This window comes from Podarcis vaucheri, assembly GCF_965113315.1.
Source record: "Podarcis vaucheri genome assembly, chromosome: 9".
Classification (NCBI taxonomy): domain Eukaryota; kingdom Metazoa; phylum Chordata; class Lepidosauria; order Squamata; family Lacertidae; genus Podarcis; species Podarcis vaucheri.
Window position 1 is genome coordinate 20,731,399 of NC_138767.1, and position 72,089 is coordinate 20,803,487.

Consider the following 72,089-nt stretch of genomic DNA (forward strand, 5'->3'; position numbering starts at 1 on the left):
CTTTTTGCATCCAAAACAAACTTGTGGCAATATTTCCTAGGCTTGCATGGGTCAGTTTACACATATGAGTACCACACACAACGATATGGGCAGAAATTTTAATGTGCACTTGGATCAGGGGGAATTGTATATGAAGACTATAGAAAAAGGGGACGCGGGTGGCGCTGTGATCTAAACCACCAAGCCTCTTGGGCTTGCCAATCATAAGGTTGGCAGTTCGAATCCATGCAACGGGGTGAACTCCTGTTGCTTTGTCCCAGCTCCTGCCAACCTAGCAGTTCAAAGGCAGTGTGTTTACTGCAATGTGTTATATGTAGGGCTGCCTCTGAAGACAGTTTGGAAACTTCAGCTGGTGCAGAATTCAGTGGCCAGATTGCTCACTGAAGCAAGATGATTTGAGCATATTGCATCAATCCTGGTCTAACTGCACTGGCTACCAATTAGCTTCCAGGCCCAATTCAAAGTGCGGGTTTTGATCTATAAAACCTTAAACGCCTCAGGACTGCAATACCTCAAGGACCACCTCTTTCCATTTGAACCTACCCAGACCCTGAGGTCATCTTCTTTGGCCCTTCTTTGTGTGCCTCCTCCTCAAGAGGTCCGGAGAGTGGCAACATGTGAACGGGTCTTCTCTGCAATGGCTCCCCATCTGTGAAATACTGTCTGCAGGAATACACCTGTGGAATACACCTGGCACCTTCATTATACACCTTTAGGCGCCAGGAAAAAATGCTCCTTTTTAACCAGGACTTTGGTTGATTTGATTTACATCCTATGCCCTTTTAAAATGTGTGTGTGTGTGTGTGTGTGTGTGTGTTTTGGGGTGGGTATTGGGTTGTCTAGCAGTGGCCAGAGGATTGGAGAAGATCAGTCTACATCCCAATCCCAAAGAAGGGAAATGCCAAAGAATGTCCCAACTACCGCACAATTGTACTCATTTCACACGCTAGCAAGGTTATGCTTAAAATTCTGCAAGGCAGGCTTAAGCAGTATGTGGACCGAGAACTCCCAGAAGTGCAAGGTGGACTTAGAAGAGCCAGAGGAACCAGAGACCAAATTGCAAACATGCGCTGGATTATGGAGAAAGCTAGAGAGTTCCAGAAAGACATCTACTTCTGCTTCATTGACTATGCAAAAGCCTTTGACTGTGTCGACCACAGCAAACTATGGCAAGCTCTTAAAGAAATGGGAGTGCCTGATCACCTCATCTGTCTCCTGAGAAATCTGTATGTGGGACAAGAAGCTACAGTTAGAACTGGATGTGGAATAACTGATTGGTTCAAAATTGGGAAAGGAGTACGGCAAGGCTGTATATTGTCTCCCTGCTTATTTAACTTATATGCAGAATTCATCATGGGAAAGGCTGGGCTGGATGAATCCCAAGCCAGAATTAAGATCGCCGGAAGAAATATCAACAACCTCAGATATGCAGATGACACAACCTTGATGGCAGAAAGTGAGGAGGAATTAAAGAACCTTTTAATGAGGGTGAAAGAGGAGAGCGCAAAATATGGTCTGAAGCTCAACATCATAAAAACAAAAATCATGGCCACTAGTCCCATCACCTCCTGGCAAATAGAAGGGGAAGAAATGGAGGCAGTGAGAGATTTTACTTTCTTGGGCTCCATGATCACTGCAGATGGTGACAGCAGTCACGAAATTAAAAGACATCTGCTCCTTGGGAGAAAGGCGATGGCAAACCTAGACAGCATCACCTTACCAACAAAGGTCTGTATAGTTAAAGCCATGGTTTTCCCAGTAGTGATGTATGGAAATGAAAGCTGGACCATAAAGAAGGCTGATCGCCGAAGAATTGATGCTTCTGGAGGAGACTCTTGAGAGTCCCATGGACTGCAAGAAGATCAAACTTATCCATTCTTAAAGAAATCAGCCCTGAGTGCTCACTGGAAGGACAGATCGTGAAGCTGAGGCTCCAATACTTTGGCCACCTCATGAGAAGAGAAGACTCCCTGGAAAAGACCCTGATGCTGGGAAAGATGGAGGGCACAAGGAGAAGGGGACGACAGAGGACGAGATGGTTGGACAGTGTTCTCGAAGCTACAAACATGAGTTTGACCAAACTGCGGGAGGCAGTGGAAGACAGGAGTGCCTGGCGTGCTCTGGTCCATGGGGTCACGAAGAGTCAGACACGACTAAACAACAACAAATTGGGTTGTCATTTTTATTATGTATTTTGTGGTTTTATACCTTGATTTTATTCTGTGAACCATCCTGAGACCCCTGAGTATAGGGAGGTATATAAATTCATTAAATAATAAAATAATAATAATATCAATGTGAGTAGATAAATAGGTACTGCTGCAGCAAAGAAGGTAAGCTGCATTTTTGTGCGCTTTGGCTTCCATCACAGTGTCCTGTCACACCAAAAGTGGTTTAGTCACGCTGGCCAAGTGACCCGGAAAGCTGCCTGTGGACAAACGCCAGCTCCCTCAGCCTGAAAGTGAAGATGAGCATCACACCCCATAGTCAAATTCAACTGGTCTTAACTGTCCAAGGGTCCTTTACCTTTTACCTTACTGTAGAAAAGGAAAAGTGTGGTCCCAGTTTCAGAAATAAAGCATTGCATGTGTCTCTGCTAAATCATGTGCTTCTTCATGTTTCTCCTCTGCATCATATACATAAACCTATGTGGGTTGGGAGGAGGCTTCTCACATGTGTGAACGAGTCCAAGCACACTTCACATGTTATGTCCAAGAAGGATTCGATACAGTGAAAAGGTGTGGTGGGATCTGATGTCACTGCAGTCATGCAAAGCTTCCTGGATCTCACCCCCAATGTCAATGCTTTAAACCTAGGAGCCATGGAAGCCTCTGTTTGTAGGCTTTCATAGGACCTAGGTTCTTGCTCCAATGGAAACCTATGATCCTAGAGTTTAAGGGCAGCTGGCACAGTGGGTCTGGGCCACAGAACTAACCTCCCAATACTGTTGTCATTATGGCAAATCTGGATTGTCTAGGGGCAGAGCAGAGTATTGGAGGGAACACTCAATTGGCTCTTCTGGTGTGCTCACACAGAACAAACTTCATCACCACCCTGCATTCACCTCCCTGATTATAATGCTGGTGCTTCTTTCCCATTTCCCAACGTTCCTTTTACACTGCAGTATCTGTTGTGTTTTGCAACTGTGGGTTTGATTTTTTTCTTATGCTGCCACACCATGCTGAATTCTGTTCACACTAAGAAATGTCACTGGACATAAAAACAGCAGGAAAGAATTTTATACTGTCCCAAATTTTGTCATTTTACTTTGCCATGATTTGCCAGGTTAAGGGGACTGCAAACAGATTTTATTCTGGGCCAAGTAACACAGAAATCAACACTACAAATGCAATATAATCCATTAGTTTTCTGGATGTGGCTTTTATGACATGCGAAAGCTCAAATATAATGCAGAAATTAACAGTGAGGGAAACATTGTGGAAATGGAATAAACCACTGTGTGAATGCAGCTGCAGACTACCCAAAATCTAAGCTTAGGTAGCTTTTGGAAGGAGGAGGAATTTGTGTGGTCTACCATACGTTGTTGGACTCTACCACCAATCAGAACTAGCCAACATCGCCAGTGCACAGAGATGATGGACTTTTAGCCCAGCTGGAAAGACACTGGTTATCTACGACTGTTTTACAAGTTTCTTTTTTTAACCTTTAAAACTTGGGCTTAGCCTTTGGTACTCAGATGGGAAATTTCAGGATTTCCAACGTAATTTTCCTAGCTTTTGCAAGGAGCTGTCCTGAACCTTTAAAATTTAGATAGCTGAACAGACTAGTTATGCATGTTTGCTCACTAGTAATCCTCACTGTTTGATATAACTCACTTTTAAGTAAGTGTGTCTCATGCCTGGAGTCTCTCAATATTTCTTCACATAGCAGAGATCAGCACTCTTTTGTCAGCAAAAAAAAAAAGAAACCCACCAGCTATATTTGAAACCAGAGAGCATTATTCAGTAAGCCATATATTTAAAGTTTTGTCCAATGATTTCTTGACATGCAAACCGGAATGCAAATTGATATTTTGTATGTGCAAAACGGAGCTGAAGTTTTAGAACTAGCCAAGGGAATACACCGTTTCTATTCTGCTACCAGAACCAATAGCATAATCCTTTGGGATCTTTGTTTGTTTGTCTATGGTTTGGAAACTCACATAAAAGTAACCTCTCAGCAAATAATGCATTAAACCAAATAATACCTTTTCCTAATCCCTCTAGACCCCTCTACCCCTCAGCCCCCAAAATATATGCAAGGATTTCATTTCCTCATCTGGGGAAAGGAAATTTTCTGTGTCAGTTTAAATAGGATATGAGCAAGCAAGCAGAATAAACCAGTAAAATGTAATTAAGCCATTTAGCACCCCATAAAACAGAATCCCATAAAAAAGTAATGCAAACCACAGGGGTGCAGTCAGTACAGGGCCAAGTGTCTCAGCTGGATTTAAAGGGACACTGTCAAAGTACTACAGTCTCACAGTCGCTGATCTAAAAGAGCAATACCAGATGAAAGGCGCATGGATGTATTTTCTGTTGTAAAACAAGGGCACAAGAGCCAGCTCTCAGTGCAGGGACTGTTTGAAACCATCAACTGTCCATCCCTAACAAACAACCTAAAATTAACCTCCAGCTTTCTTAATGGTAAAAACTGCCTGTTTCACAGCTACCAAGGAACCTGTATTGTTTTACCTGAAGACCAATCATCCTTGTATAGGCCTGTAAGGTCACTTTGATCATCAGGAGAAATTTAACTTGCAGCACCGCACCCTACAGAATGCCCCAGAGTTGTGACCCAAAATGGGCATTTCCCACTATATCCTGTGCACTGGGAAGTGCCCTTCCCTCTGACATACATGAAGCATCATCCATCCTTTGCTTCAGGCATCTTGTAAAGAGATATCTTCTTTGCTCATGCTACCTCTGACTCATAAGATTGGAGCCCTGCTGATACTGGATCTCTCTCTCTCTCTCTCTCTCTCTCTCTCTCTCTCTCTCTTTCTCTGTTTTATGTTGTATCTCTGTTTTTATGATACTGTTTTGTTGTTTTTACGTTCTGCAATTGTATACCGTTTGTTGTTTAGTCGTTTAGTTGTGTCTGACTCTTCATGACCCCATGGACCAGAGGACGCCAGGCACTCCTGTCTTCCACTGCCTCCCGCAGTTTGGTCAAACTCATGCTGGTAGCTTCAAGAACACTGTCCAACCATCTCGTCCTCTGTCGTCTCCTTCTCCTTGTGCCCTCCATCTTTCCTAACATCAGGGTCTTTTCCAGGGAGTCTTCTCTTCTCATGAGGTGGCCAAAGTATTGGAGCCTCAGCTTCACAATCTGTCCTTCCAGTGAGCACTCAGGGATGATTTCCTTAAGAATGGATAGGTTTTATCTTCTTGCAGTCCATGGGACTCTCAAGAGTCTCCTCCAGCACAACTTAGAGATGCTTAAATATTATGTAGTCTAGAAATGCTTTCAAATAAATAAACCTAAATGACAGAATTCAAGTTGTAAGAAATGATGAAATAGAGTAAGCCATGATAAAAAAAATCATCAAAGGGAAGGGTTGTGTGTGTATATCTGAGAGGGGTTTTTATGGGCAAAGTGATAGCTCGTGGTAAAATTTCACTTTATATTTTTATTGTAACTTCTACACAATTGCAATGTAATTACATTCACTGGACTATGAAGTGTATTTAACCCGTGTAGTTAACCCTCCCGTTAGAGACTTATGAACACATTTACAAAAGTTCTATTTTTGAAAAAAAAACACAAAGTACATAGTAATGTCTTCCATTATGAAGCCAGACGCAAGCTATTTAATAATGAAATTAGGCCTCCAATTGTATGAACTAATTTTAATTACAATAAAAAGAGCATAACCTAGTGTAGTTATATTGTAATTACAATGCCTGCAGTTACACTGCAATCATGAGTAACTAGGCAAAGTACAACTGCATTTATCCAGGAAGCCAAAATATCTGGCCTCTCAAAGATTCAGGGTTGTCTCCAATGTTAATTGTACTCGGGGCAGATCCAACTGAATTAATGGCAAATTTAATTCTATTAATTTCACTGGGTTTACTCTAAGTAGACCTTAGTTGGATACAACTCTCAGATATAATTTCACCACCATTAAGCAGTGTGAGAAATATGTGATTGCTAAAGGACAAGTCTGGTTTACAGATAGGTGAGTCAATCTATTTACAGTTTATGTCACTTTCACATATATTGATCCATAAATCCATTTTGTTGTATTTCCATATTAAATTACAAATTTATTTTGTTTTTAATTGCACCAAGTGTGCATTGCAATATACATATTTGTGAATTTATTTTTCTTCAGATGTGTATGTATAATAATAGTTTTATCTTTTAAAAAAAAGAATTCATTTGGATCTTTTATGTGCATTATATGCATTTTCTCAAAATATGCATTTCTAGCCATACTTATTGTAATTTATAATTATAATTATACAATTTTTATGATGCCCTATACCAGCTTGTCTCGGGGCAGTTTTTATCTCCAAAGCCACCTTTTTAAATGTATTTTGATATATTTTAGAGCCAATACACATTTCAGAGTATTTGGGAAGTGCAGAACATGTGTATAATGAAATACTGATCTGCATATGAGTCTGGGAAGTGAAGTTTAAGTTACTTCCTAAGGATAATCAGTAACAAAGCATAAGAGTGGGTGGTATCAGTGTTATTTTTCTAGAAAAAGAGGTGCCAGAACTCACCATGAATGCCTCCCTTGTTCTCTTATAATGACAATGGTGCCCACCTTAGAGGTGCCAGAACTGAGTTCCAGTGAGTTCCAGCTGAAAAGAAAGACCTGGTGGTAACAAACCAAGGTAACGCTAATGTAAAATATTCCATAGACCCCCATTTTATTTCTGTGAATTCATGACAAATCTGTACACAAGCCCTGATATGACAATCCAGCATTCTTCGCCTAGAGAAGATGATAGAAAGATTGCTCAGTAAATAAAACTACACCCTATATGAAAACAAATGTGTGTACAGTAATTACACAGTAAGAATTTCTACTTCTATCCCTCTCTCAGCTGTGGCACATAATTTGTCTTTGACTACTTCCAGGGGAGATCGATGAACAATTGGAGTGAATTAATGCAGGTACGTATTTGCAGCTCAATACCCGTAAAATCATAAAAGACATCTTAATCATACCTCATTGGATTGGTGGAAGACTGACAGCTGCCTTTTCTTGATAATCATAGGATGACCTTAACAGTTCTAAATTAAAGTTTGGATTTTGGTGGGTAACACATCTCAGATCTTGCTTATGTCATCACAGAAAGGTGTCAACTGAATGTATAATTGATATATTGGTGAGAAAATCCATGTAAAAGTTGTTGCCTCTCACCTCCAGACTGTCGTGATATTTGCAGGAGGGATTCACATGCGTACGGGAAATTTAGGTCTGTGAAATTAAAGGGGATCAAAGGGCTCTGACGCTCCATTGTTACAAATCCACCTTTTGAAAAAATCTGTAGCTAGGAAAGTGATGGGGAGCTACAGTGAGGATTGTGGGATGTACAAATGATGCACAGGAAGTCATCTAAACACAGCACAAGCAAATCAGGATGAATGCTCATTGGTGTATAACCGCACCATAAACAAATCAGAATTAATGTTTACCAAGACTGTGCATAGTTTGAACTCCACGTACGTTTTAAGCAAGCTAATGAAAATGAATACTCAGAAAGCAGTTTATCTGGAAAAGCACTAACCCGCTGATAAAGTGGAAAGTCTGTCCGGGAATCTGGGTTTTTTGTTTTTGTTTTCTATATGTGCATTCATATTGCAGAGATCAGAGGCGGAGCTAGCTGTTCCACCACCCGGAGCAGTGCACATGTTGTGCACCTGGGGGCAGGGCTAGCCGCCCATGGGGTGCTGCTGTTGGCAAACACTCCTGGGGGGGCAGACCCCCAGTACCTCTGAGCATCTCCCCGTAGGCATGTCTCTGGAATGACATGTCCCTTCACTCCAGAGTGCCCCTCTGCGACACTTCTCATATGAAAAGTGCACAAAAGTCTTCTGCCATCACACAGCAAGAAGATAGAAACATCCGTAGATCTAAACTATGCTTTATTCACAATATATACAGAGAATCCATAATCACATAATCACATCACATAAACACACTAGCTGGCATCGGCTACGTTAAATCCTAACAGCCACATGCAGCAAGAATCCTAGGGGGTGCCATGCACTGCGAGTGTCCCAGGGGGGCGTGGCGGTGTGGCGATGTCAACCCCCCTCAGCGATGACACCCGGGGCTGGCCGGACCCACTACACCCCCTTCCTTCACCAGTGAGAGAGATCACATTTTGTATATGTTCAGAATATGAAATCCATAGACTGCTAATTGGAGGAAAGGAGATGGAGTATCTGAGAGGTAGCTGAGAAGGAAGAAACTGGATGATTGGAGATGGTGGTAGTGCTCCTAGACAAGACAACTAGGTCTAGCTGATTGTGTGTGCATTTGAGCAAGCAGTATTAAGACTGAGAGAGGGAGGATGTAGAGCATCTGCGATCACCTAACTGGGGACATTAAACAGAGAGGATAGGCAGGGATTTGTCCATCTTCCTGCTGGTTTTGTGTACTCTTCATTAGTTTGCTTCTGTTAACTTTGTTTATTGCTAACCTGCATTGTTTCTTTCACTCAGTCGTCTTCCAGGAAGACTTTCACAAGCTTTTTTTTACACCATGTGTCACACACAGCTTTCAGCAAGATCTACAGAGTGTAGACATATCAGAATTTGTTAAGTATGTAGCAATACTGCCAAGAGACTCCCTTGTTGTTAGTTTAATGTTGTTTCATGTGAATAATGTCTCCAGAACAGCCGTGTTTTTCTTTCAGATGAGGGGGCTGAACACCCCTAGAGCTGACAGCTACATTCCTTCTGTGTTAGAATACAGAAAGCGCCATTAAAATTTTGACATTCTCCACACCTAGCTACTTAATTTATCATGGCGTGCTCCAACCTGAAGTACCAAGAATTCTGCAAATAAGGTGATAAAGGTAAATACTGTGGAGTGGTAAATGTCGTGACTTTAATGGCACCCACTGTAGGTGCCATTTTAACTAGCTGTTTCCTAATGAAAAACGTTGTGCTTTTCTTTTCATGAACTTGAAAGTGAACAAGATTGTTTGGGCCACAACTGAGATGACAAAGTCATCGTGCTCCTGGGCCATGCAGCGGTGATACAACATCTTGACCTTGTAGGGGGGGGTCACCATTCCTTATATACTAGTAAAAGGTCTATCAAGATGATAGGTGCAAGGGGGGATTGGGATGTGGGTGGTGAGCAAGCTGTCCTAAACAACTGCCCATCATCCCAGCAGGAATTTCTTCAAATGACACTGCAAGATCACTCCTTGTTTTGCTAAGACTAAGTTCCTACACTTTGCAGGATGGGAAGTTGGTGATAGCAGATACTCTCCAGTCTTGCTGAAAAATAGCTGCGAAGCAGAAGTTCTGTTTTACCACAAGGTCTCCAAGAGCTCTCTCCAAACTGTTCTGGGCTAGGGCTTGAATATGCATATTGCTCTCATTCTGCCACTGAAAATCCATGGGTTGGAGGCATGGAACAACCAAAAATGTTGGCTGGGGAGGCATGGCATAAGGACTGCTGTCATGGAGTGGCCGAACAAGTGCTATCAGGAACAGCAAACACTCTCTTGTGCATTTTGGATTTTTGAAGGGATATTTACTGAGATTTTTCATGGGCACCATAGGAGATACATGGTGCTATGTTGGTAGCCCTTGATTTTAAAAGATAACTAATAAATCTGAATTGCTCCTGGGATGCAGTCCTGGCTTCCCAAGTATCCCTCACACCCCACTTAGGGAATGCAAGGTGAGGGAGGAAAAAGGAGGGCAAGAAGATGCACCTGTGCTGTGACACTGTTGTCACCACCACCTTGGGAGGCTACATGAGCGTTCCATCACAAAACCACCACTAGGGATGGAGATAAATTCAATTCCGTTTGCATTTAAAGGCGAACCTACCTTATCTTTATCTTATCTTTATCTACAATTTCTGAAACAACAGCTGAACTGAAGCACAGCCATGCTTCAAAACACACATTTCTCTGAATTTTGCAATGCAATTCTCCAGCCAAGTAATATCTATGAAAATGAAAATATTTAGATAATTTGTATGTAAAAATGCATGCATTGGTGAAAGTAATATACAAAAATGTAGTGTGTTAGAGAGAGAAAATGCCTGCAAATATGTTTCTATGGGGGGGATTAGCAATAAAATGCTGATTAATTTCCACAAGGACTTTATCTCCTCCCCCTCCCTCCTCCACACAAAGCAAACTGGTGTGGAAACGTAGAGGACCAAATCTAAGCCTTAAATATTGAGAGAAAAGTAAGATTGATATATTCACCCACTCTTCATTAGCAGTACTACTTCAGAGTGATGAGTGTAGAAATAATATTGTCACATCAGACATGGTGCTTGAAGAAGAAGATGAAGAAGATGAAGACAAAGATGAAGACAAAGACGAAGATGAAGAAGAAACCTTTAAGTTTATGCTGATTGCACCAAACTGCATCTATCAGGTCTGGAGAAAAGGAGTGCAGTTAGCATAAGCAAGTCTGCAGTGTTTCCATTAGGAGCTGATCTAATATCCATCAAAGTCAAAAAGGGGCCTTCCATTAAATTAAAATATGAATGGAGAGCAAAGTTCCTTGGCTGGAGTCTATGAGGCAGAGCTTCATGACTTATTTTCATTATTATTTTGCAGGAGAGCGGGTGGGAAAGAGCAATGAGAAATGAAACTGTGGATGGCACAAAATGGCTGCCCATTGGACTCCTGCTGAAACCCATTTTCAAATGTGTTCAAAGTCCAATTGTCTTCCACTTTTACACTCCACAGAACTATGGGCAAGGCAGACCCTTAAAATGGGATATTCCAAAGTCATTTCCAATCAGTCTAGAAGTTACTGATTGCTCTGCTGATCCCATTCCTGAAGAAGCTACTCTTTTCTGATTCCCTTCCTCTCGTTCTCTTACTTTTTTATCAGATGATGTTCTGAGTATTCATGGAATAGTAACAGCTCTCATTACTGGATCTATGGTGCTAAAAGGACAGACAATTAAATTTTAAATCCATTCTGTGCTGTCTTTATTAATGTCAATTGTGTTGTTTACAATGGCAAAACTGGTCTGCAGCCATTTACTAGTGTTCACTGGGATGTGGTCAGTTGGGACATTCACTCACACAGCAGCATGGAACGCTTAGAGCAGTGTTTTCCAACTTTTTTGGGCAAAGGCGCACTTATTTCATGAAAAAAATCACGAGGCACACCACCGCTGTGTGCGGAGAGGGAGATGTCAGAGCCCTGCTGCTCTCTATGGGGAATCAGATGAAAGCGGACCGCCTGTCCGCTCTCATCCAATCCCATCCGATCTGATCCCCGCCCAGGATGGATGGGAAATAGGGTGGACACAGTCCAGCGCCCGCCTAGTGGGCGAAAATTTGACTTTTTTTTAAAAAAAAAATCTTTCGAATTTTTCAATTTTTCCCACGGCACACCAGGCAACAGTGATTGAAAAACACTGGCTTAGAGGACACAGTAGTTTAAAAGCTAACCCAGAAATTTTATAGTGTCTCTTTTCTTGCTCTTGGCCACCTTGAAATTATTAGCTGTGAGAGTAGGAGACCATTTCCAAAATTGGTCTTAAATCTTATTGTTTGTAAAGGCTTTTTGATGTTTTAAAATGTATTGAAAATGTTTTATTTTAAATTACTATGTGGTTGTTTGACAACTTAGCCTCATTTGGGGAGGAAGAGTGGAACAGAAAATTTATTGGCAACAAAAACAACAACAACAACATCACAAACACAACTGTCCTACTCAAATATTAGGAAGTCCAGTTCCATCAAAACCCTCTTCAGATTTCTGTAAAGGGGACATGCAATAGCACTGCCCTCACCCATTGTTGCTCTTATTTCTCCCCACCAACTGAAGGGTGACTGTGTAAAGTGGAAACTCCCTGTGTACTTTAGAAATCAGTTACTCCTGAAGAGGGCTCTAGTAACTAAATGATATAGTGACACTACTTACATGTTCCCTGTGTTACAGAAGCTCAGTTGGCCCATGCAGCGAAACACTCTTCCAACACAGAATCTGTTGACAGCCTCGCTTATGACTTCCTGGTACCTCTTAGAGATGTTTTTTTATGTCAACAGGCCTTTGCAATTGTTTAATTTTTGTTCAGTCAGCCAGTCAGTCACCTCAATGATTATCTGATTTATTTATTTATTTAAAAGGAATAAATGACGTTTTCTGTTTTATGGTGTACACTATCTTGATATAGTTCACAATATGACAGCATATAAATGTTTGCATAAATAAGCAACCCATCTTTCCTGACTTTTTATTTAAAGAAACAACAATTAACAAAATCAGCATTGTTGAAACACTGTTGATAAACCCAGTAATCCATCAGTCATCTCTAAATCTCAAAGGCTTCCAAATAAATCGTCCCTAAATCCCCAAGGCTTCCAGAGCAAGTGATGATCTGAGTACTAACATTTCTGTCAGTCTAACAAGATGGATCAGGAAGAATATCAATAGTCAAGCCTGGGTTTTCAGGGCAGTGGAAGGGGTTTACCTGAGCCAGACCTTTGGCCTATCTAACTCAGTATTTATTGCCTGCATTGACTGGCAGTATCTCTCCAGGGTTTCATAGAGGGAACATATCCAGCACTACCTGGAGATGCCAGGAATTGAACCTGGGACCTTCTACATTCAAAGCAAGTGCTCTACCACTCTCTCCTGACCCTTTCCTTGAACCATGGTACCCCTTTCTTGTCCCTTTGTATGTTCTCAGTAATAGTCTCATTAATAGCAACAAGACGTTGATTTCAGCTAAGTTTCCCATGCTTAGCTTCAACAGAATACCAGATGTTGTGAGTGCTCCACTCATTCCCATGGATTGTAGCTGAATTCATGCCATGTCTTTTCTCTATCAGGTTTGATATAAAATTGTGCTCCCGACTCCAGATATTCCAGGTCTTGCCCTGAATTATGATGGTTACAGAAACTCACAGCTTCTTTTAGCTCGGTAATCTGAGGGCCTTCTAGACCCCTTGGGGATTTTATGGGTCAGGCCAAAGCATGTTGTGACAAAACAACCCTTTGACAGCACTAGCAAGTACGAAGAAAAGAGAAATGGTTGTGAATAACATTTCATGCTGAAGCTGCTGAAGTTGCCTCCTGTCCCTTAATATCTTGCAAGAAGATTGTTATCGAAGGGCACTGATCCAATACTTGCTCAGAGAAGTAACATAGAAAAGTACATTAGGAAGCTGTAAGCTAGGGACAGCCAATGCAACACACTCTAGATGTTGTTGAATTGCAACCAGCCAGCACGGCCAATGATCACGAATGATGGAATTGAAGTCCAGCAACATCTGGAGGGCACTATTTTGGTCCACCCTTCCATGAGCTGTTCAACTACGGTAGCATCAGTGGGTAGGGCTTTGAGGGAGAAGTCCAGGGCTCCACTTACCCAAATGAGCAGAAGCTTATCCAATCCATGGAGACTTCTGATGCTCCCCATGCTGTTGGCGGTGACTCTTTTAGTGGGTGGTCCATCTCATCTTGTCCATCCCCACTTCTATTTGGTTCTGTTGGCTTCGTGGTTTGGCACTCAGACAGGCACACCATACTAAAGATGAGAAGCAGTGCAAACTTTGGCTTGTATTACAGCAGCAAAAACAAATTCAAGGATCTGGTGACTAGGATTGGGTGGATGCCCCCGTATGAAGTATTTTAAGTAGGGCTGTTACATCCAGTTAGTTAATCAATTGTATTGATTAAATACTTTTTCAAAGAATGAAATGTGCCCTTAGGTGATCGAACTTCCATTTGTTTGAATACTTTGAGTTATTGTGGGTGACAAGCACCTGCTTAAAAGTATTATTTCAACATCACATACCATATTCACTTATCATGAATAATATTCTAAATTTTTCATTAAGAACCTTTGTCATTTGTTTACCAACTCATGAAAATGGAAGGGCGATTATAGGAAAACACATTTGCTTATATAGAACACCCATGATTTTCTTTTAGTTACTCATTGGAAATACTTTATCATTGATCACATTGATCTGACTATCCTTAGAAGTTAGAATTGTGGGGCAGCAACAGATAAATCAGGAATGATTCTTCTGTCATACATTGAAGAATGATACATTCTGCCTATAATTAATTAAGTCAGCACTGTTCCAAAATCTACTGGGATGCCTATATTATCTACACATTTTCCTGTTTACATTAATCTGCCTACTGGGGAAAGAAAACATTGAAATGATGCTAGGTGATGTGGAAGCTCCACTGGTGATGTTGTCTATGCACACATGAAAATCAATACTTGAAGTAATTCACATTCAAGTGTGAATAAGTCTTCAATCCTGAACACGTTTTGTAAGGCGTAAGTCCCATGAAACCCAGATGTCACATAATACCTGCTTTGCATTTGTAAGAAATCAATATTTTAGTGTGGGAGCACCTATGCTCTAGTTTACTGTCGATACGGCACATTGGCCCTCTTGCTGACTGATGTGGCATAAGGCAGCTTCCCATGGATCATAGCCAACATTAGTAATTTCCACAAATGCAGCATAAATATTAGAAATATCTTCTCTACAACTGACCAAAGCACATACCCTGACTTCTCCATAACAGTTCCCGCACCCAAAAAATGGGAACAAACAATTATTTCTGCTGGCCATATGCTGCACCAGGGGTAGCCAACACCGTGTCCTACAGCTCCCACCATTCCTGACCAATGGCAATGTTGGGTGGGACTGATAGGACTTGGAGTCCAGCAACATCTAGGACGTTGCATTGACTTCCCCTGCACAACACAAATTTATTAACTTGGTTGCCTTTTTCCCAGGAGAAAGAGGTTTTGTTCAGCTTCCTCTGCTTTGATGGTCTAGCGTTTCAGGTAGAAAACATTCTTATTATTTGTTGCTTTGTTTCTTGCTTAATTAAAAAACAGCAACCCAGGAGCCTGTCCATTAACAGCCTCGCTTTGCTGTTTCAAGTGGGAACAGTATTTTGTTTCTATCAAGTGTACTTTGGCAAACAGTCCACTCTGACATCACCATGTCAATGCAAATGAATGATCAAGGACCACTTCTAACTTGAAAAATGTATGGAGATAAAACACTTGAAAAATTGAATAAACAAAGTGGTGGACCCATGGAAGCTTGGGTGAAGCTTGGGTCTAAACAGCAGTCTCTCTAGGCAGAGTTTGTTTTATAGAGCTTTTGTTTCATAAGAAGCTGAATAAATGAAACACCCAGCATTTTTTGTTATCTTATTCTGTCCCCTCATGGTTGCCTTTAGGTGAAGTTTCCAAAATATGGATTTAGCATGCACACCTTCAGATCTCGAATGTCCTTTGACTATCATAAAATGAATAGCTCTCTACACTTAATCCATAGTACTTTGGGTTTGATCCAGAAGGCAGTGAGTCCAGGGAAGTGGGAGAGAAACAAACAAAAAGGCAAAAAGTATTGTGCAGCTGTGTTTAAGCTGTTGCACAAAGTCTGTGTTGTATCTGATGTGTCCAACAGATTTTTGCAGGTGGGTCATGCCTTACTCCATGCATGCCTCCATGGAGTAGTGCAGAGGTGGGGCTCCGACAGGACTGGGATCGTATTATGAGAGCAGGGAGGGACTGAGGCTTTTAGAGTGCCTTGGCTATGAGGGTTCAGTGCCAGTTTCCCATCATCTTTATTAGAGCATCTACTGGGCTACTTGGGACGTGGGTGGCACTGTGGGTTAAACCACAGAGCCTAGGACTTGCTGATCAGAAGGTCACGGTTTGAATCCCCGCGACGGGGTAAGCTCCCGTTGCTTGGTCCCTGCTCCTGCAAACCTAGCAGTTCGAAAGCACGTCAAAGTGCAAATAGATAAATAGGTACCATTCCGGCGGGAAGGTAAATGTCGTTTCCGTGCGCTGCTCTGGTTCGCCAGAAGCGGCTTAGTCATGCTGGCCACATGACCCAGAAGCTGTACGCCGGCTCCCTCGGCCAATAAAGCAAGATGAGTGCCGCAACCCCAGAGTCGGTCACTACTGGACCTAATGGTCAGGGGTCCCTTTACCTTTACCTTACTGGGCTACTTGGGTCACTGGCTGACAGGGCTGGGAATGATTCTCTTCCTCCTAACTGCAATTGGCCCTTGGTGACAGTGGCATTCTCTCCTCAATGAAATGCTTTTTGAACACGATTGCATAATTTTGTCACAGCTTGGGGCAGAAATGGCATTGTGCAGAATAAATGTAGCAATGAGGGGTGCACAGGGGACATGTGGGGAAATTGGCTCAGGGCATGCCTTAGGCTTAAGTAGGGCCACTGTCTATCTGGAATCTGTCCCCCCCCCCCTCCAGTTGCCCAGTGAGATTCTGTATGCTTAACTTATACCACACCAGGATTCAGCACTGGGCAATTCTCATGGTGGTGGTGTGGGTGCTTCCCAACCCTAAGCAGAATGCCATTCTATCAGCAAGAACCTGAGTGGAACAAGGAATGGTCCTTCAGCCTGCTGCCATGCCAACCCTGCTTGCCTGCTGTTTAACCAATAAAACCTGTGGCCTGCTTTTACCCACCTCTGAGGTCCAGACTGTGTTGTTTCCACCTCTCTCTTGAGCTACAAATATGCATTTGCCTGCTCAAACTCTGATTGCTGCTGCATTTTGTGTGTGCACAAGGTTCTTAGGTGCTCTTGAAAACAACAGAAGCCTTTTCCTGAATGCCGATGAGGTATCTCTGAATCTTTGCTTTTTACTGCTGTTTTATTTCCACTCTTTTGGCATAAGAAATGAACATGTGGTGGAAGTATGCATGGAAATAAAAGGTGACATTATTAGCAAAAATTAAATAGAACTGGATTTCTTTCGGTGAGCGTATAGAATTGCAACCGCTTCCTTTCCTGACAGAGAGGTAGCTTTTCATTGTTTGCTTGTCATCCCATCCATTATCTAAACAACCATATCCTTAAAAAAAAAAGTCTTATGGCACCTTATGAATAAATTTATTTTGCTACTTTTCTTAAGGTAGCCATCCTTGAACAAATGTTCAGGCTTATCTGCTTGGGTCTGAATGACGACAATAGCTTGCTGCTCAACTACAAGATGTTAATTATCACATATCATCACTTTGAAAAGAGCATTATAAACTCTTTGCCTGTCATAACCCTTTCACATTCTCCATGCTTTTATTCTTAATGTCATGAGTAGGACATTTTATCCTAATTCTTAGCCTTTATTTCAGTACACAAAATAACTTATCTGCTAGTTGGGTATTTTTTCTCATATATATATGTACTACAATTAACAGTATGCATCAACACAAAGTACATGTGAATAAAGCAGGTGTCTCCTAAGAATCTAAATGTAGGATTCAGTTTCTTTTCTATCCAAATTCCATTATTATACCCCTGCCATGACTTTATAAAGAGGACTTTAATCAGCATACTACATTATATACCTTAGGGATCCATGTGTGCGTGTGTGCGCTTCTGGATGCACACGTCGGACACATTAACATTGCATGCCCTCAACCTAGAGGACAGTACCAGCATCACTTAGCTTCAGCAAACGAAGGCCTTCTGAGCATCCTCAAAGCATCATTTTTATCAGAGCAACTGATGAAGGCAGAAGCTGGAATGTTTGCTGTAAGAATTTAACATTTCTGCTTTGTTAGTCACTGTAATAAGCAGATGTTTTTAGTGATTAACTGCATCGTGCCAGGATCCAGAGCAAATGTGTGTGAAGTGGTATGCTGGGGTGTGTTTGTGTGTTATGTTTTTGAGAACTGCAGTGAGTGCTGTTGCCTGGCAGCAGCAGGGAAAACCTTGCTTCCATCATGGGCTGAGTAAGATCCTGCTACTCAGCCTTTCCTCTGTTGCTTCTGAGGACAATAGCAATGAATGCCAAAGCTGAGGGCACGGCCATAGCTCAGGATCATGCTTTGCAAGCAGAAGGTCCCAGGTAGAGCCCAGAAAGAGAAGCCTGGGCTGAAATCCTGGAGGATTTCTGCCAGTCTATGTAAGCAATACTCACCTAGGTGGACCAGTGGTCGGACTTGGTACAGTGGAATCTCGGTTTTCGAACGTCTCGGCTGCTGAATGTTTCAGAAGCCAAATGCCAAAAACCCAGAAGTGAATGCTTCCATTTTCGAATGTGCCTCAGAAGTAAAACAGCTTCTGAGGCACGTTTCTCAATTTTCCCCATTGAACTTGCTAGCAGCCCTTTGATCCTTGACTTTCAAATGTTTCAAAAGTCAAATGGACTTCCGGAACGGATTACGTTCAAAAACTGAGGTTCCACTCAGTGGTGGAGCTTCATGGTCCGGCACTGGGGGGCAGAGAGCAGGTAGGGGCAGGGCTGGCGCATGTCCTGTGGCAGGGGGCGCCGCCCACACTCCTCTTCCTCTGCCAGTGGTTCCACTGTATAAGGCAGCCAGCTTTACATGGGAGAGTGGGAGCAACAAGAAATGTACCAGCCTTTTCACCGACTATCACTTTTTTGCGATAATTGCTTGTAAAGCATATTGTGTGACCTTCAGAACTCTAAAGTAGAATATAAGTATTTTAAATAAAAATAACACGTTTTTATATAGCGTCATCAAATGTAGTTTTATGAACAACCTTATGTTAATGCAGCACAGTAAGGGAGATATGAAAAAGTCCAATATAAGATTAGAGTATTGTGTCTAGGTATAGAGTTTACATAATGGTAGTCTTAAGAAGGTAAAGGTAAAGGTACCCCTGACCATTAGGTCCAGTCACGGATGACTCTAGGGTTGCAGCGCTCATCTCGCTCTATAGGCAGAGGGAGCTGGCGTTTGTCTGCAGACAGCTGTGTGGCATGACTAAGCTGCTTCTGGTGAACCAGAGCAGCACACACAAACGCCGTTTACCTTCCCACAGGAGCGGTACCTATTTATCTACTTGCACTTGACATGCCTTCAAACTGCTAGGTGGGCAGAAGCTGGGGCCGAACAATGGGAGCTCACCCCGTCATGGGGATTCAAACTGTCAACCTTCTGATCGGCAAGCCCTAGGCTCTGTGGTTTGTTATTTGTTATTCATGCCATCCTAATGGAATTATTGCCACATTTACTGAACAAAGTTAGCATTTAGTCAAAAGTTCCCATCACAAGGTTTCCTGTTCCTTTTTAAAAATAATAATCATGATTTATTTTTATCATTGATGTCTAGTCTTGTGGATAGAGGGTTAAAAGGTTTTCTAGCCATTAAACACATACTGGACAGTGTATATTTTATTGTTTCAGAGCCATGAAAAAGAGTGTGCATGTAAGGAATGGGAACTCATAACAGAGCGCTCATAAAAAGAAGATGAAATAAATTGAAGAAAGATGAAGCAATTGCTAGCTACTTTCTTGAGAAGCTAATAATCTTTATCTTCTTCTCTTGAAAAGCAGGAGGAGCACCATGAACTATGAATAGCATTACTGTAGGTACGTCCAGGATCTGCAACAGAACCAACATTATTCACATTGAGATAGTTCTATGACGCCAGTGTACTCATGTTTCCTTTAAATCAGGGGTCGGCAAAGTTTTTGTGGCTTGGGCTACTTCACAGTCCCACAGACGCTCCTTCCGGCACAGAGGAGGTGTGCACAGCTTCCCATTGGAGCTTCCTGCAGCCAATGGGAAGCCAGCCAGTGTTGCAGAAGGCGGTCACCGCTCTGCTCTGCACCGGTTTAGCACGGTGCACAACAGACAACCGAGCAGGTGGCGGGGGTCCCCGAGTGGGCGGGAGGGGTCCAGGGGCCGGTTAAATGACCCCCATGGGCCACTTGTGGCCCATGGGCCTTAGGTTGCCAACCCCTGCTCTAAATCTTTATGGTGGTGATGTTTGAACTGAGGGAGTTTGGGACAAGAACTCCCTCAGTTTGAAACACTTCCCCTAATATGAAACAATGCCAGGCCCTTCCAAATCTGACTTGGTTCTGGGATTCCCCACCTATCACCACCACCATTGCCAGCAAGCCTTCATTCCCTGGCTCCATTTCCCCATTTTCCAAATGTATCTGGCCAGTGCGGTAGGCCACAGGAACAGGGACAGCAAGGTGTCTTTCCTCCTCCCTCACCTCTCTAGAGGCTTCTACTTGGCCTCTTCTGTGCAGGCCTAGAAGGCTTAGACAAAAGGAGCCATAGGAATCATAGCAGCAATGGAGAACTATGGTTCTCAGTTACCTTTGTGCTCAGGGCAATGTCCTTGTAGCATTCTGTGTACCAGGAAGAGGAAGAGGACAGGATGGAGGGGGGAGAAGGCATGCTACTTCTCTTGTTCCATGGCCAAGGAAGGAAGAGTTCATGGGAAAAGGGGGAGAGGTGAATCAAATAGGCCTTGAGGTATCCTTGAAGATGGGTGCTTTTAATAGATGCTTTATATTTATATATAGTACTGGCTGTTTTTAGCTGTTCCTGTTTCATCTGTAAGCCATCTTGATTCCTTTTGCAGGGGTATTTCATGTATTTCCAGTTGCCTCCAATTCTAAAAATGAAATTTAAGAGGAATTTGAACTAAGGGGAAGAAGGAAAACTTATGAAGAAATCCCAGATGTTATTAGGATGAGAATAATTTCTGCAGAATTCATACATCTCTAGAAGAAGCTGTAGTCCTCCTCCAACATTATGTATCAAATACCCATCTGTATTCTCAATTGTATCCAATGTTAGTCCCGTTCAGAATAGATCCATTGAACACAATGGAAATTACTAATTTATGCCTTTTAATTTCAATGGGAGTATAATTTAGTCAGATACAATCTTCTTGGGTTTAAGTTTTCTCTTTGTCTTGCTGTTATTTCCTGATAAATAATCTGTGGATGGCATGTCCTTTTGGCCTAAAACCATGTTTCCTTCAACTGTTTTCAACAAACATTTTCTCCATCATTTCACTTCCTTCTGTCAAATATACTTATGCCAGCAATCAATTAAATTCAGGCTGACAAGGGCCAGAGATGCATTAAGCCTGAATCTCACATAAGTTCTCAAACAAATAGGTTTTCAGCTATGGCATTACCATGGATGTATACACCTGAAAATAAAAATATTGCCTCTTCGCAGCTTCTTCAATAACAACTCAGTGAACTGGATTTTATAAGGATAGAAAAGACCTCTGTCTTTCCTATCACTAGGCTGTACCACTTCTGTCAAACTGGTGGTAGCCTGTACCACTTCAGATTGCAAATGGAGGCTCATGATGGAATACCCATGTGAAAAAGAAACCTGTAGCATGTTAACAACAACAACAACAACAACAACAACAACAACAACAATAATAATAATTTATACCCCACCCATTTGGCTGGGTTTTCCCAGTCACAACAAAGACATGCTAGAACCCTTCTTCCTTTTATATAGCCTTCTCCCCAAGGAAGTAATATTTTTGTATGGAGGAGTATTTAATCATAACATCCCCCATTTGCAGTCTGAAGTGGCACAGCCCAGGTACAGGCCTGTGTTAGACCAGGAACAGATCTATGGATGGGATTCTGTTTGGTGGTAAGTACAGTTACAGAAGGTTGGATATCTTTTTTTACTAGTTACATCTAGACATCCTTTTTTGTCTTCCAAATCTACTCAAAGTAATGACTTAGTTATATGGGTTCCTCAAAACAGTGGCACAGGGAAGGGATGAATAAATCTGTCCATTTCAGTTTCCATTTTTTCTGACTGAAGCTCAGTTCACCACCATTCCACAACAGTTTGTGACTTAAAAAAGAAAAGAAAGAAACCTAACAAAAATGTGTGCATTTGAGTGAACATTTATCATAATATACCTATTTGTGGTCCCAGTTGCAGTGCCACCCTCCCCGTGCAGTGGCTATAGCTAAGTGTGGCATTCGTACAGAGCCCCCGGTCGTTTCACGGATTATTGACCTGTACACCACTACTTTATTCTTCCGCTGCCACTGATTTTGTGGGAAAAACCCAGGGTTCCCCGGTGAAGTATTGAGTCTCAGTCAGGTAGAGATAACAATGAAGATTAAAGTTTATTTCAAACACAAACAAATTTTAAAATATATTTGAAACGCTGACACTCTATTCCCTCTCAGTCTTGTCCCTGTCTCTAACTCACTCTGACTCCTCTATCTCCCCCCCCTCCAAAGTACCAACCGAACTAACAGTCAAAACCTCTGGGCTGAGCCTCAAAATCAGGTAGGCTCCACCTCCGGGCTTTCTTATTGGTCAGCCTATTAACCCTTTCTCTCCCCCAATACAAACATATCCCCAAAGAACGGGCAAACGCCACACTAAAGTATAATGAACAAATTCAAGCAGACAACGGTCTGGGCTAGAAATGTCCACAACTTGATGGATTCCAGATGTAGGTGGGTTTTGGCTCAGGCATTGGGTGTCTAGTGGACTCCTGACTGACCTGTTTGAATTTAGGAATTGGGCAGGCAGTCCTGCACTGCAGCATGACCAGCCAGGGAGATTCCCAACAGCTGACCAAGACTCTGTGTCCCAGCTGCCCAGCATGGCAGCTGCCATTTTGCAATCAATTTCCCCCAGTATCATTTATGTTTGTGTGTTGTTGTCACTCGTATAAGCACCCTTATGCCCACACTTCATGTGATACAGGCATTTTTGCACATAGTGTTTGCCAGGAGAACTGCATCATAAAATTTGAAGAAGTGCACATTTCGAAGGAAAGCTGTAATTTGGTTCACATATTGATTTAAGAAGTGTGAATTAGATATTTTCTCATTAAAATGCAAACAAAATCAAAATTCTCCTCTAACCATAGTTATATACAAGTCCTTCTTGTATCCAAAACAAAAAAAGATCAAAATCCAACATTTCTATCTGCTTATGTGACACATAGCATCTTTGAAGGCTGCCATTTAACCAGTTCTCCCATTTACTTGTCCTTTTCTATGCTTCCTTCCTTGGAAGTGTAGCTATTGAGTGAAGGGCAGCAAGAACTGCTGCCTAAGGAAACTGTCAGATTTCCATCAGTTTATCATCAATTCCCAAATCAACATACAAACAAGCCTCTCCCTTCCAAAGGAGCAATAAATTGCTTTAGTGAAAGATCATATATTGTCCAACACACTAGGAAGCCTGACTATTGCAGGGAATTGTTGTAAACAAACTGCTCTATTTTCTGTGTATATATGAGCCTTCTCAGCTAGAGCTGGGGTGAAGTTTATAAAGGTTTATTTGGGGCAAGTGATGAACTGGATTAAGTGTGTGTATACAACAGATGTGTGTTCCATTTTCAGTTCTTTAGTGAATAGAATAAAAACATAGCACCAGTGCTTGTTAGTGAGCCAGAAACCTTGAAAAGAACCAAGTAAATGTTCAGATTATATAAAAGAAACAGATGTTTGCATTGGTCAGGTGTGGGGAAGCTTTGGTCCTCCAGATGTTGCTGAGCTGCATCTCCCATCATCCAAGGCCATTCCCCATGCTTGCTAGGACTTATGGAAGTTGTAATTCAGCAGCATCAGAAGGTTTGAAGGTTCCCCACACTTGGCAAAGATAGTATGGTAGCTGTTGAGTAGACTGGCCACTTAGCCACCACCACCCCAAAAGGAGGACAAAGTAATACAAATTTGCATCATTTACATGTATAAGAAAATGCACATTTAGAAATAATCACTGGGCTTTAAACAGAAATACAACTCACATGCCAGAGCATTGAGAAAACAATACAGTGAATCAATAATGTTTTTATTAAAAAAAAATTTGCAAAAGTTGCAGGTAAAGATAGAAAACACACACACACACACACACACACACCAAGAATGGGGCAAGATGTTTATTCAACAGAGATCTGATTCTAAGGAAGATCTATGAGAGGATTTGAGAAAGGAAGATGAAAAAAGGGTTAAGCTTCTATCTTTCTTATATCATATTGGAAAACAGACAGACCATTTCCCCAGATATATATACTGTAAATTAAAGATCTAGGTGTATTTTCACAACCTGTTTTGCATAGAACATAGGAAGCTGCTTTATATCAGGTTAGACCATCTATCTCAGTTTTGTCTCTACTGATTGGCAGTGGCTTTCCAGAATTTCAGATCAGGGTCTCTCCCAGCCCCACTTGGAGATGCAAGGGATAGAATCTGGGACCTTTTGCATGCAAAGCAGATGCTGTACCACTTAGCTACGGTCCTTCCAAATCTGCAAGTGCAATCCACAGAGAAAAAGGTGGTATTTGAAGCAATCCCAAATACCAAACTCCAGTCCCACTACTGTAATTTGCTCTATGTGGGGCTGCCCTTGAAGCTGTCCCAGAAATGCAGAATGCAGCAGCGAGGCTCCTCACGGGGTCTCTGCCATGGGGCCATATTCACCCAGTGCTTTTCCAGCTGCACTGCTCCTGGTGGAGTACAGGGTCCGATTTAAGGTGCTCGTTTTGACATTTAAAGCCCTTCACAGCCTAGGACCCTCGTACCTACGGGACCGCCTCTCCCGGTATGCCCCACGGAGAGCCTCAAGGTCCATAAATAGCAACACCCTAGTGGTCCCGGGCCCTAAGGAAGTTAGATTGGCTTCAACCAGAGCCAGGGCCTTTTCCACTATGGCTCCGCCCTGGTGGAACACTCTGCCTCATGAGACCAGGGACCTGCAGGATCTGATTTCTTTCCGCAGGGCCTGTAAGACAGAGTTGTTCCGCCTGGCCTTTGGCTTGGAGCCAATTTGATTCCCTCCCTCTCTTTCTTTTTTCCTTTCCTTCTCCAGTTCTACAATTCTATGATTCCTCCTGCGATGAGGCTACATTTTAAAATTTTAATGTTGTATTTTAATTTTGTTTTTAAGTTGTAATCATTCAACTTGTTTTTATTATTGCTTGTAAGCCGCTCTGAGCCCGGCCTTGGCTGGGGAGGGCGGGGTATAAATAAAAATTATTATTATTATTATTATTATTATTATTATTATTATTATTATTAATTTATCTGAGGATTACACCCACCCCTTTTGTGGAACACAGTGCTAATAGCTCCCAAGAACTTTAGTACGTCCAGTGCTTTTTTTCTTTAAAAAAATGTTTAGGAGTATTCTCATTTTCCTACTCAGATTGAAATACTGCCCCTCAATGAGGCCAAACTTAGATTCACAAAATGTTTAGGATTATGCGTCCCCCCAGAAAAAAAGCATTGAGTACGTCTATGTCACAGGACAGCTAATGTCCCACCAACTACCAAATAACAAAAACCCCAGTATATTACTCATTATAAATATTTAGCCTCCAGATTCCTTACAGTTTGATTAAAGCAGCTGTTTTATTAACAATGTATAATAAAAGAAAGTTATTTCTCATTTCTGATATTTATAGAACTGTTCAAATACACTTACAATAATGAAAACAGAGTACAGATTATGGTAAAGTAAATGAAGTCAGTTTAGTTAATCATCATTTTTACAAAGTTGCAAATTAACATAACAATGACAACTAGAGTTGTCACTGACTTAATAGCCAGTGGTTAAATACTCACAATTAATCATTATTAATACATAATTTGTGGTGATCAATCATGTTTGACAGTGCAACCAGAGCTGGCCACTTCAAAGGGCATTAGTAATTGTACAGAAGCTATGGAAACTTGTTCCTTAATTTCCTATTCTAATCTACTATTATGAGTCATCATTGACACATGTCTGGGTTTGCTTAGACTTGTGTCATCAGAATTAACCTTGACAGGTGAGAGGTGAGATTTAACAGAGACATACAAATTGAATGCATGCCCCATGCTTGTCTCGGACATCTGCCTATTTGCAGATTATATCTGATGCTTAAATGCTGAAACCATGTGGCTCCTTGTCAGCAGGATCTCCCTTGATGTTCCACAGTAACCTTTAAACTCAAGTCTGATGACAATATGATCCGTGTACCAAATTAAAAACTGCAGATAGCACTTTTTCCTGGGGCTACCACAAAAGTATACAACTTTACTGCACTGAAAAATCAACAGTTCTAAGCATGGACTTCTTATAGTTCATGAATGTAGAACACATTGCCCTCCAAATGCTGTTGGAATCCAACTCCCATCATTCTTGAAAATTGGCCATGCTGGCTGGGACAGATGGGAGTTGGAGTCCAATAACATATGGAGAACCACAAATCCCCAACCCCATTTTAGATGCTCTATATTACTATCTCTTCTTCTATAAAATATCTGTATACCACTATTCTTTCTTTAAAAAAATAAATCAATGCAATTTCAACTAAATTAAGGTGGCTATAGGCAATTCGGTTGATTTTATTAAGAAGGATAAGCACACTAGACTCCTGGGACTCAGCTAGATTGGCAAAGAAAAAGCGTTTTATATGCCTTGTATATGCTATATAACACTGTGACACCAGATGGCTCTGTGGAGTCCTGTCTTTCCCCACCAGATTTCCCTGTATGAGTTTACAATGCATTTAACTGAATCACTTCTTTGACTAGATCCAGCCCTGGACTGAAGTTAAAACTGAAACAATGAATGGCAGGGCAGAGGTGGAGAAAGGAAATAGGAAAACTTCTGGTATTAGATATTGTGCCTGCCAATTTTTATATATGTATATAACCTATACTACACATTGGGTGAAAGGGGAATATGCTAGACAAAATCATTTCAGTTTACAGGAAAAATATATCACAAGAGGGTTTCTCTCCCTCCCAATAGAAGTGCATAATTCACTACAACATTCTAGCATTTTCTTGTGTGTTATGCCCTGTAGTTCCATGCACATGGGTATGCAGGTGTAGCAGTGTGAGCAAAGAGCTGTAAGGTACTTAAGCACCTCCCTGGTGTCTCTGATTTTCCTATACAGATGTCCTCTGCTGATATGGATTGGGAATATTGCACTCTGGCAACATTGGAGCTCTTATGAAACTTTGGATTAGGCAAGATGCAGCCCAATACATTTTGGTGCCTGAAGCGGAAAAGCAAATGGTAACCCATACAGATGTGCAAACAAATCAAGGTGTATTGTACCCAAGGCTGATCAACCTGGGAGGAGGAAAGGTCCATGGTAAAAGAACAGGTTAATCAGGTAAACAGTGTTGGATGAGGCTGGTATATTGTACCTTTTAATATACTTTCCCATGCTATATTCCTAATGTAACAACAGGAAAACACTTTCTTCATGCTACCCATCCTAACTGAATTTCTATCTCTCCACCTCAACTCCCATCATTTACTCACTCACTCACTCACTCACTCACTCAGTGTTTGTTCATGCCTCTTTTTCCATTTCCATTCTTATCTATGTCTACCATTGACACTGAATCTTCTTTACCTAGCTCCCTCTGGGTTTTAGAACCCATTGATCCCTCTTAGCCCTTATGGGACACAGAAATTACCCCCGACGCTGCCCCCAGGGAAGTGTACAAAAATGCAGATATAGGGTAAAATGTGCATATATACATAAGAATACAGTGGTGCCTTGGTTCTCATATTTAATCCATTCCGGGAGTCCATTTGACTCTCAAAACTGTTTGAAAACCAAGGCATGGCTTCCGATTGGCTGCAGGAGCTTCCTGCTCTCAAGTGGAAGCCACGTAAGCCACATTGGACGTTTGGCTTCCCAAAAACGTTTGCAAACCGGAACACCCACTTCTGGGTTTGTGATGTTCGGGAGCTGATTTGTTCGACAACTAAGCTGTTCGACTACCAAGGTACCACTGTATTAGGAAAGTCGGCTGGATCAGGTCAGTGACCAATGAAGTGCAACATCCTGTTTGTACAGTGACCAACTAGATGCCTGTGAGAAACCCACAAGCGGAACCCGAGCCCAACAGCACTCTCCCTTCCTGATGTCTCCAGCAACTCAGAAGCATTGCTGTCTCTGACTGTGGAGGCAGAGCATAGCCATCATGGCTAGTAGCTTTTGATAGTCTTACCCTCCATGATTTTATCCAATCCTCTTTTCAAGCTATCCATGTTGGTGGCCATCACCGCCTCCTTTGCGACGAAGTGCCATAGTTTAACTGTGTGCTGCTTGAAGAAGTCCTTCCTTTTATCTCTCCTAAATCTTCCAACAGCCAGCTTCATTAGATGTCTATGAGTTTTAGTATTCTAGTGTCGTGCCTATATTAGTGAAAATAATATGAAAGTGAATTACATTAGGCAAAATTATGAACGAACATGTCTATGCAGGAGGAATTCTCACTAAAGTACTGGTGAAGTTTCATAAGGACTCTTTTTTTAAAAAAAGAATGGCAAACTGATGTGGCTATGTAGGGAACACATGAAGTGTTAGAATTCCTGCTCCATGATTGAAGTCATGGGATTTTTGTCTATCACATGACGGTATATGTTTTGACTCCACAGAGGGGGAAGTGATGGAGACAGGATGTTTGTGTTACTGTGTTCCGTGAAGTGGGACTATTGTCCTTTGTTCTTTTCCCCTTTTGCTGTCTGATGCTAGAGAGAGGGGGAGCCATGTTGCAGTGCTCCATGTGTGTTTATATGTAAATAAAGTAGATTAGCCAAAATGCTGAGTTGCTGAGGTCTGTTACGCATGATGAGCAAACTCTGCGGATCCCTAAGTGTGCCGGTGTCGGTTGGCATCGGTCGCTGTGATGTTCAGGCTGAAGAAAGCTTTTGAAGCTCCCAAACGATCAACCAGGAGGGAGGGAACATGCCAGTCGGGCATGTGTCTCTACCAGGGTCCTACTCGCGTGTAGGCTGAGCTCCTGACATGAAGAGCTGTGGGGGGTGTTAGGTCCTGGTGCATGAGCAGAAGTCTGCTGAGGAATCAGAAGTCTGTCCTACTCACACACAAGCAGCACTGAATACAACCCTTTGCTAATTAAACTTATTTTCTTGGCTGTGGGGGATGCCAAACACAGCTCTTTACAGATATGGCTCAGTCTTACTCTGCAATGAACAAGTTATTCAAATTCTGCAGTTATTACACTTCGGGGGGGGGGAGTTCTCATGAGATTTGGAAAGAACACTCATAATGAGTTAGGACTTGGGGCTCCTTTTGCTTTCTTTGTTTCTCAAACTTTAGTATGAAATTTGGAAATTCAGTACACTTACAAAAAGTGATGCAGTTTGCTAGCAGGCATCTTTTGAAGTTAAAGGTCTTTATAGCCTGCTGTAGAACTGACAAGTGGACTCCATACCAATATTTTAGTTTCTGCAAGAAAAGCAATATAGCTGTTTGGAAGCAACTGTTTGCACCTATATCCTCTCACTCTGTGACTATCTTTAGGAGAAGGTTTCAGAATAATATGCACAGACAGCTTTTGTGTACATTTTGAAACTGAAGCTTTGACAAGAGATAGTGGTACACTGTGTATTCTCAGAGCAAGATAAGAGTAGTAGGCAGGTCACACAACAGGAAAGCCATCTTACTTGTCATTAGTATCTGTACTTTTAACCTCATATTGTCAAAAACAGTAACCTGGTTTTCATATAATGTGCCTAAACAATTGGGAAATGTTCAAATATCATGGCTATTAGAGCCTTTTTAACAAACTCCCAGGTTAAAAATGAAGCCACAATACAACTAATGACATATGAAAAAATAATAGCAGGAGAAAATATAATAACAAAAGGACTAATATCACCTTTGTATAATTCTATTATAGAGTTTCAATTCTGCTCCCAGCAAAATTAGATTAGGTGGTGGGAATTGAATCGGGACTTAGAAATTGAAGAAGAGGCATGCAACAGACCATGGACAATAGCGCCATGAAAATCCTCATCGGCAACAACCAGAAAAAGAACCCTTAAAATTGTGCATAGCAGGTACTTAACATTTAGATACCTAGCCTATATAAAACCAAACAGTTACCCCATGTGTTGGAGAGAATGTCCCACATTAGGGACATATCAGCACATGTGGTGTGAGTGTCCAAAACTAGAAAAGTTCTGGAAATTTACAAAAATATCTCTGATCACAAGACACTCCCCATGTCTTCAGGAATGGCTCCACTTAACTTGTATAGTCAATCTATGTTGCAACTTAGGAAAAAATAACTCATAAACCATCTGTTAACTGCTGCAAGAACTGTTGTTGCCAGGACATGGAAATCTTTACAATTACTAAATACGGGCAAATGGAAGAATGCCATTTGGCAAATTGTGTTATTGGAAAAGTTGACACAAAAATTAGAAGTAGCAAGAGTCCAAAAGAAACAGAACATTTTTTACGCAGCCTAGTATGATTTTATTGATTATACAAATAATGATGCATATGGTAGAGTGGTACTCACAGATTACAGCACAGTCTGGTGTGTAGCAAATGTATATTGTACTTCTTTCCTTTTCTTCCTTCTTTCAATACAAAACATACTTTACTTGTGGTCATGAATCTAAGCAACATATATTACTATACACCATCTCACATCTGTAATAACTTTGGCATACATATTTCGATATAATTTTGTCAATATATCCAGAAACATTTTTAATATTGTTATTTTATTTTAAATTTTATGTAATTTATGGATGTCATATCCTCTAATGTAAACAAAGATGTATCTCAATGCAACCATGTTCAATAGTTAAAAAATGAAGATCAATTTAAAAAAAATCTTTGTTATAAAAAGGGGGGCAACAGGGTAATGGGGAGGGTACAGGGAAAGGTATGTGACAACACTGAGCTCTGTCCTCCAACCCTTTGCCATTTGCTTCATGCACCCAACATTTGACCCATGAGGTACCCACCTCACTCTGCCTAATGACAGGGCTGGCCCTGTATGCACACATAAGCACACATACAGTGTTGAAATTGTAAACTATTTACAGAAGAATGAATGACATTTTGATGAATGTTGGCATGTGGACAATATGAGTAGGCCCCAGGAACAATGAAAGACACTAGGGTCCAATGATTTCAAAGGAGATTTCCCTTTGTACTAGTGTCTGTCCTTGGTCGACATTCTGTGAAAATAACTGAAGTAAACTCAGACCACAGAAAGCAAATATAGTTCAGTGAAAGGGCAAACAATGCCTTCAGCTTCTCTTTTGGATTTTCTCAACCTTTTTTCATCCTCACTCAGGGAATAAATGAAAACAATGTCAGAGTATGTCAGTAGAATAATTCACAGAGCAAGTACGTTGTGAGCCAGAGAGAGTTTTCCAGGCCAAGGTGTTATCTCTTTTGCTCTTGAGGGTAGATAAATTATTGTCAGTTACTAGACTACTTAAACATTATGTATTCCTCTGAGTAGGTGAGTACTGCAAGCCCATTCACATACAAAGAGCAGCTTTGAAATTCAACCCAGAAGCCAAATTTCCAGTTGATATTCCATGGTGTTCAGTTAACTATTTGATTGAGCTACACTTCAAGATTGCCAGTGTGGATCTTGGGGGTTTTTTTAGTCACGATTCTTTCCCACTTACTCAAATTGCCCTTACAGACATGAGCCTGCTCTGCTACAGCATGATAACTTTGCAATGAAGTTCAATTAAGACTTTCAGTTGCAGCTAGAGAGCTTGCCATTAACCAAGATCTTCAATTCAAATTCTGTCTTCAAAAGTGCTTTCAACCTCCCCCTATTTGAGTCAACACCAATGGTCATGAGGAGGACTCCTTGGATGAAGGGAAAATATATAAATGTAATAAATAAAAATAAATATTTATAAATAAATTCTTATTCCATCATAAGGATTCAAAAGTCTGGTGGCTCTCAATTTATCTAGTCCATCAAGACCTACACTTTATCCATCTCATATAGACCTATACTATTTTGAGTTCCAATAAAGAAGTAGGGGAAGGGCTGTAGCTCTGCTGTAGAGCACGTGTTTTGTGTGGTTCTATCCCTAGCTTCTTCTGGTAGAGCTTGGAGAAACTCATTGTCTGAAATCCTGGAAAGCCACCACTAGGTAGCATAGACAATACTGATTTAGATGGACCAAGAATTGTAACCTGTATAAGGCAGTTCCTAACCTTCAGGGCACCCATCACAGTTCTCTGTTCTTCTTCTCTGTGCTTCTGCCTGACCTCTTCTCCTCTTGAAGGTTCAATCCTGCAGCTGCTCCTGATCACTCATCTAGGTCTGCCTGGGGATCATGGAACTCTTTGCTCACTTTGCTCAGTGCTGAAGGGACTTCCAGTCTACTTTTATCACTTGCAGTGCTTAAAGCCAAAACACAAATTCCAAGAGCTCTACTCCAGCAATCAGAACCACACAAAAATTATCACATAAGAGAGGAGAATGGGGTCATATATGGTCACCCCACCATCATTTCCTATGCCAGCCCCTCCACAAAACTATTCACACACCAGAGGCACATCTGCAGCAGGAAAGTCTGCCATACACACATTGGCTGAACCAGTCAGTTTCCCCAGCACATGGACAGCTTTGAGGGGACAGTATAGGGCACAACATCTAGAACAGCCTTTATCTCTTCTCTCACACATTTATGCACAGCCCTAGACCAAAGCAATCCTCTTCCTTGGATGAGGCACTGCCAGGTTCTCAGGTCAGGTTGGCTCCTGACAGAGACTGTCACTTAGCTGTTTCGAACATCCAAGAAAACCTATGTGGCAATTGGAAAGGAAAGTTTCATCTACCTCCTGCTGCAAAGGGAAAAAATACTGATCTCTCTTTTTAAAAAACATATACTTTATCTGCAATCTCCCAAGTGTAATGAAATTGTTGCTAAGCCGGATCGCATGTTATATCAAATGTTCAAGGTGTGGGGACTATAGACAATCATGAGGGACTGTTGACAGTGTCTTATGCATCTTGATAATGCCTAAACATATGGCAATAGACTGTCTAACCCAGAAACTCTCCATATGTTCAGGAATTCAGCAGATGTGTAAGGGATTTCAAAATATATTTTGTTGTGCACTCACTGTAACATATTCAAATCCTGACATTCATAGAGGCTCAGCATCTTGTATTAGTTCCAGATAATTAATGATTTTATAGGGAATACTTGGCTTTTCTCAGTGGTACAAAATGGGTTTCACTCCCTTTGAGGTATCTGTGAACCACCACCATTACACCCTGAGAAATGTCACTAGTGTTCAGGACATGAAGAGACCTGCTGAATCAGGTCAAAGGCCCATTCTTTTTCCCACAGTGGCTGGCCAGCTACCTCTCCGAGAAGCCCACAACCAAGGCAGGAAGGCAACTGATCTCTCTTGCTGTTGTTCCCCAGCAACTTGTATTCAGAGGCATGGTACCCCTGAACCCAGAGGCTCCATGACTAATAGCCATGGACACGCTAATCCTCCTTTTGTCTATAGCCTAGCATCCAAAGCTACTTAAAGCCTGGAATCTGCCCAACACACTTTTAAAAAATCCATCTAAGTTGGTGGCCATCATCACATCTTGTGGAAGTTAATTATTTGGCTGTTTCACCTGAGCTTACTAAAGTCACCACTGCCAATTCACTTCAGATTTTACTCTAGGCACAATTTTGATCTGCTTGCAGTGATGCCTTTATAGAGATGAGGAATAAATGTGATCCAGTTTGCATTTAAAGATGTACCTGCCTCACAGCCCAACAAGACAATGACAAAAATCCACCAACAGCATACAAATCAATATGGCTAACCTGATCCAAAACACCCACCCACCCCACTCACACGAAAACAATGATGACCACAGCCAATCACAAACAAACAACCACACCCTAGGCCAACCCCAACCTCTCTCACCACCAAAGGAAGACAAATGAATAGCACAGAACCTGCACAAGCGATGCTGACACAAAACCCCACATATATTAAGTATAATAGAAACATCGCCACCCGACCCCACCCCTACCCATCTCCCCCCCCTTCCTCTTCTTCTTCCTAATGTCTCAACAAATGAAATTGATCTGTAAAAAAAAGTTACTTGGAAGGGGGGAAGGAGAGAGAGAGAGAGACATTGCACATACTTTTGTAAACTAAGAAAATATTTAATTATTATTTATTTATTTATTTATTTATTTATTTATTTATTTATATATATCCCACCTCCCCAGCCAAAGCCAGGCTCAGAGCGGCTAACAACAGTAAAATGATAAAACATTCTAAAATCAGTTCATTATAAAATCAGTTCAAATCAGATTAATGGCAACCATTGGGCTAGAGTTCTGTGAGGATTGCCAAAGGAGGGGGTCAGGCTGTGCCCTGGCTTAAGGCCTGGTGGAACAGCTCTGTCTTACAAGCCCTGCGGAAAGATGTCAAGTCCCGCAGGGCCCTAGTCTCTTGTGACAGAGCGTTCCACCAGATTGGATCCACAGCCGAAAAAGCCCTGGCTCTGGTTGAGGCCAGCCTAACCTCTCTGTGGCCTAGGACGTCCAAGATGTTTTTGTTTGAAGACTGTAAGGTCCTCCGTGGGACATTAAAAAAGATGTACCTGCCTTTCCAAAATATGTCATCCAGAATGCAGTCATCTTTCAAAATCTGCACTTACCCAATTTTTGCAGTGCATCTCTGCAGCCAAGTAATGTGTACAACACTGTACATACTAAAGTATGCATAGAAATGCACGTATTAACAGAAATAACACCCAAAAATACACCTTATTAGGGAAAACTGCTTTGCAAACATGCAGATTAGGCAAAATGACATACAAACATGCAATTTATGAGATAATTGAATTAACGTGTTGATTATCTTTTTCAAAAAATAAATAAATCACAAATTGGTATGGGAATGTGGAGAACTGGAAAGTAGAAGAAAAAAGAAGAAGAGAAACCGACAATGACATATTCTCCCATCCTTAAAACTGTGCTAGGATGAGATGAAATAGGCTTTTAAATAAGAAAGTGAAGGCTATTGCCCTCACAGCCCTGCTTGTAGTTCTGGTTTGATGTTTCTTGGGGAAAATGAACTTCTCCTGTAATCCAGCAAGGCATAGCTTATGTTCTCATGCCTATATAGCAAGATGACATTCAAGTCTTTATGGTACATTTTGCGGCTGATAATTTAGTACATCTTTAAGCTCATCATTGGAACAACAGCCATCGATTTAAGGGGAAGATAATGCAACACCTTTTGGTAGAGATTTGTATCCTATATATGTAAACCAGTTATATAGTTGAACTGTCTCACCTATTTATCATCCTGAAGGAAGCAGAAATGACCCTGTCATAAGATGGAGATCATATACAGGACCACACAACATGCAGTCCCCATTGCATTTTGAAAAGTGATCTATTTTGGCATCTAATATTTATGTCCATTTCAACTCGTGGGCTCATTTTTCATCCGCAGTGCCCTTGGTGATGATGGAAATTAGTTTTATTATGGCTTTCCCTTAAAGGAAAGCCAGGCTTACCGAGAAAGTGAGGAGGGGGGCAAAAAGCATCCAGAGGCATTTGCTCCAAATTGATATGTAAGGAAAGTACATCAATGAATTTCCTGTGGAAGCACAGTGATCTATAATGGTCGCTTGTATTATGCACTTATAAATTACTTTCCTTTGGTGGTGTGGCATTTAAATATATACAGGTCTTTGTAACAAAGCTAGGGGTTTTCAAGACCAAGAAGAGACTGTCAGTACTGCAAGGGTCACCCTGGGAAAAATCACATTGATAGCACTTTTGACAAGCAATCGCTTTTTCTCCCCATAGCTGACACATATGTGCTACAAAAATTCATGTGACAGAATAGCTTTGGTTCTTACACAGAATCAGAACAGTGGCTCTGTCAGTGAGTTATAATGTTGCCCTATTTACAACGCAGCTAGAATCAAAATAGAGATTTTGTTAAAAGCTGACCTCTTTTCAAGACATGTTTGGTGGTCAACCATCTAATCCATGTTTGCTTGAATTTTGAGCAGCATGACATTGAATTATTTTGCAATGGGATTTTACAGGAAATATGTCTCCCCAGTCTAATGTTTTACAATGAGTATTCCTCTGATACGCATCTTTATCCAAGTACCACCAGAAAAATGCAAGCATGTTGACATACTTAATCTCTCTGTCTATCCATTTCTGCAGTGTCTAGAACCTTGAGCAACTATTGAGGCTCTCCTGGTTTTGGTGCCGCCTGAAGAAACTCATCATACAGTGAGCAGGATGAAGGCCTTTTCAGTTGTGATGCCCAATCTTGGAAATAGCCTCCTCCCAGAAGTAAGGAATGAGCCAAAGGTGATGCTGTTTTGGTGCATGTGGAAAATGTACTTGTTTGCTGTGGCTTAAAAATGTAACAAAATAAGAAGCACCTTTCTGGATCAGGCCTAGTCCTGCACTCTTTTGTCATGGTTGCCAACCGCATGCCCATGGGAATTTTAGAAGCAGAACCTGAGCAGAACAGGACTCTCCCCTCCTGTGATTCCAAGGAACTAGTAATCAAAGGCATATTGCCTCCAAAGTGGAGGGAGAACATAGTCATGGCTAGAACTAAACCTAGAATGAATGATAGAGAGTAAATCCATTGTCTGCATGGAATTTGGTGATGCCGAAATCCAGCATCGCCTAAGCTCTGCGAAGTGCAGCTTTCTCCTGATTGAAGTGCAGAGTGTTTGAGGACCGGGACATTTGCAGGGAAACCAAAATGCTTGTTTACAAAGCTATTGTACTACCAACCTTACTGAATGCTTGTGAAACATAGGCCACTTACAAACACCATCTCCAACTTCTTGAAAGATTCCATCAATGGTGTCTCCGAAAAATCTTACACATCACTTGGGAAGACAGGTGAACTAATATCAGTGTACTGGATGAAGCAAAGATCACCAGTGTTGAAGCAATTATTCTTCAACATCAGCTTCGTTGGACTGGTCATGTTGTGCGGATGCCTGATGATCGTCTTCCAAAGCAACTACTCTATTCCGAACTTAAAAATGGAAAGCGTAATGCTGGTGGTCAACAAAAGAGGTTTAAAGACTGTCTCAAGGCAAATCTTTAAAAATGTAGTATAAATACCGACAACTGCGAAACACTGGCCTGTGAGTGCTCCAGTTGGAGAACAGCCTTTACCAAAGGTGTCATGGACTTTGAAGACACTCAAACTCAGAACGCAAGGGAGAAACGTGCTAAGAGGAAGGCATGCTTGGCAATTCCAAACCGTGATCAACTCCCATCCGGGAACCAATATCCCCACTGTCGAAGGACGTGTGGGTCCAGAATTGGCCTCCACAGTCACTTACGGATTCGTTGTTAAAACCGTGTTTATGGAAGACAATCTTACTCGGCTACAAGTGATCGCCAAAGAAGAAAAAAGAAGAAGATGATCAAGACAGAACCTCACTCATTCTCTTGATGACAGTGCTATACTATCCAAAGCCATGTGAAAATTTCAATCTGCATGTAACACATCTGAATAAGCTTGTGGAGGGGGGAAGGAGTCATTAAGGCATCTTATGCACTTGCTAATCTTCTTATGGGAAACTCACCTGTCCAAGGAAATAGCTGAACCTTTGGTACTTCTGTAACCTTTTTGCTACATGTCACCCCTGCAAGCTAATTGTATGACATTGACTTTCTTCGGTTCTTCTACTTGTCAAAATCCAGGAAATATATAAAAGCGTGGAGCAAGCTGCAGATAATAACCTTGCCCTCTGGACCTCCACTGGCAGAGATAATGATTTGGGGTTTGCTAAATATTTGGTCTACACATACGTCAATCTCAACTAGCAAATTGTTTTCCTTCTTAACAGTAGCACAGAAGCCCTCGCTAATGCATTTGCTGCTCATTATTGTTAAGGAGGATAGTCAGTCTAGCACTAACTACCTACTGATCTAAAGCTATTTGTAACAGAGTAAAGATGAGGAGGGAAAGTCAACAATAATAAATCCAGAGTTTCCATACAAACTGAAACCCTAGGGCTTATTCTCCAGGAACTAATGTGATGCCCAGGAACTACATTCAAATGCGAATGACCTCAAGCTTTCAGACAATGGTGAGTCACAATTCCCTGCCTTGAAGGCTCATACTATCAACTGGACAAAGGGAGAGTGAGATCTAGGAATTGCACAGTGATGAAGAATATGTTTGTGCAGATCATTCATTCTTTATACTTGTATTTCCTTCATGTTGTTGTTATTACCTGTATACCTTGCATGGAGTTCAAGTTACATGGTCCTCCTTCCACCACTGGTATGCACAACTAGAAAGTGACCTCATTACTTTGGTCTTACTTTATCCAGAGACTTTGATCCCCTGCTGGAGAATCCTTAAACCCAGGGAGGCAGATCTTTATCTGCCACTACCATCTGCCATCTGTAGACCAACTTTGACAAGCTGAGTGGGACAATCCACATCTATCACCTGAAGTCATTAGGACCTCAAATGATTCACAGTGGGTTGTCCCACCCACCTATCAAAGTTTTGATTGAAGCGGCTGCTAAAAGGGAGCTTTACTTCTTGGTTTTACAGTAATTTCAGTGCAAACCACTTCTAGTTCTGAAGCAAGGTGCACTTGCACCACCCCTTCTGCAATAGCACAAAGCAGTTTGCATCGAAAGCACAGCTTAAATGAAGCTCTATTTTAGCAGCAGTTTCAATGCAACCCATTTTGTGCTGTTGGAGCAAAGCGCACTCTCACTGCCTATCAACAGAAAGTTTATCCAGAGGGTTGTAAGCATATTGAACAAATATTTCAAATTTTACATTTTATGAAGTGGGGGAGGCTGTCAAAGAATAAAGACAAAGGTTTTTATTAAGCAACCCACAAACCACTCATTGATCAGCTGTCAGCAGTAACACAGTTTTCAGGTGGATTTGATCTTCTAGCCAGGTGTTGGACCCTTGGCAGATTTGGCCAAGTGTCATTACACTCTTTCCTCTAGACGGCCCTCAGTAGTGTTGGGCCAGTTGCTGGAATAATCAGTGGTGTCAGAGCCCCAGGTTATGCCTGATGTATGGCAGCAGTTGCCTTGCCACTAAATTCAGGTTAGATCTCTCAACACAAAGCTATCTAGAATGCACAAGGGAGACATATCTATTTGAAATGACTAAAAGTTCAACTCGTTTTTCCTGGTGTGAGTAAGAGTGAAGGGGGTTTTAAGAAAAGGCAGTCTACATGTTGTAGTGATAATAGCTGGTTTTATTGTATTTGTTTCTTAAAAGAGGTGTTTTTTTCCAGGCAGACTATCACCAAAGCTTCCAAGCGGGGCTATACCACAAAAAAGTTGTCTGCATCTCAAGGTGTTTTGGGAAGACCCAGAGCAGGTTGTCTTACCAAAGTTTGCAAATTATAAGGCTAGTTGGCCTGCCCTTATCCAGAACTGCTTCCAAGTTTGATTTGCACCTGCAAAATACCTGCTCAACCTGTACATTTTTAATAAATCCATCAAGGCACCATCATTTTCCAGTTCTTTCTCCACATGAAACCAATATTCTAAAGCACAATAGGGTACTTTTCTATTGTGAGCTACGTTTTCTCTAGGGTAATGTCTCAGGGGCTGCTGTGATGTTCAGGGCTGGAGTCAAAAGAGTGGGACACAATCAAAGTGGGCAGGACTGCAGATATATTCCCCATTGAACCCTGTCATCTCTCATTCTACCACCACCATTCATTGCATAATATTTGATTGGGGGTTCCATCCTTTTTCTGGAATGTAGTTTCCCTACCACTTTTGTAAAGGCAAATATTCCCCTTATCTTCCACCAAGGGAACAGGATTCTAGGGATGTTTCAGGCACTCCTTCCTTCTGAAGTCCTATAAAAATTGCGTTTAATCCCACATATTTGGGTAGTCAGAACATAGTTATTCGGCATTTATCTGAATGTTGCAAAAATCCATTTTCAGTAGGTGAAATGTATGAAAATGCATTGTGAAATGGTATTTTTTGGGGGGTAGGGAATACATACATAAATACATAAATACCCAATTACAATGATTTTGCTATTTATTGAGATTATCTTCTGCTAATGCTTTGTTCTTTTTCTGATGTTGTGCTTTGCTTTATGCTCTTTAATTAAATCCTTATGTAGCAAGCAACTAATACATTTTAATGATGGTGATGATGATGATGTTTAAATGCATAGTTTGATTCTCCCCACCCCAGAGTGCAGAACAGAACTATGGGAAAGTGACACAGCCCAGAAATAAGACAGGTGTGGCCACTCCTATAGCTCCTTTGCCCTAAATTTAGACTCTGGACTACTAAAATATGTTCTCTAGTACTGCATTATCACCATCATATCTCTGTAAATCTGAACACTGCCTTTGCCTGCAGATGAAAGCAAGTGAAGCCACAGTTTGTTCCTGTTCTCTGCCAGAAGCCACAGAAGGCTGGGATGATTTGGGTCTTGGCAGTTTGGAGAGTTCTTGCTGAGAGGCTTCAAATGTTTTCAGCATCCTTCATTAGATACATGTGCAGAGAAGTCATTCAAGGAGTCAGTGGGAAGAAACAAGTTATGATAATGAGTCATTAGAAAGGGGAAATGTGAAAAGAAAATAAAGAAAATAAACACAGAAGCTAAACCCTTGGCAGCAACATTGAAAACAATATGAAACAGTACCAGAGATCAAGGCAAGAAATGTAATAACAATAGCAAAAGATGATAAGTACAAGCTTGGGGGACTGTAGTTAATTGGGACAGAATGCTGAAAATAAGACATTAAGGTAGAAAATGGATAAAACATGTAGATGGGGTGACAGGAATAACAATTGGAAATAAGATTAATTTACCAAAACATACTACTGCAACAACAAAACCCAGGCCTATATCAAGCACATATAAAATAAAATTCAAGTTGCTGCAGAAACATTATATTATACAGAAATTGCAAGTTAACTTTCCATAAAATTAGAAAATATGGGATTGGGAAATTGAAAAGTAACCTCAATGTAATAGGGTCAGCAGGAGAAATAAAGAAGCTAATATCCACATAGCTTCAAAAATGAATTTTAAATTCCATAAAATATTTGTTAATTTCAATATTTGCTTTGAAAATCACCATATTCAGTTCAACCATTTACAAACCAAACCAAACCTCATCTTCCTGAGCATTTATATTGTTTTAGTGCTCTCTGATTTCCCTTTGGTTTCCTGGCTAATTTTTCCCCCCTCTTTGCCATTAGTTTCCTTTGCCTAATTTACCCTTTATGCCCTTTCATCCAGTTGGCAACCCGTATGTCTTTTGTTTATGGCATTGTCACATGAAACTGTGTAATGCTGTCACTGACACAATTACTTAACATTGCAAAGTACACAATATATAATATACACATTTTTTTTGTAAGCTGCTGCCCCTAATATACCGTAATGTATTTTGGTATGTTATCTTCAATAATATACACATTTTAATGCACACTTTCCCTTAATATTTGCACAAAATTTTATCTGAATTTCACAATACAGTTCTTCATTTTTTATATAAAAAAGTGTACAAGTATTAAGGGAATTTTAAAGGATTGCTGCATTTAGCCTCGGTTATTGTTTAGGGAAATGTAAATTAGGTAGTTTCCCATTAAAATATGAACCACAAACTTAATTATATCCCTGGCCCTACTCTTAGCCTTGATAGTGCTTAATTAACAATGAAAATTGCACAAGAAAATTGCACATGTAAAGAACACCAGGACACACATTGCCCTTCCATTGTATCATAGATGTGTTTGTACAACTGCTCTTTCAGGTTCTGGAAAAATGAAAAGCACAGATATTATTCAGAAAAGCCTTCCTGGGATAGCTCAGTCAACAGAGCATGTTAATATCAGGGTTGTGGGTTTGAGCCCCACATTGGGCAGCAAATTCCTGCACTGCAGGGGTGGACTAGATGGGCCTCATGGTCCCTTTGCAACTCTACAATTCAGTGATCCAAGATTTTTTGCAGCTTTCCATGGCTATCCAGGAACACTGAGCAGACACATTAAAAAGAAACCTCTGGGAAAATAAAGGGTTGGTTTTAAGTATTTCTACCGTAACAGTACATATACTGCATAAAGCCACCTCCCAAAAACCATTAAGCTAAAAAGAAATATTCTCACTCAAGAGAACCCCAAGCACAATTGTTAAAAACCAGAGTATCAGTGTTGACAGCAATAATGATTAGTGTGAGTTGATAATTGAAGATAACTGAATTTAGAGTTAGGAATCTTCTATATCCAAGTCCTTTGATAGTATATAATTTGAACCAATTAACTTAAATTACAGAGGTGTATCTGAATAAACCACACCAGGAGGTGTGACTCAGGATCCTTTAAATGTTACCCTGGGCATATGGGAACTGCGTTTTCAGTTCCCACAAAACAGGGGCACAAAGGAAGCTGCCTTATGATGAGACAGTCCAATGGCCTACCTAACTCACTATTGTCTGCACTGACTGGTAGCATCACCCCAAGGTTTCAAGCAGGGAACATTCCCAATCCTATCTAGAGATGCTGGAGATTGGACCTGAGACCTTCTGCATGCAAAACAGATGTTCTATCCTTGAGTTATGACCTTTCCCCCCTCCAAAACATTTAAATGACTCATCCATGAGTGCAGGGGCTGAGCATGTGGTCTTTCCCATGCAATTGGCCCCCACAAATGTGACTGTGTCATTTAACTTTTTCCTATCTGCACAAAAGCTGTGTACAGAAAACATTTCCTACATAGCCAGAGCCCATCAAATAAGCAGTACATTGGTACCTCGGGTTACAGACACTTCAGGTTACAGACGCATCAGGTTACAGACTCCGCTAACCCAAAAATAGTACCTCGGGTTAAGAACTTTGCTTCAGGATGAGAACAGAAATTGTGGTCTGGCGGTGCGGCGGCAGCAGGAGGCACCATTAGCTAAAGTGGTTCTCAGGTTAAGAACAGTTTCAGGTTAAGAGCAGACCTTCGGAATAAATTAAGTTCTTAACCCGTGGTACCACTGTATATTATTCAAATTCTTGCTAACTGGAAGTCAGTAGCTGAGGGCCGCAAATCTTTATAGCCATTGTAATGATTGGGTTGCCTGTGGGTTTAACAAATGTTTCAAAATGGCGGAGAATGAAGTGACCATGAAAATGCCTGATCCACTGACATAATTTTCAGCAGTTATTGATTCCTGAAATCTGGGGGGGGGGAATATTTAAAGTTATTACCCCCTCCCCAATTTTTAGGAATAAGTAGCTGCTGCAGCACACCACAACCCAAACTCAGGCACTTTCATAGTCACTGAGAAAGCCTTGCTCTGAAGGAAGGACCAAGCGGGGTGAGGCAGGCAGGCAGGAGGGGGAGGCAAAGGGCCTGATGACTAGCAGGAAGGTAGGAGAACCCAGGCAGGTGGCCCAGCTGAGCTGTTTAATGGAGCAAGGAGGAGCTTCCTGGAGCTTCATTAAACATAGCAGTAGTGAGCTTTAACAGAGGAGTTGCTTCAGAAAACTAATCTCTGAAACACCTCCTCCTCCCTTAAAAGTGGGTGGGACTAGATGTGATGGGAAGGGAAGAAGTTTGGGGTGTGTGGTGGGTGGATATGTGAGAGGATGGGTGAGGGGTAATGGGAGGCGGGGTTGGCCAGGTGGGGAGGTTCACTGGTAGGTGGGATTGGTAAGTGGCAGCAGCCTCGTGTGTGTGTGTGTGTGTGTGTGTGTGTGTGTGAGAGAGAGAGAGAGAGAGAGAGAACTGTTGGGAAACGGTGTGCGTGCAGCTACTCACACAGAGTCAATTAAGGTTTGGCATAAGGCAATCTGAAGGAGTAAGTCTGCATGGTGATAACAGAGAAATGGAGACTGCTCCCTGATTGGTCAAGCTCTCTCAAGGGAGTGATAATGAATGGCCTACTAACTGTTAGTTCGTGAAGTTCAGAGTTCTGTGTCAGTGTAGGAGTTGTGAGTCAGAGAGAGCTAGCATAAGATCCATGTTCTGTTCCTGTAAATAGTCCACTGCATATAATAAAGACCTAACTACAAGTTCCTGGTTCCTGCTTCGTCTATCCTGTCTGCAGCCAAGTCGCCAATTGCTTCTGTGGATTCTGCGTGTACTCTGCTAGGTCTGGCTAAGGTCCTGCAACTAGTCAGAAAGTTGCGAAACACCAAATAGGTTTTAGAGAGAGAGAACTACTGAAAACCAGTAAGCAAAAAATGTGGTATTTCTACATTAGCTTCCCTATCTTCTAGGAGCAAGTTAAACTCATGCCCTTCAGTTTAAAAGTGGTGCTACCTCTCCTTACTCTGCCCCACAACATGAAGTTCACTTCACATGTAAAACATCCACTCCATTCCGCATTTCAACAAAATATTCCGTGTGTGCCGAATTGCAAAGGAAACCAGAGAAGTGATTATGACCTACCTTGGGACTTCAGCCATAGCCTATGCAGATTAAACTCAACACCTTGATTTGCGTCCATAATCAAACCAGGAGCCAGCCAGCTGGAGCCTCTGAATGATCTTCCAGCCTCACATAGAACTTATTACAGTGGTCCAATAAAGTATCTATAAACAGCCACATACTCTTTTCGCCTAGCTGGCACAGCTCTCTTAATTTCAATAGAATCTGGCTGATTTATCCCAGCTAAGCAGCAGCTGGCCCCAGAATAGCAGTAAATGTCAGAACATGATTGTGGATTATATAGAGGAACATAAAACATTTGAAACTATTTGAGATGAGGCTTAACAGAACCTGGTAACAATCATATGTAGTAGCACTTCTATAGGGCTTTATTTCTTCAGATCATAGTGCGGGGGGGGGGGACATTAAGTAATTAACGCTTACAACAACCCTGTAAGGCAAGTAATTAAGTATTATTGCTCCCATTTTACAGATGGCAAATTGCATCCACCACCCACTTGCTGATCGTTCCCTGGCTTTGTTTGCTTGACTAGTAAAAAAAATAATAAAAAAATTCCAAAATCCTCCAGCATGTGTACTGTGGTTCCCAGTTGCTTTCCGGTGCGATTGTTGATCAATCTACCCTGCTCTGTTGTTTGTTATCGGCACATCCTCACATCTGGTTGACCATTTTCATCTCACTTCTTGGGTAGCTTTACCAACTGAGCTCAATCTTATCTCCACACACGGGCTGTAAAAATAAAGACTTTCCCTGTCTTGTCAGTTTCACTTTGCTTCCTGTCTCTTGCCTTTGACAAGCCTGAAAGACGGCAACACCCAGCAGCATAATTGAGAAAATCTACAGGTTTGCTTTTTAGAACGTCGAGGGTGTAGCCAGCTGGGAACAAAAGCTGATCTGTATTCAGCAGCTGAGCCAAAAGAAAAAGGAAAAAAAAGAAATACACATTTGGGCCATTTGTTTACCCCAGCCTTCACCTTTTTGTGCTGGTAAGACCCATAATTTTTCAGACCTGTAGTGATGATAAATTCACTTCAAATCAATAGAAATCTTCACTCACATGGATCTTGCTGTCCTGTAGAAGACCAAGAGCAAGTGTGAGGGCTTTGTCATGTTTCAGCCAAAGAAATGAATATTGACTCCTGTAAGATAAGAAATAAAAAGCTGGCAGGATCTTGAAATGCTGGAAGGATTTTGAAAAATGATCTGTTGCGGCACCCTAGATCCATGCCCTTAAGATACCGGTGGGGAACATCTGCACCATGGGTCTAATTAGGGCCACCAGACTTCCCCATTTGTTTCATTTGGTCATTTTGGGGAAGCCACACCCACCTTCCCTGTCTGTCCTGAATCTTCCAACATTCTACTTCATTGAATGTCCACAGGTTCTAGTATTAGCAGAGAAGAAGAGTATGGATTTGATATCCCGCTTTATCACTACCCTAAGGAGTCTCAAAGCGGCTGGCTAACAATCTCCTTTCCCTTCCTCCCCCACAACAAACACTCTGTGAGGTGAGTGAGGCTGAGAGACTTCAGAGAGGTGTGACTAGCCCAAGGTCACCCAGCAGCTGCATGTTCACAGGATTACAAGTCCACCGCTCTTAACCACTACACCACACTGGCTCTTAGAGGAGGAGAAAATCCTGTCTCTATCCATTTTCTCCATGCCATGTGTAATTCTATAAACTTCTACCATGTCACTCTCCTTTTCGCTAAACTTAAAAGTCCCAAACTCTGCAATCTTTCTTCACAAGGGAGTCACTTCCAAACCCATGATCATTTTGGTTACAAATGGTGGTTCTCTATGGGCCAGAAGCATGACTCACGTCAATTCTGAGTCCTGCCTTTAGTGCTGTGGGCTCATCTCTGTAAAACTCCCTCCCACAAGCACCATCCATATTGAGTTTCAGACACCTGATCAAAACTGTTTTACTTCAGAAGGTTTTTGCACCGTGATTGCTTCTCGGGTGCATGGCATTTTTGTTTGACACTACTATACAGTGGCGTAGCAAGGGTTGTCAGCACCCGGGGCAAGACAAGTAATTTGCGCCCCCTAACCCGTGGATTTGCGTCCCCGAACCCTAACCCCCAGATGTTGCGTCCGGTGCGGCTGGCCCCCCCTGCCCCCCCACGCTACACCACTGCTACTATAGATTCTTGAGGCTTTTACATTTTGGAGGTTTAATTTACACTTTCAATTTTGTCCATTGCCGATCTTATTGATGCAAGCCGCTTTGAGACATACATGGTGTGGTATATACTTTTAATAAATAATGGAAGGCAAGGCCCAAGTCATAGATTTAGGCATGCGGACACAGCATATACACTCCCCATCCATGTCTCATTCCATCTGGAGGTAGAGGTGAACAAACCCATGCCCTGGTCTAGGCCAGAGGAGCAACATAGTAATTGGACAATCATATAATGTATGACAGCTTCAAAGGTAATTGGGGAGTTTTTAACATTATGGAATACTCACTTGGAATGCTATGCACGCACTTGAATAACAACGACCTTGGATTTAAACAATGCCCCAACAAGAATAATGTTGTCTCTTCCAAATGTGATCTATTTCTTTGGTCAGTTGAATGAGACATGCCCTTCTAATTGGAGTAGTATACATCATTTGAGGGTGAGCAGTATTACTTTGCTGGGGGCTATGTTCAATGACAGATTTCTCTCATGGGATTCTGGCCTGCTCTTTGTACAGGTAGCAGCATATCCTGGGGCCTCACACATTATTATGACATACAATGCTGGTTCGGGAAAAGAAACCACTGAGCCCAGCTCACTGCCCCAGGGAAAGCTCCCTTGCCACCTGCCATGCTTTGTACGATTATCTCACACTTAACAGGACTATATGTTTGGAAATAACAGGGCGGCAATAAATGCCAAAGAATTAGGAATACAAAGCAGGTATCACAAGTGGGATCTGGATGATAGACTTGATGTCGATGAAGAAAAATAATACTATAAACAATTACAATATTTAGAAACTGTGTGTTATAAATTGCATATGATACTATAAGCTATTTTGCATTTCAATATTTCTAAACTGCATGTTCATATAAAATACCTCAGGATGGTATATAACTTAAAAGCACAATACAGCAATAAAATAAAATGTCAGGCATGTCAATAAAAGCTGGGTGGCAAAGAATCCCTTTCTAGGTAATCATATGGACAGAAAGAAGGGTGTTTCAGTTCAAAAAATGCACATAACAATACATATTTTAGGGGAGAAATGCATAGAAAAGCATACAAAAATGTGTGGCGTAGCATGGGTTGCTGGCATCCAGGGCTTGGCAAGTGTTGCACCCCGCTGGTGGACTGGGCAGCTGGGATAGGCGGACATTCCAGGGGCGCATGCACAGAGCCCATGCATGTGAACGGAGCCTGCCTCCAACAAGCACCTCGCCGCTGCCTCCATCCACCTGCCCACTAAACCAACCTGTCTGCTGCCGCACCTCAGCTGCTAGGGCTCTGTGTAATGGGGGCACCTGATTGCACCCCCTCAAAAATGTGTGCTCAGGGACACGCGCCCCCTGGCCCTCCCCACCTTTGCCTCTGATCTCGGAGAAACGAGCACCAAAAATGTGTACAATCTAAATGTATATTGTCCATATCTGTTAGAGAAAGAGTCCGCAATAAACGGAACAGGCATTTGACTGAATGCGCACAAAACCAACATAGAATGGAAGTAGGCTGATCTGTCTTACCCTGTTTGTGATTAAGATGATTTTTATACATGGTTTCACTGCCCTGGATGGACCACGAGTGCTGTTCCAAACGTTTTAAATAAATGAAACCATTCAGAGGGCCAAGATATCTACAGACTTTCCCTTCCCTTCCCCTCTTTATGTCTCCTGTAACTGGGAATAGCTGAAGTGTTCCCCTTTCCTGCACCATCCTTCTCTTTCTGTAGTAGTTAACAAGATTGCTTTGCCACTGCTAGGGAAACATTTTGAGAACCGTGCCCTCGAGGTCTGACATATTTTGCATCCACCTGTGTTCCTGAATGTTTCCAGCTGGTGTTCTTGAGGGTCCTCTCCTCCTTCCCTGCTCTGCACACACACACACACATCCTAGGGCAACCTCATTTGCCGATGACAGAAGAGTGGCATTTTCTCCTAGCAGAGTTCTCCCCGTCTGCCACTGGATGTACAGCACTGACCTTCATGCCTGGAACAATCTTTTGTTCTGTGCTGTTCTCGCCTCACTGAAGCCAAACACCCCATTTTCTGTAGCTCTCCTATGATTAATGTCCTTCAGTTTCAACATTTTGTTCTTTGCTTACTTCATTCAGCCGCTCCATACATACAACAAAAACACACACACACATCAGAAAAAGAGAAAATAAATGCGTCGTGGGCACAATGTCATCAGTTGCTGCTGCTTTGGCACTTAAGTAAACCCTTTATCTGAGGCTGCTTTTGGGTAGCAATTTGAATGTAGCAAGCCCTGAACCAGTAGGCTTGAAAAAGAAAAAATAAAATAAAACCTTTAAGTCCCTTTTGTAAATGTTAAGCACATTGCTCCTATCGAGATCCACATTCCATCTGCATTAACAACAAATATTTGTGCTTCGGTTGCCTTAGTGAAGTAGTTTCCAGATATAATGCCATTGCAGCTGAAAAATAAGGCAATCTGGTGATCTTGGGGAGCTGCATTCTTGCTATGAGGAGCTGTACTATACATTATACGTTAGTTCAAGTAGAGTGTGAAAAGTGTGTGTGGTGGTAGCAAAACAAACCTGAAAGAGGGGGAGAGAAACTTTACATCTTATGAAATAACCTAGCGCGAAATAGTATAACATTTCTGAAAAAGAAGAAAAATCCAACAATCCTGAGAAATGAGCTAACAAACTGGACTCTGAAGAACCTCCAGGAATATGATTCTCTTGTGATTTTTCTTTTAAAAAAAGAAGGATGAAAAAGCTACCCATTTTGCGAGGAGGAATTAGATGCACCTTAGGTTGCTATGATCCAAACTAAAATTCATTTTCAGAACTCCCATAGGATTTATCAGCATTCTAATGGTAGGCCCTGCCATTGTTGGGATGGTGGTTGTGGGAGGTTAGAGTAGGGACCAAAATGGCCCATAGTGGATTCTGCCCTATGGAATGATGTGTTGATTGGACTCGCCCTGTTGCATGACTCCTTCATAGCAAGAACCAGCTCTTGACACCTCTGGGTGGTTGCTAAGGCCACAGCAGAGACGACAGTTTATGCCTGCCCTGGGTCCCCTTTAAAACAAAAGGTATGAAATGTGCAACTATCCAGAAAATAAAAGTAAAAAGGGGGGGCTGTAAAAATGCCCAGTGCTTTACACTTTTGATTTTTCAAAATTAAAGCACTGGGTCCTTCCCTCTACAGCACGTGCAGGAACCGCCTTCTTGACCATTGGCCCCACTGTTGGTCTCACCTACTCAAACTACAGGAGCCCGTCTTCACATATGCTAGGGGAAGTCCACTTGGCATGCTGATCGTCTGTGTGGATTTTACACACTCCAAAAGTCATATCTCATAGGGACAGCCGCCATTCGACACCTCCTTCAAAAATTTATCCTCGGTCTGCCCTTTAGTTTTCCCAGGCTTGCCAGATGTCTCATAGAGGGCTCTGCCAGGTTAAGATCGCATTCCAATCATCATTCACATTCCAATGATCCTGGTCCTCCTCCCCCCGTCTTTCTTAGACAAGCCTGTCTTGCGAGACGCCATGTAAACTGCGTCATGGAATTTTTCCGTTCTCCGATATTTACCAATCCTCTCTTTGATCATTAATTCACCCCACACAGCTCTTAAATTCCTGCTTGTGATTAATAAAATACGATGATTCTTCTTTGTTTGGGGTGGAGGGTTATTAATACTCACATAAGGCAAAGAAAAGAAAAGTTTTTTCCTCCACACCCCTTCTTCACTCCAGACATACCAGTCTCTTAATGGCGCTTCTTCACTTGATTTATTTGTTCCGCCCGCCGCTCCGATCCCAGAGATCCATTAATCAGCAGTCTTATCTCCCGAACTTTGCTTGATGTATGTGCTTTAGCTTCTTTCCAATTATATATTTCCAATTATATTTTTGAGCTAAAGCAAACCAGCACACGCTGATTGGAGACAGCGTCAGGAAGAGCCGACTTCACCGAGGGCTGCTGCCAAGTGACCGGCACCCCCTTCTTTTGAATCCGGGGGTGCATTATGCACACCGCTGGCAAGGCAGTCCCCCCATCTCCTTGGGGGGTCGGGAAGACTGCATACTTCCCATAGCAGCCTCTTAATTACCTTGTGTGGATCGGAGAGATGTTATTGTCGGCCATCTTCCAATGCGCCACCTGGTGCCCCCCCCACAGCAACACGTTTCCTGCCTTGCTGCATTTGGCTTCTTGCTTCCTGATCCTTGGACCTCAGCTTCCTGACTCCCCGCTTCTTGATCCTCAGACCCTTGACTTCATGACTCTTTGCTTCCTGATCCTCAGACCCCTGGCTTCTGGACTCTTGTTCCTGCTCCCACCCCGCCATCTTGCCCCCGGTCCCGACGTCCTCAGCTAGGACTTCGATCGCCCGTAGACTAGACCATGACACATGAGATCTCACCAGAATCCGCTGCTGCCACGGTCACACAGTCCCAGTAAGCGAGGCTTTGGCAGGGATGGGAGGCAGCAACTTCCTGTGCCACCTCAGGCAACCAAACGGGATAGGCCACTCCTGTTTATGGGGATAGCAATGCAGATAGGCGAATGGTAGAATATGCTATTCACTCCTCTTTGCTGCCTGAGTGCCCAGTTATATTGAATTTCATCATTGCTGCCTGTCTAAGCTGCCTTCCATGTCTTTAGTTTTTGTCGGAACGTGCACTCCATTGTCTCTCAATGCCAACAGCAACAGTACGGGCAGCCTTGGAGACCCTGTTGGTAGCTCAGTCAGTAGAGCATAAGACTCTCAATCTCAAGGTCGTGGGTTCGAACTCAACATTGGGTGGAAGATTTCTGCATTGCAGGCAGTTGGACCAGATTACCCTCATGGTCCCTTCTAACTTTACCAATCTATGATTCTATGATTCTATAGCAGTGGCATGTGTAGCAAAAGTGGGTGAGGCCAGATATACACCATTCTCCACTCAGGCATGCAAACGGTGTTATCACAGTTCAGTTCAAGGACAGAGTCCAGCAATTGCATCAGGGGTATGACCAGAGAAAGGGGCATGGCCTGAACAGAGTATTGAAGGCCAAACAGACAGGCTTGCAGGACTTCATTCAGCTCTTGCCTCTGAGATTCCCCACCCCTGCTAAACCCACTTACCTGGGAGTAAGTACCATTGAACTCAGCAAGGCTTGCCTTTGAGTTGACATGCCTACGCTTTTGCTGAGAGTATAGATGAGAAAGAAGGATGGTTTAATCTCCTGTTCTTCAGGAGAAAAAAAGGACACAGCATAAACCTCTTCGGGTTGAATAAGAAAAGGCTAACAGCTAACAGCTAACAGTACACACTTCAATAAAACAGATTGATAAACAGACATATTGCTGGATAAAGTCCTAATTAACACCACAAAACAAAAAGAAAAAAGAAATTCCCCCATATAACTCTGAAAGATGCCTGTTGTTGTTAAGATGACTGATGATCAACATTTAAATAAGTATTAATATAGAAAAATGTTCTAATGACATACCGTTGGGGAATTTTTAGACCTGACTTTCAGAACTGCTGATTAACACCCACTCACATTAATGAGAACGGATAGATCTTCTGTCTATTTAAAAAAATTACACTGTGCGTTCAGGAGGCTAAAAGTGAGCTTGAAGCCCATCCTTCTGTCTCTCAAATCTGGCTGTGCTGCAATGCCAAATGGGGGGGAAAGGTGCACTGTTTCTTTTTGGCTAGCTTTGCTCCAGCAACCTGGAAATATAGCATATAAACATGTTACGACTAATGCAGCATAAGCCTTGTCTGTCAAATTACTGAGTATCAGGTTCCTGAAAAAGCCACAGTTGTGATCAGGGGCAGAAAACTCTCAACCTTCATTGAGATGGATCAGCCCATGTCATTCATAAGTTTGCTCCAGCATGTTTCCACATTAGCCTCCCCTAGCCTTGTCTTCTTTCCTCCTTCCACCTCTTAGCCTACTTTTGCCACCTCCCAGTGTCGGGGTGATCTACCTATTGTGACCTCTGGCTCTGCCTACCTCTAGCTGTTAGCTGACCTGCCCTTTGCCCTGCTAACTCTAATGGTCAGCAGTAACCAGTGCTGACCATGTATTGATCACACAGAGATACGTCGTCAGCTCTAGGCTGTCATGATCCATCAAACTCCAAGCACACACACAGAGAAGTCCTTTGAACTGTTAGCAACCAACAATTCATCACTGGTGATCTGCATTGCTGTGTGATATGGCGGGTCACTGTTTGTGCATAGCCGTGTTAGAGAGATGGGCCAGAAACTTTTCAGAAATTTAAGCAGCCATGGCTGGAATGCAATGCCCTGTGGTGTTTTCAAATTCAGCACAAGCACAAGTGGGTTGCACAAACAAGTATATTTAAGTCACCTATTATGGGATGGAAGAAATGTGTTCAGTCAGGACCCTTGAACAGGCTTCCTTTCCCTCTTGCTGCAAGTGAGGGTGTCCTTCCTGCTCTCTCTACCCAGAAGGGTAGCCTGCTTTTATGTGATTTCTGTAGCATGTAAAACTTCAAACCCAGCCATACAAAGAGGGGCTGGCAAGGGAGAGTTCTTATCCTCCCAGTCCCACCCCAGAAGCAATGTCGCTTAAAATGAGGGAAACTTTAGAACATATCCATTGTGTGAGTCTGCCCAGGGTATTAAGGTGCCTGGCAGTCCAGTCTCCTGCAAACAGTTCTTCCTTTATACCGTGGATCCTTTGCAATAAAATACAAGATTTGATAGCACCTTTGAAAAAATGTTAAACCTCTCTTTGACTGCAGGATCAAAGGGGATGAAAGTTCTGTCATGTTGCACAGCAGGCTTTGGCTGTACAACCTTTGGCATGCCCAGCAAGACTATACCAATCTCTCACGGCCCTATCCTGGATGATGCTGGGCTTCCTCATTTCCCATTAACTTCAAAGGGTGTTGGACAGTAGCCTTCAAAGCTGTCGGATCAGGAAGGTTAGCAGGGGATCGGTCTTTTGTGTAAATTTAAGGCTCTTATCTTCATCAGCTCAGCTTACATTTTGAACACATTTCAGCAGCAAATTCACATGGAACCACACTGACTGGTCAAAAAAATGTTGCTTCATAGCCTCATAGTGTGTAACCTTTTTCTCATTTTATGGGAACAGTCTTCTTGTATCAAACTTTTGATAGTCTTCTCCTTCTCCTTCACTGAATTCAGAATGGAGGCAAACTTCACTCTTAGTCCAGAAAAGGAGTCCACCCCATCTCAACCATACATTTATTTATTTTTGGTGGTGGTGGTGACTCCATAGCTCAGTGTTAAGGTCAATGTTATTTGTGCAAGTGGTTCTTTGTTATGCAGGAGGTTCCTTGCCATCTCCATTTAAAGAACCAGGTAGCAGGTTATGGGAAGGACCCCTGTGTGGGACCTCTGTCAAAGCAGATGGATGATACCACAGTGGTCGAGCACATGGTATGTATGGAAAAGGCCCCAGGTTCAATATCCGGCCTTTCCAGTCGAAGGAACAGCAGCAGGTAAACGGATCATTGAATCCTGGTGACAGGTCCTGATGAGTCACTGCCAATCAGACTAGGCAATACTAGGTCACAAGGACAAATAGTTTGACCTGATACAAGGCATCTTCTAATATGCCTGTGAGACAAGCTTAGAGTAGGAATTCATGCAGAGCGCAGCAAGAAGCCTCCTGAGTAATTCTCCAGACTCTCTCTGTTTTGGGATTAGCTGAAGGCAGGATTAGAAGTGTTTGCCCAGACAAGGCAACTTGAGACCAATGATTCACATAGAAATGTAGCGGACAGTCTTCACAGAGGATGAGTATATTAGCTTCATCTTGCCGCATGCAGGTAATATACTTAGCAGCATACTTAGCAGTTCATTCACAGTTTGGGAATCATTGCCCTACAACATTGCACAAATGAATTAAATTTATCCCAAGAGCAGTGGTTTGCTATAATAAGCAGAATCGATGTGGTCTTGGGCAGTCAATAGTTTGGGTGAGCTTGGATCAGGGGCAGAGGAAGCGGTGTGTGGTGGGGGTGGGTCCCCAGGTGTCACCACTGAGGGGGGTGACAAAATGCTGGGCAGCACTCACTGCAGGGCCTGCAGTGCACCCACAGGCTCCGCGCTGCCCCAAACGGTCCGACCACTGTCTCCCCCTCAGCCCCACCCCCGTGGGCGGCTGGCCCCAGCCCTGGGCACTGCCCCAGGCGCCTGATCGGCTTGCTCTGCCACTGGCTTAGATCCCTTGGATCAATTCATTTAATAACTATCAGTAATAATAATAATAACAACTTAATGTCAGCTACTTCATTGGATGTCATCTTTCTCCCTCTACATCTCAGATGGAGGAAGGTATCCATGTTTGATTTTCGTCAGTGTGGTGATGAATGCGAAGAAGTCGCCATCATCATAACTGTACAGTCTTTTGACCTCTGTTTTCCACTGGAGTTTGAAACTCCAATATAAAAATAGCACTGGACCTAGAATGCTGATCTTTCAAAAGCATTGTTATACTTTTGAAGCAACCTTCCGAGCAGCATTTTGAAGCCCACGTGCAAGTGGTGGGCAGGGTGACAGGCAAAAGTGGACAGTGTGATTCATGTAAATTTTACCTTGGTACAGCAGGTTAGTTTCTAAACACTCACACGCACCTTTCATAGAATCATAGAGTTGTAGAGTTAGAAGGGACCCCAAGGGTCATCTAGTTCAACCCTCTACAATGTACGAATCTCACCTAAAGCGTCCATGACAGATGGCCATCCAACCTCTGCTTAAAACCCCCAAGGAAGGAGAGTCCATAACCTCCCGAAGGAGACTGTTCCACTGTCAAACAGCTCTAACTGTTAGAAATTACTTCCTGATATTTAGCCAGACTCTCCTTTCTTGTAACTTGAAGCCATTGGTTCAAGTCCTACCCTCCAGAGCAGAAGGAGACAAGCTTGCTTCCTCTTCCATGTGACAGCCCTTGAGATATTTGAAGATGGCTATCATATCTCCTCTTTTCCAGACTGAACATACCCAGCTTTTTCAACCGTTCCACATAAGGCTTGGATTCCAGACCCTTGACCGCTTTGGTTGCCCTCCTCTGTGCACATTCCAGCTTTCTATCCTCCATCCAAGCAGGAGTCATTATCATAATTCAAGCACACATTCCAGGCACACAAAAACACTCAAGGAGGGTATGAAGCAAGGCCAGTGAGAGATGTGGCCTGGTGAGAGAAGATGTGACTGGGAAGGGTATGTGACCTGGGGAGATCCCCAAGGGTCAGGCAAAAATGGCTGGAGGGCCATATTTAGAAGCTAGCAACTATTTTATAGGCCTTATGCTGGTCAAGCGAAGAATCTAAAGCGGATCATAACTGTATTGTTCTCTTCAGATATAAAATCCATATTCAAGTTGTGCATAGTTTTTATTACTCAGTTATAATTACAGTGACAACTTTTCGGAATCGATGTTGAAAACTCCTCTTTTATATGGCTGCTGGCAGGCATTTGTCTCTCCATATAACAATTTCTTGCTTGGACTGACCCTTCATAGATTGAAATCAGAAACATTCAAGGGGAACCACTGCATAGATTTTAGCTAGTCTCTCTCAGACACATAATATTGTAAAAGGAAGTTATTATGGTTTTCAAATTACAAACTTTCTTCCCCTGGTAGGTGAAATGAGCATTTCCTTTAGTGCCCACACATGGGAATGTGAGCATAGGAAGAAAATAATTGAAAGAGAGAAGATCTATTTCTAACGTATAAAGATTTCCTTCCCAACACCCCTGAAGTTGCTCTTCATTTTTTTTAATTGTTGCTCACCTTCACTGGATGAACGTAACAAAGAAATTTGGGTCATATTACTAATAGCTGGAGGATTTTTCAGGCTCTTTGACAGAGCATGAACGACATGTATTGCTACAGGGTGATCGGATGCCTACAAGAATAATGTCACAGTCTCATCACACTATAGTAACATAGTTTTAAAGAGAGGGGCTGAGAAATTCCTCCACCACTCCATATCTGGGGATAATTTCAGTGGGGGCTGAAAAAAATTGGGGGGCACTTAACATTGGCATTGCAGTGGTCCATTTTTCTTTTTCTTTTTTTACATTACTTTTTCATTTTCATTCTATGTTAGTTCCACCTGTATGTTCTGTTCCAGGCAGTGGTCCCAGACAAGGGAGAGGTTTCTAGCATGTGTGAAAACACCAGGTCACAACTCACTAGTTCAGGATCCAGTAAGCAAGATCAAGTCAAGTAAAGGCTAGGTTCCACTAAGGCAAGGTTAGGCAAAGCAAAGGATAGGTCCAGGTAAGCGAGGCCTGGCAAATCAAGGTCCGAAAAGTCACACCAGGATGGTCAGTAGCACCCTTGATAGTTCCAAGTGGAAGCTAGTCTAGGAGGTGGGCTTGAATGTTGCTCTAACAACCAGCAAAACCAACCTTAAATAGGACAGCAGCTTCCTTTGAGCAGCAAGGCCCACCCCTGACTGGGGGAGGAAGAGGAGATTATTATGGCTTCCAAGCTGGAATCCATGGAGTCTGAGGAAGGTGATGTGATCTCTTCAGGCTGGAGAGGCACTGACATCACAAATCCTTCTGGCACTGGGACTCCTGAGGTGGCAGTGATGTCACTGGCTGGTTTTGAGGGCAAATCCTCAAAATGTTCTCTGATTCCATAGCATTTCATACCGGGATGGGGAAAGTGGTGGGACAACTCCAGAATGATGCTGTGGGGTAGAGGGGAGGCGTCAACAGTTGGCATTATAGAACTCAGCCAGGAGGAGGATGGGGGCAAAACTAGAATTGGTTTGTTGAGCCTTTCATTGGTTGTGGTTCCACCAACCATTGGCCTCTCACCCACCTAGTCCCAATGGGCACCAGACACCACTGAAGATCAAATCCTCCACCGTGTGCTACGTTGCCAGGTGCAGATCAGACTGCATAGCCTGCACAGCTCTCCCCTGCAACACCCTTGCCTCTAAAACCTGCTGCCTGAGGTAGCTGCTTCATTCTGGCCAATGGTAAGATCAGCCATGCCCCAGCACAATTTCAGAGGAAAGCTAGTAACTTCTGTATATTGAATGGCAGAGATGAGCAACGGTAATTTTCCTAGGTATGTATGGCCATTTTGAGCATTATTTATTTGGTATTCATTAAATGACAAAAGTGCAAGAGCATAAGAAACACCCTGCAGGATCTGGCCAATGGCCCATTTAGTCCAGCATCCTGTTATCAGATTGTCTAACCAGATTCCTGTAGGAAGCCCCAAAACAGGAACTGAGCACAACAGCAGTATTTGCACGTGAATCCCAGAAACTGGGATTCAGGGACCTTGGAGGTAGAACATAGCCATTGTGACTAGTGGACATGAGCCTTTCATTGCAATAGCCACATCCTTTTAGTTTTACACACATTTGCATCACTCAATTCCACTGCCAACATAACTGCTCTAGTTATCTCCCGCTTGGACTACTGCAATGCGCTCTACGTGGGGCTACCTTTGAAGGTGACCCAGAAACCGTATTTTTCGCACTATTGGACGCACCGGTCCATAGGACGCACCTAGATTTGGGGGGGGGGAAATAAAGGCCCAAAAAAATTTATTTCCCCCCCCCCCCCGCCAGGCGCGGGGCTGGGGCGGGGGAAGCCCGAGCTTCCCCCTCCCCCAGAACGGGACCCAGAGCCATGCCGAAGCTGCGCGCAGCTTTGGCATCGCTCTGGGAGCTTGCGGGGCTGGGGGAGGAGGAAGCCCTCCGCCAGCCTCCAAACCATGTCGGGAGACAGCGGGATGGCGCGCTGCGCCTCTCCCGCTGTCCCCCGAGTTTGCGGGGCTGGGCCAGCCTTCTAACCAAGTCGGGGGACAGCGGGAAGTGCGCGCTGTGCCCCTGCCGCTGTCTCCCGAGTTTGCGGGGCTGGTGACGGGGAGGAGCAGGCTTCTCCCCCCGCCAGCCTTCTAGACAAGTCGGGGGACAGCGGCAAAGGCGTGCTGCGCCCCTGCCGCTGTCTCCCGAGTTTGCAGGGCTGGCGACGGGGAGGAGCAGGCTTCTCCCCCCGCCAGCCTTCTAGCCAAGTCGGGGGACAGCGGGAAGGGCGTGCTGCGCCCCTGCCGCTGTCTCCCGAGTTTGCAGGGCTGGCGACGGGGAGGAGCAGGCTTCTCCCCCCGCCAGCCTTCTAACCAAGTCGGGGGACAGCGGGAAGGGCGCGCTGCGCCTCTCCCGCTGTCCCCTGAGTTTGCGGGGCTGGCGACAGGGAGGAGCAGGCTTCTCCCCCCGCCAGCCTTCTAGCCAAGTCGGGGGACAGCGGGAAGGGCGCGCTGCGCCTCTCCCGCTGTCCCCCGAGCTTGTGGGGCTGGCCGTGGGGCTCTCCTGAAGCCTGGAGAGCGAGAGGGGTCGGTGTGCACCGACCCCTCTCGCTCTCCAGGCTTCAGCGAAAGCCTGCATTCGCACCATAGGACGCACACACATTTCCCCTTCATTTTTGGAGGGGAAAAAGTGTGTCCTATAGTGCGAAAAATACGGTAATCCAAAATGTGGCAGCTAGACTGGTGACTGGGAGTGGTCGCCGAGATCATATAACACCAGTCCTGAGAGATCTGCATTGGCTCCTAGTATGTTTCCGAGCACAATTCAAAGTGTTGGTGCTGACCCTTAAAGCCCTAAACAGCCTCGGTCCAGTATACATAAAGGTCCAGTATACATAAAGTATACATAAAGCCCGGACACTGAGATCCAGCGCCGAGGGCCTTCTGGAGGTTCCCTCACTGCAAGGTTACAGGGAACCAGACAGAGGGCCTTCTTGGTAGTGGTGCCTGCCCTGTGGAACACCCTCCCATCAGATGTCAAGGAAATAAGCAGCTATCCTATTTTTAAAAGACATCTGAAGGCAGCCCTGTTTAGGGAAGTTTTTAATATTTAATACTGTATTGTTTTTAACACTTGATTAGGAGCCGCCCAGAGTGGCTGGGGAAACTCAGCCAGATGGGCGGGGTATAAATAATAAACAACTATTATTATTATTATTATTATTATTATTATTATTATTATTATTGCAAAAACCTGCAAATTTCATTTGGCTTTTCAAGGGATCATTTCTTGGGGTCATTTGTTGTTCTATTAGCTTTTCTGCTTGCTCTTGCACCAGCAGTCACAATGTTAAGAAATCTGGTGCAGTATCATAGGTGATCCCATTGACACTCCCCACTGCTCATACATATATAGGATGATTTGTATGCTTTATATTCTCTGTTCCAAGTCTGAATGCATAATTTGAGGTTATAGAACAGGAATACATTGAATGGCCATAACTCTGTGCAGTAGTCTCTACTTCTTCTGAAGAGTCTAAAAATCACACCATTGGCTGACAAATAATTCCATTTTGCCCGAATTTATGAAGTTTTAACACATGTTGTTTTCACTTAATCCCAGTAGAGAAAATAAAAATGAAATGTTGATCTCGGGAGCGGGGGAGAGGGGATGTAGATCTATGTAGTCAATTATCAGCTAAAGGAAATCATCTACTGCTTTCTTAAAACTTTCACAGATAGACATAATCTCTCCTGTGATGGCTGATTTGTTTCGGTTTGAGTCATATGCACATATGCCGAGGGCTGTGCCATGCTGAGGCCGCTTACATTCAAAAACACTGTAGTCCTTCATCTCTACCATCAGTGATCCGTCTATTTTCATGTAACTTTAATTCACTCTGTCTGAATAATGGAAAACCTCAAGCTCCTGCTCAAGCTCCTCGCCATTTTGAAACAGACAGTCTAAAAGAAATGGGACCTAGCGTGAAGAGGGTTATAGGGAGAGGCTGTAGCACACTAGTGTGATCTGAAAAGGCATGGGGAATCTTTAATCCCCCCCAACTCCCAGCTACATTCCTCCTGGGCCTTAAACTATGGCAGTGGCATACAATGGCATAGCATGGGTTGCCAGTGCCTGAGGGAAACGGACAGAGTTCCCACACTGAGGGAAACGGACAGAGTATGCCTAATTGCATCCATGTCACCAAGGAGATCACAGCTGCAGAGATAAGAAAAGAAGAGTCATTCCATCGTCTGGAGAGGTCACTTCCTGGTTCAACAGAGCCCAGAGATGCAAGCACACAGCTGTATTAAGGCAGCACCGGATGCTGAAATTTTGCACCCCTAACTAAATTTGGTGCCCAGGGCAACCACCCCTTTGCCCCCCTACACTCACTGTTGGAGGAACAGGAGTGCAGAGGGAGCAGACCACCCGGCCCGGCACCACTATTCCAGTAGGGTGCCATCGCGGTGCCCCCCGGACACGCGCCGCACACACCAGGTGCCACGTCCCCACAGGCAGCACACCACACTCCCAGAACACACGCCACGCCCCTGTGCGCCACACCCTCATGAGTGGCGTACCACGCCCCCAGGATGTGCAGCACGCCCCCGGGGGGTGCCAGCCACACACCCACCTACTCTCCAGCCCTGGTAGCGGAGCATGCAGCTTCACCACTGCCTACACTATGCCACTGCTGGCATATTTGTAACCAGTTTTGTCTAATATACACATTTTTTGTAAAACAATTTTCCCTGTAACAATATGCATTTTTGCACGTTATTTTAACTATATGCAACTTTATGCATACTTGACCCCAGTGTGGGCACTTTTTTGCAGATTACTTCCTTGCCAAATTCAGTGAATTCCAAATCTTGAAGAATAGCTGCGTTTTGTATTGCGAGCTGTTTTGGAAAATGAGAATTAGGCAGGTTTGCCTTTAAATCTGAACTGATTTGAATTTCTCCCCCACGTCTATGGAAATAATAAATGCCTTAGCCTTTGTGTCTTCTTATGAGGAAAAACTATGCATTGAACAAATCACACAGCACTCTTTCTGAGTATGGAAGGAACTCTGCTCACAGTAATAAGTCCAGTGTCAGCCACAGGGCCTGGACAGGGAAGAAAATGGCCTGCACTGATAGTATGTGGGAAGTATCAAATAGCATTTGTCCACCACTGGCTGGTGAAGGAGGGTAATTGGTTGAGGGATGAAGGAAGAAAACTGTCAGTTTGCATTTCTTAGTGCAGAAGGTATGGCTCTGATGTGTAGAGATCTTTCCTATTCTAATTCATTCAAGAGTGTTCTGGAAGCTTCTCTGTGTGAAATAAACAAGCAGAAGGTTCGTGATGTTTGGGTTATTCCTTCAGAGAAGCTGAGTACAGCTGGCTTAAACTGGTTCTGTTATCTCTTCTGTCAAGGTCATGCTGACTATCAAAGTAGGGCCAGAAGGAGCCTGGGGTTTCCTTTTCTCTTTCTATCTCTTTTCCTTCTGGTGTGGCGCTCTGTATACAGCATTAAGTTTAAGACTTATTATAAATTTTGTTGTTGTTTAGTCGTTTAGTCGTGTCCGACTCTTCATGACCCCATGGACTAGAGCACACCAGGCACTCCTGTCTTCCACTGCCTCCTACAGTTTGGTCAAATAAATTATTGTAAGTTTAAGTTAAGTCTGCTGCAAATGGATTTCTTATGGAGAGTGCCAAACTTGAATGTATTGGATTTCTAATCATTATGCTCATTTGCCTTCAGTTGCAGGAAAGCTCTGCTGGATGAAGTATTAATTACCTCTGGTCTATTTTTTGGGAATCCTGCAACGTGTTTAAGTTTTTACTCTGCTAACTATACGGCGGAGTTCTGCTCTGGATCAATATTGAGTAGAATATCAATGACAAAAACATAATGGAGGTGGCCCCTTCTTTTCTTCCAAATGTTTGGTTCTAACCTGACTGGTGTATCTAACTGACAGCGAGTTAAGAAATTCCACCTTACCTGAATAAGTGTTTGTTAGGAACTCAGAAAATAATCAGCTATGTGTTTCTCTTTCTGGGGAAAGCCAGTGAGATCGCAAACAGCTCAGTACAGGATGTGATTTAGCCCTTCATTAACATAATTATTTCCTTCCTTGTTGCACAAAAGTAAATCTAGAATTGCACTGACATTCCTCGTCTCCAGGACCAGCGTGATTTATGTCTCCTCCGCTGCTTTTACTAGGTGATCAGACATTTACAACCGTCACAAGAGAGCCATGAAAAACAGGCAAGGTTTTAAAACCTTGGATTTTGTTGGTCAAAACAGGAAGGCCTTGGAGGGCAGGTTGGACTCTTGTAGTCGAGCCCCTCACATGAATGAGGTTACCCCGGGGATGAACTTGAACCTCCCCCTGTCTGTTTTTGTCTTTGCATGAATAGCAAAAACGTTTGATTTAAATAAAAGGATGCCAATTGAGTGACATGAGCTCGTGTGCCAGAATTGCAAGCGGCTGGCTCATTGCCAACAGCAGAGAACCCTGCTGAGCTAAACCTGCAAGGATCCTGCTTCCAAATAGTGCCTGTTGAGGATTCTTGCTGTGGACCATCCATCCATTGGATGAACATGTCTTGAATAAAAGCATGTGAGGCAGGATGGGAGATGCAAGTGCCCCCGTCCACCAACCAATATTGAAGTGGAATTCACAGCAACCATATTTTTACTGATTTAAGAGTTGCACATTGCTTAAGGTACCTTGTTATGTGTTCCCGGTGTCCAATCTTAATATTATAAGTTCATAGCAAATAGATGTATTTATATGTATTTCCTTCAAGAGGCACATAATCTCCCCTTTTACCCCTTTCACAACCACCCTATGTTGAGAAATAGTGACTGGCCCAACATTGCCCAAGGAATTTAAACCTGGGTCTTCCCAGTCCTAGATAGACCTATACTCCAGTTCAGCCTTCTTCAACATGGTGGCCTCCAGAAGTTTTGGACTACAACTCCCATCAGCCCCAATCAGTATGGCCAACCATCAGGGAGAATGGGAATTGTAGTCAGAACATCTCGAGTGTACCAGGCTGCTCTAATTAATATACCACACTGGCTCTCAAATGTTTTCATTTTCCCCCCACTAGAAGTGGCCTCCTCCTTGTTTTGCAGATGCAGCTTGCTAAAAGTGGAGTGGACTACTAAGAATTTAATGTGCCCATGAGCAGAAACACACATGACCTGCGCATAGAGATAAGCGTGTTGTGGTGTCGGGAGTAGGCATTCTTTAAGCAATTTGTTCTAATACATCTAATGCTCCAACAGAAAGGAACACTGTAGAAGGAGCAGTAATGAGGTCCACTTTATTTTATGACTGAGCTGTTAATCTGAAATAATTTTAAAATGCAGCAAATGAATCACGCGATGTCCACAATGCATGTTGTTTAGCACAAACAGGCTGGCATGGACTGGCAATCCCAGTGTTCCAAGGGTACATTCAGTCTCACACTATTTTGTAGGGGGATTCAAATGCATGCCATAAATTTAGGTTTGCACAGTTAAAGTGGATTGAAGCTCTCTGTCACCCTAGCACCACAAATCCACGACAAATAAAAAACAGACTTTTTGTGGTAAAGTGAAATGTACTTAAAAGTGTTGGGTGAATTAGTTATTAACAGGAAGATGTCCCAACACACAAACAGAACAAATAAAAAATAAAGACTGGATATAATCTAATTTCCGCGTAAGTTTTGTGCAAGCAAATCAGGATGAATGCTCAATAAGGAGGTTGTCAGGTAGCGTCCGAAATACTCCTTCTGAAGGAGTACCTGAAGGAGCATCTCCACCCCCATCGTTCTGCCCGGACGCTGAGGTCCAGCACCGAGGGCCTTCTGGCGGTTCCCTCATTGTGAGAAGCAAAGCTACAGGGAACCAGACAGAGGGCCTTCTCGGTAGTGGTGCCCACCCTGTGGAACGCCCTCCCATCAGATGTCAAAGAGATAAACAACTACCTGACATTCAGAAGATATCTTAAGGCTGTTCAGGGAAGTTTTTAATGTGTGACATCTTAGTGTATTTTTGGTCTTTGTGGAAGCCGCCCAGAGTGGCTGGGGAAACCCAGCCAGATGGGCGGGGTACAAATAATAAATTATTATTATTATTATTATTATTATTATTATTATTATTATTCAGATATTGAGCAACTAGGATGCTCTTTTTTCTTTACTTTTTGTTACCAGGGTGATGGATGTGACCTGAGAAAAGCAAGCAAATGGCTTTGCAAAATGTTCATTCTCCCCCCTCCTGCTGAAAGGAAAGGTGCAAGAGAGCAGAGCAACTCATGTTTAGTTGCCAGGGCTGAGCTAAAGAGACACAGTGCAATCTCATTATTTTTATTTTTTTGGTACACAGCTACCTTAATACCATTTGGACAACAAATTGACCTAACTCAATTACCCTTAATGTGCTCCTGGTGACTCAAAGTCAGAGTAACTAGGGAAAATATTAAGTGGTTCTCTATAAGATTTAATTATTTCCCCCTTCCAGCTGCTCCATCATCATCTCTTCCCTGCTCTCAACTTGCCATTCCTGTCCAAAACAGCTGTGCTGCAGGGAGGCAGGAGGAGGAAACAGAGGCTTGAGAGGTCATACATGGAACAGTCATGTGACCTTGCAGGGGGGAGTCATTTACGTCTCCCATCATTTTAGACTCTTTCAGTTCAACATCAAACCACTTCATTCTGCAGTTATTTTGACCACGTTGTGGATTTCAGACAGTTTCATGATTTCACAAATGGAGGGTGGTTACTTTTCCCCTGTCCTCCATTATGTGAACTTGGTTTTGGGAGAAAAACATAAACGTATATACAGGTATCACATTTTCTACAGGAATTGTATTGCAGAAAGGAGTCGATAGAATGCAATAGTACAATAGAATTGTAGAGCCGGAAGAGATCCTAAGAGCCATCTACTCCAACCAACGCAGAAATCTCAACTAAAGCATCCATGACAGAGGAATGTTTCTGCCTGGTGCCTAAATATATATATAATAAGGTGAGCCTCCCTAGGGAGAGTATTCCACAAGCCGGGAGCCACCACAGAAAAGGCCAGTTCTCGTGTTGCCAACCTTTGAACCTTTCATGGAGGAGGTGCACAACGAAGGGCCTCAGGTGATGATTGCAGGGTCCAGGTTGGGTCATAAGAGGAGAGGTGGCCCTTGAGGTATTGCAGTCCTGAACTATTTCAGGTTTCATAGGTCAAAACTAGCATTTTCAATTGGGCCCAGAAACTAACTGGCTAACGAAACCAGATAAAGTTTCTAAGGCAGCCTCACATATAAGGCACTGCAGTAATCTAACCTAGAGTTTACCAGAATGTAGATGAGAAAAGTTAGACTATCCCTGTCTAGATAGGGTTGCAGCTGGTCCAAAGCAGTGGCACTCCATGCCGCTGAAACCTCAAATGACAGCAAGTTGTACCCCCAAGCTGTACTTCAGAGGGAATGTAACCCCATCAACAACCCATCCATCCAGTCTAGGGAACAACACACTGACTTCTTCTCTTCTTCTTTGGCAATCACTCATAGCTTAGTAAGATTGTCTTCCATGAATATGGTCTTAACAGTGTGTCTGTTTCTGAGCACAATTCAAAGTGTTGGTGCTGACCTTTAAAGCCCTAAACGGCCTCAGTCCAGTATATCTGAAGGAGCGTCTCCACCCCCATTGTTCTACCCAGACACTGAGATCCAGCACCGAGGGCCTTCTGTCGGTTCCCTCACTGCGAGAAGCCAAGTTACAGGGAACCAGGCAGAGGGCCTTCTCGGTAGTGGCACCCTCCCTGTGGGATGCCCTCCCACCAGATGTCAAAGAGAATAACAACTACCAGACCTTTAGAAGACATCTGAAGGCAGCCCTGTTTAGGGAAGCTTTTAATGTTTGATGTATTACAGTATTTTTATTTTTATTTTTTGTGAAGCCGCCCAGAGTGGCTGGGGAAGCCCAGCCAGATGAGCGGGGTATAAATAATAAATTATTATTATTATTATTATTATTATTATTATTATTATTATTATTATTATCTGTAAGTGACTGTGGAGGCTGATTTTGGATCCACACATCCTTTCACAAGTGGGGACATACGTTTCTGGACACAGTGAGGATTTGCCAACCATGCCTAAACCACCCACTAACTGGTCCAGTTTATTGGCTCTCGTCCAAACCATTGCCAAGGCAAGACAACAATCTAGCACAGGGGTAGGCAATCTAATGCCCGGGGGCCAGATGCAGCCCAATCGCCTTCTCAATCCGGCCTACAGACGGTCCGGGGATCAGCATGTTCATTTCCCCCCAAAAAATATAGTCCTGCCCACCACATGGTCTGAGGGACGGTGGACCAGCCCCCTGCTGAAAAAGGTTGCTGAGCCCTGACCTAGCACATCTCTTCTCTTACCCTGTTGCCACCTTTATGGCTAAGTAAAACTAAAAGGGTATTTCTGTGTCACCTGCTTTGGGCAAAAAATGGACAATAAAAGTTTGGAAGCTTAATGTAGCATCCTGGACCAACTTATAATAATAATAAATAATAAAATAATAAATTTCTATTTATACTCCACCCTTCCTGGTTTAAAAACCGGGCTCAGGGCAGCTAACAGCAAATATAAAACATTGATTAAAAACAGCATAAAACAGCATAAAATACAACATAAAATGCAGCATCAATATCAATAAAATTCTAAAATTCAGGGGTCATTTTGGGCAGGAAGAAAAAACCCAGTCAGTAGACATCGAATGATCACCAGGGCTAACTGGCTAAGTTGGTCCTACTAGGGCCAGCAAGGAGACCAGGGAAGAATTAAAATGTGGGGTCCCAGAAAGGGTTTCTTCATAGAAGAGGGAAGGGGGAAAGGGAATAGTGGATCAGGCTAATTCAAATTGAAGGCCAGGTGGAATAGCTCTGTTTTACAGGCCCTGTGGAAGGAGATCAACTTGACCTTTCACCTTTCACCTATAATGTTGCAGCACACATCCATCTTTACCCTTTAAACAGCACTGGTTGTTAGAAGCTGAGATGACATCCTAATCTACACAGTCACAACTCAGGATGAGTTGGGAAAAGTGGCTAGTGAAGAGTTTCTTTCTCTCATGATACCCAGGGTCATTTGATGAAACTAAATGGCAGGACAGATTCAGGGCAGACAAATGGAGGGACTTTTCACACAAGTGTGGAATTCATTGCCACAAGAGGTGTGGTGGCCATTTTCTTAAAGGGCTTTATAAAAGATTAAGCAACTATCAATGGCTACTCATCATGATGGCTATATGCAGCCTCCAGATTTCAGAAGCACTGTGCCTCTTGGTACCAGCTGCTGGGATTAGACACTGAACCTTTGGCGTGCAGTGCATGTGCTGCACCACTGAACTACTGTCCTTCCCCAACTACTCTTGTGTCCAACTGATGAGCTTCCCAGAGGCATCTGTTTGCTCACTCTGCAGAAGATGCTACACTACATGGACTGCTGGTCTGATCCAGCAGCACTCTCATTGTGTTCTTATGTAACAGCAAAATTGTTTGTGTTCAGTGACTGTGTGTTTGACAAGAATATGTTTCTGGAAGAAAAATGCTGAGGGATAATACACCAGGCCATGGATGACTGACTCCATTTCTCTTCCTAGTGGCTTTAGTCTCAAGTTTCTAATCTGCGGGCTGGAAACTGATGCCCTCATCAGTGGCCAGCAGTTTTGGGCAGTGTCCTTTGGAACTGCTAAGGTGGAAGTTAGGGAGACCCAAGAGTAGGTGGAGCCAGAGCCAATGGCAAGCACAGACAGCTAACTCTCGTCTTGTCCTCATCCTCCTCCCTGCTGAGTTTTACAAGGGCAACATCGAGGCTAAAGAAGGGGAAGCTGGCCGGCAGCAACAGCCACCATCTTGTTGTAAGCAGAAAGGCTGGAAGGCTGGATGGCAACAGAGTGAGGTTGGTTAAGCAGTGAGGCCCCATTTGGTGGTCAGCTTCCATAATACAGCTGTTTTTATGAAAATGATTTTTATGAAAAGTTAATGGTGCACATGTGCTCAAGTGCAATATTGCAGGTGCCCATTTAATCATCCCACACAAGAAAGAGAGATGTAGCTTTTAAGTTAAGAACATCCCCCCCCCAGCTTGAAAATATGTGTCCTACACATCTGGGACTCCTGATATTATCATCACAGCCCAGGAAGAGCTGAAATGAAGATTTTCCCAGCATGAAAGGAGCCTATGAAAGGGGCCTTGAATTTAAACAGGTTTTCTCCCACTGAATCATTGCATGTAGACTGAAGACCTTTGGTTTTGTTTTTATAAAGACACTGAAGTATGCAATTTAGCTGATGCCCATTCACTTACAAAAGAGGTGTGTGTGTTTCTACATGTTTATGGCACTAAAGGTCTAATCAAACTCTGTGCAAATCCATTGCCTGGCCACCAGTAACATCAATAAGTTTTGGATTAGGCCCTTCCTGCTGTGACTGGCAAGGCTCTCAATAGCAGTGAGAACTCTCCATTGTAGGGCTATGTTTGTCTCCAAGGCTTTAAATAGCTTTGGTATCCAAGTCTAATTAGATCAGTAGCAACTAGGGAGCAGAAAAGTTCAAACTGAAGTTCAGCCAAACCACAAAGCCAGCCAAGTAGAAAACTCTATTTAGACAGTATGACTTAGATACCCTTCAAACCAACACCATTGATCTATGTGATCAATGAAGGCAAGGCAAGAACAGGAATCTGCTTGTGAGGTCTAACTAGGGCAAAACAGAGGCTGCTTTTACCATTGCATTGCTGTGCTTGCTTCTAATCAAGTGTGCTCTTTGGGTTTTGGTGGTGGCGGTCTTTTTAGAAACTTGGCACACCTTTAGCTCCCACTTACTAGCTTGGAAAAGCTTGGAAAAGGAAGCATAAAAGCATTTTTGTTCCTGTTCACACAACTATCATGTGTATGGTGGCTGCTGTTTAAAAATATCTACTTTGCATGCCATTGTGAAATTTGTATTCAGCATTAGCATTCCTGGGAAAAGTTTAGACAAGGTTTGGCGGATTCACACAATCACTTCCCACGTTCATTTCCTATCCATTGGCTAATTTGTTTTTCCCTGGCCCAGGGGGAACATACCAGATGTTGTGGTAGCATGCTTTATCTACATCTGGGTCTAATATTAAGCCCATTTTGTCACAAATGTGACTGGCACAAACACACACACCATGCCAGGAATTAAAAATTGAGTCCAAACTATGATTTTGTGTGCTGACCCTAAATGCAGCCCAGAATACTGTCTTCTTCACGTGTTACAAGTGAGTCATTTTCTTCCAGATCTTCTTAAGGCATCTTTCTGAAAAAGATGAAATGGACTGAAAGGCAAGCAATTTGGTGCAATTAATACCAGGGCTGTCAGAAGAGCATAGATCGTAATAATGTGAGCAGACAGCCATGTTTAAGGGCTAAATGTAAAGCATCAACTGTAAGCGATGAAATGACATTTACACCAAGTTTAATTTATGTCTGATTGACAATCTTCATTTATGAAAGAGGGATTTGTTTTGTTTTTGATTTTTTTTTCCCCAACCCAAGCAGGCGAACTGAAACTGTGGAAGAAGCTGACTTATAACTTCATAGTGCATAGCCGAGGTAACATCAGGGAAATCAGAAAGCTGATAGCAAACAAGGACCAGCTGTTTTTTTATGCTAGCATTGGTTTATTAATACATGCAGACATATTAACCTGCCTTATTAATTCTTCTGCTGGTAATATCACACCAAAAAAATGGGATTGCCCCAGGGATTCCTAATGGGATAAAAATGTCACCATTCATATTCAAGTGGCAGAGAAGTAGTCACCAGATGTTTGAAGCGTGTTAGCCATCTGATGGCAATATGATGTTCCCTGTAGAATGGATTTTGTGGGGCTGGGATGGCAAGTCCAATTTTTAAAAAAGAACATATCATAGTCTGGGGTGTCTAGCTCTCTCATGCTGTTGATTTGCACAGCGATGACACTGCAGAGTAGCCAGTTTTGACAGCAGAAAAAGAGAACAATTCAAGGGATTGTGGGCTAAGAAGGAGCCATGGGCTTTCAATTGAGGTCACCAGCTGACCACAGCAACCAACCACAGCTGCTCCTGTGCCTTTAGTAATGACCAAATCTGCAAACAACAACAACAACCACCATCAGTTGAACCTATTCACAGTGAGGAGATAAGTGCTTTGACCTGCAAGCATCTTCCCAAGAAAGCACTGTTTCATTGTTCAAACCTCCATGCATTTATCAGAAATGTTTATGGACTGCCTTTTCAACGAAACAAATACAGCAGTGTCATCACTGAGAGGGGTGACATTTGGCATGCTGCCCATCTGCAACTCTCAAGCCTACCCCGAGGCATCGGGGGAAGCGGCAGAGCTGTGCAGCCTTGCTGGTGGCCTTCCCCTTTTCCCCCTTCATTTTGACAGCTCGGGGGAGATTTGGGAGTCATGGCTGGGCAGTGTGCCATTGCCCCCCACTCTCAGGCTGCTTCCCCTGCCCTCCCGGAAGCCACCAGCCATGGACATCTCGCTCCACCCCCCCCCAATGGGCGTCTCACTCTGCCCCCCTGGGCATCTCGCCCCTGGGATGCTTTCCATGAGCAACGTCCCCTTGGGACGCTCGCCCAGCCCCCATGGCCCCACCCCCGGGTGCACAGCATGTGCGCCACTCCTGGTGCCAGAGCAGCTAGCTCCGCCTCTGCCTCTACTAGGGTTATCACTTACTGCAACATTCAGACACCAAGGCCCTTCCACATGTATGGTGCTTGACGTTGTTCTCACAAGAGGAAAAATGAGAATAGGTGAGGCTAAAAGACAGAGACAGCTTCACAGCCACACAACCATGTGCTTTAATGGACCAGCCTCCACTGGGAAAGAGTCAGGAAACATCATAACTGTTATTACAAATTATTCCAAACATTTCTGCTACTCTTGGAAGAGGACAAAGAAGGAGATAGTGGGGTGGGAGAACTGGGGGGAAGGGGGACACCACATCTGTCAACAAATGGACGCCTTTGGTTTCATGTAGTACATGGGTAGACAAGTCTAAAAAGCTGGGGCACAAATTTTCACAGCCGTCTAGCTGCTGTGGTGGCTGATTTAGCATTAACTCTTGAAGTGTGTACTCGATGCTAACCAAACTAAGCCCCCTGATATATATTTTGCTACAATATATTACTTCTGGTAAATGAGCCACCATAGCTGCTAGAGCAGTGGTTCTCAACCCATGGGTCCCCAGATGTTGTTGGACTACAACTCCCGTCATCCCTGAGCTCTGGCCTTGCTAGCTAGGGGTGATGGGAGTTGTAGTCCAACAACATCAGGTTGAGAAAGGCTATGCTAGAGGGTGGTGAAAATTTGTGCCCCTGGCTTTCAAGACTCGACTACCCGTGTACTATCTGAAACCAAAGGGGGCACATTGGTTGCCAAATGTGAAATATATTGCCATTATTTTCAGCTCTCCTACCCCACTAGGAATGATAGGTTGTATCTTCCTCATACTGGGAGCACTGGCGGAGGAAGAAGGGAGCGGGGGGAGCTCACCACCCCTGGCAGCACAATCCCGGTGGGGTGCCATCATGGCTGCCCGCAATGGGCACCATGCCCCCAGGACACATGCCACGCCCCCAGGACATGTGCCAGCCACACCCACACCCCGGTGCTGGAGCATGAAGCTCCGCCTCTGACTGGAAGATGTTTGAATGGGTTCCCTATTGGTTCTGTAGTTAATGTGCCTCTCTGACATGCCTTTTTGAGACCGAATGATAAAATATGCAGGTAACATGACTTAAGCTGGATCACAAATAGCTTCTGTAGCCTCCACACCTTCTGACTGGGGTGTAAATTAAAACAAATAGATAGTGGTGGCATCAGCATAATTTCCTATGAAGGTATCAAGGCCCTGGTGGGTGATCAACAACTACCAGGCTTTTAGAAGACATCTGAAGGCAGCCCTGTTTCGGGAAGC